This window comes from Rhinatrema bivittatum, chromosome 1, assembly GCF_901001135.1.
Source record: "Rhinatrema bivittatum chromosome 1, aRhiBiv1.1, whole genome shotgun sequence".
NCBI lineage: Eukaryota > Metazoa > Chordata > Amphibia > Gymnophiona > Rhinatrematidae > Rhinatrema > Rhinatrema bivittatum.
This window is the reverse complement of record NC_042615.1, coordinates 120194195-120266283: the sequence shown is the minus strand read 5'-3', so window position 1 is coordinate 120266283 and position 72089 is coordinate 120194195.

Genomic DNA, 72089 nt, shown 5'->3' with positions numbered 1-72089 from the left:
GGCTCCACCCTAAATTTCCCACTTGGGCCTTCTTACTCAGCGCCTATGAAGCAACATCAAGGAGTGAGACAGGTGGCATCCTGGGAGCGTGGTGTTGACATCAGAGTGAGTGAGGCCGGTTCCCTGCGATTGACCCAAACATTACAGAATGGAGTCAAACTTTTACTAAATCTAGGTTACTGAGAATGAAAATGATGCTTAAAATTGTTGATTGGCTTTAGTTTTTAAGATATGCTCCTGGGTCAGTATATATGATCCTTGACTTGGGAATTGCAAAAGATAAGTGAGTTAAGAAGGGAAAGGAGCTCAAATTAGACCAGAAATGACTAATATACATCTTTGACCGAATCTGTGAATACATCTATGACTGAGTTTGGACAGTACTTGCTTTTTTGGGTGGCAACAATGAATGATGCAATCGAAGCTTTTATACCAAGGTTAAGTGAAGCTAGATAAAGAAAAGTGTCTTTATTAGATTTGTGAACTTCTTCGAGATGATGCATTTACAGTGCATTGTGTGGCAAGGAAAAGACGGTGTGGAAAACCTTCCAGTTAGTGGTAAAACCTTTCTCAGAAACAACAAGGCCAACAACTACAAGGAGCTGGTGGAAAACCTCCTCAAAGCATAAAAAAGCCTTGGCTGCAACTTGTTACTAAAGATACATTTTTTGCACTCTCATCTAGATTTTTTTCCACCAAACTGTGGAGCAGTGAGCGATGGGCATGGTGAGCGATTTAACCAGGACATTGCAACAATGGAAAAACTGTATCAGGGCAAATGGAACCCATTAATGCTTGCAGACTACTGTGGACAGTGACAAGAGATATTTCATTAAATGAATACAAGAGACAAAGCCAAGAAGAACTAATAGCCACCAAATAAGAACTAAACTATGTACATATATATACATAATAGTTTTTGGCCTTTTGTTTCATAGTAAATTTTATTTTTATAATCCTTTTGCTGATTTAATTTTTACAGTGTTATATAAACAGGACAGAAAAAAGTATTATGCAATCATAAATACACAAAAAGACCTAAGTTTACAACTTATGATTAAAACTCTACTATCACTCCAGTGTTGAGTAAGTTAAAATGGTTGCCAATCTTTTGGTGGATTAAGTTTAAAATCTTCATCCTGGTTTTTAAAACTTTACATGGTCTGGCACCTCAGTATTTTTCTTCTATTAAAGGCCGATATCAACCATCCCATAATTTACATTCTGCAGAAAGCTACTTATTCGAAGTGTCATCCAACACACAGATTGAATTAAAATCTATGAGAGATCAAATGGTTGGGATGACGGCCATGCCTTTGGAATGAAATTCCCAATTTTTTAAAAAAAGAAATTGACCTTATGAGATTCAGGAAACTGCTCAAGATGAACTTTTTTACCCTGGTATTTGGAAGTCAATAAGGCACTGTTGAGATGATTGATGTGGGTTATGGTTTGGGGAGAATTTAGCTCTAGATTCATCAAATCACTATAAATATTGTGGAAATAGTGCTCGCGATAAAAAAAGGGCATGTTTAGGCTAATTTGGAGCCTGATGCATTGCGTAGGTAAATACCACAACGCGGCACTGTGTTAGCACATGCAGCGTTGTGTCAAGCATGTTGCGTTACAGTGTGCTGCATATTTGATGCGGCTCACATTAATTAAAGTGTGGTACATTATTTTTTCCAGGTTATATATTAAAGGCTTCCTGCAGCTGAGGGTGTGTCAAGGCATGGGTTAGGGGAGAAGGAGGGGCAGTAGCGGTCAATGGATTAAAAGTTAGATGGCATGCACTTTCTGAGTATGTTGTCCTGGTTTTTTTACTGTTATCCTTCTGTTTAACTTTTGCCTTCTGGTGTATGAAAGTTTTGTGTTGTTTGTCACATTTATCAGTTTGTCATTTTTTTGTGGCGAATGAGGAGGTGTGTGGAGGAGGTGTGAGGAATGTGGAGAAGGTATGTGGAGGAGGTGTGTAGAGGAGTGAGGAGTGGTGTGGAAGAGGTGGCGGCCGGTGAGTGAAGGTTGTAGTGAGGATGGAGCATGAGAGACATGGTGAGAGAGGAACAGGACCATGAGGAGAGGAGGGGAGGGACAGAGGAGAGTAGGCAGGAGGATGAGGGCAGGAGTGCTAGGGGAAGGAGGAATAGGAGAGAGGCAGGAAGGAAGGGAGGGTGGAGGAGGGAAGGGGAGAAGAGGATAGGTAGGCAAGGATGGAGGGGAGGAGGAGAGCAGGCTAGGGATAAGAGAGAGTGGGCAAAGGAGAAGGAAGTTGGAAGGGCATAGGCAGGAGGGGGGAGGAAGGGAGGAAGGGAGGGGAGAGGGGAGAGGGGAGTGGGAGGGAGAGTTATAGTGAGAGTGAGGAAAGGGAGGACACCTCTCCAGAAGTGGAAGTGGCATACCCTTTTGGCAGCCAGGCAGCACCACAGCCTTGCCTCAGACTTTTCATTGTTCTGCATGCTATCAAGTTTAGCATGCAGAAGAATGACATGGTCATTGCTGATAGTCCTGCACCATTATTCCAGGCTCTTCGGCAACTGAGCAGCCAAGACCTTGAAGGCAGCCAAAGGTCATATATAGCACAACATAGCCCATTGCATCAGCACCCGCAGCATAGTCCAACAAAGCGCAGAGCAGGTGGGCACAGGTACCTGAACATCAAGGTGCAGATGAAAGCCAAGGTGGCGGCAAGAAATAAATATCAAAGGCGGACCAGAGGAGGAGCCTCTTGTCCCATCGTCCTCACCACCATGGAGGAGCACCTCATGGAAGGGCTGGAACCAGATGTTTTCGAAAGCATGGATGAGTGGCTGGACACCACACTAGCTGCAGCCAGTAAGTTCATGTCATCTGTAAATGGGAAGGCAACAATGGGGTGTACACATCATTAGCATTAGATGCTTAATATGCAAAGAAGTAAAGAGTACCTCTGATGCCAAATGAAAAAATAATACTAGCTGCCATTGGTACTTATGGTACTTATGCTTGTTTCCACAGCGTGCACAGCCGCACACATGTTATAAAATCAGGGGTCAGCGTGCACAAGGGAGTGCACACTTGTGCACCTTACGCATGCCGAGCCCGGGGGGAGACCAGCTGGCTTTCCCTGTTCCCTCCGAGGCCGCTCCAAAATCAGAGTGGCCTCGGAGGGAACTTTCTCCCCCCCCCCCACCTTCCCCTTCCTTCCCCTACCTGTCCCGACCCCGGTCCGAAAAAAAAGCCCATTTCCTTTATTTCAGAAGTTTTGTGTAACTTGCGCGCGCTGGCCAAATGCCGGCGCGCGAACCACCAGCACAGCGGCTTGCAGAGGCCTCTAGCCACACCCCTGCCCTACCCCCAGGCCACCACGCCCCCGCCATGCCCCTGGACCACCCATTTTTTCAAGCCCAGGACTTACATGCTTCCTGGGGCTTTACATGCGCCGCCAGGCCTTTTGAAAATAGGCCTGGCGTGCGTAAATCCTCCTGGATTTATGCGCATAACCCTTTAAAAATCCGGCCCTAAGGATTTTGCAAAGGTATATTTATTTATTTACTTATTTATTTACTTATTTATTTATTTATTTGTTGTTTTCTATACCGACATTCGCTGTTGGACATCATATCGGTTTATAGGCAACATGGAGTCAGCAACAGAGCTTTACAGTGCAACCAATATAACAGCTTTTACAGAGTAACTATAATAACAGTTTAACAGTTTAACAGAAACAGCTAAGCAGATTATATTTGTTTAGTAAAGCAGTAAACAGGTTTATAATGTGACAAATAGGGGTTTGCTAAATAATAGGGATGTGAATTGTTTTTTTTGACGATTTAAAAAATCGTCCGATATTTTTTTAAATCGTCAAAAATCGGTACATGTGCGCGATACAATAGGAAAACCGGCACACCAAAACAACCCCTAAACCCACCCCCGACCTATAAAACTAATTCCTTACCTTCCCCCACCCCCCCGAACCCCACCAAAACGTTTTACGAGTTACCTGTTGGTCCAGTGGGGGCGCGGGGGACCGATCTCTCGCTCTCGAGCCATCGGCGCCATTTTGGGCTTGCCACTCAAAAATGGCGCCGATGGCCTGATTAAAAAAAACCTACCCGACCCTTTAAAGATGAACCCCCTTAGCTTCTCCCACCCTCCCGATCACCCCAAAAAATTTTTAAATTACCTGGTAGACTAGTGTGGTCCCGGGAAGCGATCTCCCGTTCTCGGGCCATCGGCTGCCAATCATAAAGATGGCGCCGATGGGCCCTTTGCCCTTACCATGTGACAGGGTATCCGTGCCATTGGCCGGCCCCTGTAACATGGTAGGAGCACTGGCTGGCCGGGCTCCATCTTTAAAGATGGCCGCTGCCATCGTAAAGATGTAGTTCTTTGAGAATTGGGGATATGTGTTCGTTCTGTGAGTGTTGGTGAGGATGCGTGCAACTGCGTTCTGCAGCAAATTGTAGGGGGGAGATAGTGTTTTTTTGGAAGGCCAAGGAATAGCGAGTTGCAGTAGTCTATTTTTGTGAATATTGTGGACTGAAGTATTGTCTGGAAATCGTTGAAATGTAAGAGTGGTTTCAGGTTTTTTTAGGGTTTGCAGCTTGAAGTGGTATTCCTTGAGGGTTGTTGTTAATGATTTTTTGTGGTTGAGGTTGATCGTCTATGATGACTCCTAGATTCCTTGCATGTTGAGATGTAAGAATTGAATTTAGGGGAGTGCTGTGTTGATTAGGGATGAGATGATTGTGTAGAGGAGTTATTATTAAGGTTTCTGTTTTTGAGGTGTTGAGTGCAAGGTTGTGACTAGAGAGGAAGTTGCTGATGGCTGCAAGTGAGGCTTCCTGTGTTTTGATGGCTTTAGGTAGTGAGTCTGTGATTGGGATGACGATTTGTACATCGTCTGCGTATATGTAGTGTTTGAGGGCCAAGATCTGAGAGGAGGTTGCAGAGGGGCAGAAGGTAAATGTTGAACAGGGTTGAGGAAAGAGGGGGGACTCCTTATAGTAGGTTGAAAGCCTTGGTTACATTTTCTGTTAGGTATTGGTCTATAGATTCTGATGGTTTAAGTTGTTGTTTATTCTGGTTTTAATCTGTTTTCTATCTGATATTACCTGTCACATTATGTTTATGGATTTTATTATTCTGCCAAGATTTTGTGGATTAGCAGAATATAAATGTCTAAAATAAATAAATAAATATCCTCTTCATCTCTTCAGCCATACCCTTGGAGTCAGCTTCAGCTTCTCTTTCTTGTTCTGATTACATACAAAATACTATTAAGAAATGTCCTTTCTCGACAACATCATCAAAATCCATTGCTTCCTTATCTGCTCTCTCATTACCTCCTACTTAGCAGTTTGCTTTCATGGGTCTAATGCTAAAAGACCTCTCTTTATTACAGCCTATATAGTTTTCATGAATATCTCATCATTTTTTGCCTATTTCTGCTGGTGATACCAATCCACAGCATTGCCCAATGCTTTTTGTGGGTAAAATTCCTACAGGTGGCAAGGACTGGTGAGGCTCAACAGAAGGTGGAGAAGGGATAGGAGGAATCGCATTGTGTGGCTCCCTGGAATGCTAAATGAATTTTCTCTGAGCTTAGATGATGGTACCAAGGCAGGTGGCAAATGACATTGGCAGAGGTTCATTCAATGACAATGACTAATCTACCACTGATGCTGTTATAATTAAAAAATATATTTAACACCTTTGTAGATCCCAGTTATCATTCACAAAATTGATGGTTAGCAAGAGGAAAGAACAATAAGTTTTTTCCAATCTGCAGTCATACAATATGGCTTGTATTTTATGATTGCTTAAGGAATGGTTAGTAGACAACTCCAAGATTCCTTTTTAGTTACCCTTGAAGAAGAACTTATTGCATCTTAGGCTATCCCTACTACATGCAAAACATGCTTCATTGCAGCCTTTGTTTCCCAATCTTTGATGGCTAGAATGGTTAAAAAAGGTTACTTCTTTAGACAACCTTTTGGGTTAGATTGGGAATGATCTCTCCGCTTACATCTCCTCGGTAATTTTCCCCAGGCCACTCAAATAAGAAATTTCAAAAATTAAAACAGGAAGGGATTGTGAATTTCACATTTATAGCCTTTTATAATTACAAACAGGGGAATTACAGTCATTTTGACTTCTATTGTCAAACTGTTCAGTTTCAGAGTAATGATTTTCTTACATATTTACCATTGGGTAGTTATATTGCAAAATTGACTTTCCCAGATGGTAGAGAGAAAACAATTGGCTCTTGTCAACATATTCTTCATGTGTATAGGAAAAATAGAGTATCTATTCCTAGAATGTACAAGTACCTCCATGATAGCTCTAAATATTTTGTGTTACAGACACAAGTGTTTGGTCTCAAGACTTACAGTGAATGTTAATAGATAATGCTGTGTATGTTGTGGTAGCCATGTGGGAAAAGCTGAAAATATACAATTTAGGGAATTAAATTTCAGGATCATTAACAGAATAATATTTTGGCCTAGTAAAACATTTTCTGCAAAGATTTCTGATTCTGACAAGTGTCTTAAATGCTCATACTCTCCAACGTCTTTTGTGCATTGAATTTGGGAATGTGGAGATGAGATGTGCAAGTTTTCTGGCAGCAACTACTTCAGTTTTTTACATCTATCATCATAGATTTATTTTCTTGGTCTGCATCATTTTGCTTTATCAATCATGCAGAATCAAAGCACTCAAAAAAAAATTTAAAAATCTTCTTGTGAAGGGATATCTAGTGGCATTGAAGCTTATTCTTCTAAAATGAAAGGATAATATAGGATTTTTCTTCTCGGAGACTAGCCATGCTGGACTTGTACTTATTGGAATGGAAATCAATGGATAGAAACTTGGCTAAAAAAACATCCCTTTCATCAACAAACATGGGCAGGCTTCCTGAAAACCTTACTGGCAGAACTACACAATAAAGGTTGCTAAGGCATTGAGAGATTTGATTGGAGGGACAGATTTATATCCAAGTGCAGTCCATGACAACGACTTCTAAAGTATGTCAGTAGGTGTGGAAATCTATCATTTCAATGTTTCATAATGATTCGTATTATCATATTATTTTTAAGCTATTTTTGAATTATTTTTGAATGAACAACTTTCAATGAAATACTAATGAATTATTGAGTCAGCTCAGGGGAGAAAGAGGGTGGGTTTGGGTTTATAATTCATGGTTGTGTTATATATGGTACAAACATACATATATGTTCTCTCTGAAAAAAAATCCTTCTAATAAAAATATTATAAATTAATTAAGTAAGTAATCAATTAATTAATTACCCTGGTTATGAAATGTGTGTGATCACTTGCACCTACTAGGGATGTGCTTTTGTTTATTCTGAATGAGAAAAAGCTACAAATGAGTTGATTTTCATTTTGGTTCACTGCAACTGAACTAAAATTGTTCTCATCTGAAAATCGCAATCTGCCTAGCATGGGTATTTTAATTAGGTGGAATATAAATGATTAAAAAAAAATAATAATCCAAATATTACAAACATTTTTTTAAATGTTTGGATATTTTTTGTATTTGGATTGAATGACCACTGGGGATCCACCAGCCCCCCGTGCATTCCCCTTAGAACCCATGATGTAAAGTTGTTATGCCGGGGGAACCATCAACCCCCCACTCAGCATCCCTCTTTCAACCACTCATTTAATCATGTTAGACCAGATGTCCTCCAACATCCCCTTTCCTCCCACCAGAAGCCGCAAGCACATGCTGTGCCCACCTGCTCAAAGTGAAAATCGGTGCCAATATGGTCCTCCTGACCCCTCTCCTCCTAAACTTTGCTGCTTCCAGCTAAGCATCCAGTTTATTGCTCTGACAAGAACCATGTTAGAGGATGTGATCACCATTGCTGTCAAAGCAGCGCTAGATGCTGAGAAGACAGGGGTTTACAGCTGTCCCAGCAGTTAGCATTTTTAAAAGGTGTGGTATACAAGAAGGGTGCTAGGGGACTTGCGGCTCCCCCTAGCAAATCAATTTAACATCAGGGTGTAAGGGGGGGCTGCTGGGGTGTTGGCAGATCAACCCAGCATAACAGTTTTATATTACAGGTACAAATAGTGTACAATCTTAATTGAAAATGAACAAAATGAAAAACAAAAAAATGCATGCTTATAAAACATGATACTCTTTGAGTACGTGGAAAAGGTGCCTTTGAAAATTGTTCCCCGTCTGCAGAAAATGTATGCATTTTTGTTTAGAGAAGGAAAAGGGGAAAGCACTGGAGGCCCTATGTGTAATTTCCCAAAAGGGAATGTATGTATTTACGGTCTCACCGTGAAAGGGACTTTTAAAGGGAAACTCCATAGAGAATTTCCCTGGAAAATTAACTTACAGGCATGCAGGGAGCTTGAAAATTGGCCTCTCTTTTATGCATCCAAATGGCCTTTAGAATATTGCCTGGGGGGTTGTGTGCATGAAAGTATGCGCAAAAGTGATTTCACATATACTTACCGTGTACTAAAAGAGGTGTTCTGGGGGGGGGGGGGGTGAGTTTGGGTAGGGAAAACCATTTATACATACACTATTGCTTTTGAAAAGTATACACATACACCTTCTGCACATACACACATTTATACCAGCTCCTAATCTGATGTAAATGTGGGCGTTGCATGTTGGCACAGTTGCCACACACATGGGGGGATTTTTAAAGTGGATTATACGCATAAGTCCACATTGAAAATTCAAGCTAAAGTATGCATTCACTTTCTACATGCAGACCAATCCTTTGCAGGCCACTGAATATTACCCTACCTATGTCTTCCATGTTGACATATGGTTGGATGGACACTTTGTCTCAATGTATAGGCACTGTGGTATGGGCCAAGAAATTTATCATTCACATTTGTAGTCAACGCTTTATAGTAATAACATCCCAAAGAGGTTAGTGCTTCAGTTTGGGACATTTGGAAATCATCATTGCATGCCAGAATGCTGAAGCAGCTGCTGTGCAATTTCCTTAATTTAACCAATCAGACGCTTTGGTGTAATGAGTCTCCCACTTCAGTGGAATGGGGGCAATAGCAATGGGGTTTCTGTTGGTAGGGAGTGAGCTACTGTAAGATGTTACCCAAAGTGAAGACTGGTAGAGAAAAGACATTGCTCTTTTTTCTGCTGGGTCTTCTCAAAGGAAACACAGGACTGAACCTACCCAAGTAGTCTCCCAGGGATAGAGAGAGAAGACAGTCTTGAAAGCAATAATCAGATAGATTACAATTGCATTTAAAATAACTTTGTGTTCAGTTTTATTAGTTTGGTTTTTTTTTAACACCCTGAAAATATTTCAAAGGGATACGCGTATAACCCCGAAAAGCTACCCCATGCTGCCCCTGCGTGCGCCAAGCCTATCTTGCATAGGCTCGGCGGCGCGCGCAAGCCTTGGGACATGCGTATGTCCCGGGGCTTCGAAAAAGGGGCGGGAAGGGGTGGGTCCAGGGGCGTGACAACGGTCTGGGGCAGGTCCGGGGATCAGGGGGCAGTGCAGGGGTGGGTCCTGGGGTGTGGCGGTGGTCCGGGGGTGGTCCCGAGGCCTCCTTCGTGCGGCCTTGCTGGAGGGTTCATGTGCAACCCGGCGCCATCTTGTGCTCCTACCATGTGATAGGGGCCGACCAATGGCACCGGTAGCCCCCATGACATAGTAAGGTCAAGGCTATCAGAGACATTTTGAATACCGGCAGCCGAGGGTGTGAGTGCAGGAGACAGCTCCCGGACCCCCCGCTGGACCACCAGGGAGTTTTGGTAAGTCTTAGGGGGGTCAGGAGGGTGGGGGGGTTGTAGTTAATTCAATTTTAGCTGGGAAACGAATAAGAATTAACACATGAACGTATCGGGGGCCCCTCATGCCGAATGCAAAGTATCTACCCCCGACAAATACGAACCCTGAATGCAACGTATGGCGTCCCTCTGTACATCCCTAGCTCATGTAAAGATTTTAAAATAAAATAAGTATGAAGAGAGAGTTCTAGGGGCCCCTCCTTTTGTTTCTGGTCTCCAAGCCCCTGCATACCGATTTGATGTGCATCCCCATCTCCATGGGGGACTTGGGGAGTTGCGGTAGTTTGGCGGGTTGAGCGGCCCTTTGTGCTAGGCCCCACTCTCAGGCTTCTATGACACACCACATGTTAGGCCACTACGGCATATTGCATGCTATTCAATAGTTAGAGCCACTGCTGATACAAACATAGGATCTGTATTAGTGATTGGAAACCTTTGTGTTTAATTGCAGAGTGTTTTTCTATGTTTTCAAACTTGTTTGTATAAGCTGTGACTGGTATATTTTTCTTCTTAAACATTTTTGTGTTATGTATAATTCAATTGTGCTCTTTTTTTAATCATTAATTCATTAATAAAAAAATTTTTAACAAATTTCATATACATCATTAGTTCTTACTCCCCCTAGTTGGGGTTTTTGGGGGTTATGTTTTTTGAGCACTTTATTTGTACACATATAGCCCGCATCCTAATTTTTGGGTGTCCGTATTTGGGCGTCCATTCCAGGCTTGCCGGTATGGACACACTGTAGGACGCACAATTGTTCAGCGCTTTGTTGATGAGCGTGTTGCTTTCTGGACATTCTTTTTCCATGGTACTGGTAGCAAAGAAACTTAAGCACCTTGCAATTTGCACGGCTTGACATATTCAGGCATCTCAGCCGGGGATTCCCTCTAATGTTTGTCAGCTTTGCTTGGAGGCTCAGGGCGAGTTGTCTCCAACTTATTTTGCTGAGCTCGGTTTTCTCCCAGCAGGTTGCAGGAAGGGAACCAGAGGGGAACCTGTCAGAAGGTTTGCCTGGTTTTGAGACTCCCCTAACTGGTTCGTCAGCAGGGGAGGATATTAGGGTAACTCAGTGGGTGCCAGACTGATGACCCCTCGTTTTGGTATGGACCCATCTGCCTTCTCTTGAGTGGAATATTTTCAGGGACTGCAGTCCTTTCTGCAGGCATGTTCGGCAGAGCCAGCCAATCCTGAAAGTTCAGGATCCCAGACTGTGAAATCCTACTTAGCTGGTATCACAGGTAAAGCTCGGAAGGCATCTTGGCTGTTGTAGGTCACACTGATGGGGGCCCTGATGGCATGGATGAGGAAGGAGATTCTGGAGGATAGGGAAATTCTTCTGGGGATAGAATCTTATAGAACAATGTACTTCTTTCATAAGGTGAGTTGCCGGTGCTAATTTCTCAGACATTGAAGATTCTGGGAGTACCGGGGAATGATTCCATGACTGAGCCAAAGAAAAATGCTATTTTGGTTACTTTGTATAAGCATCTTGGATGCGATTAAAGAGTTGATTGATCTTGAATGGGGCACTCCTGAAGTAATTTTAAAGGGGGATGAGCTTGGAAGGTCTGTACCCCCTGGATCCAGTGGTGAGTAAGCAGTTGTATTTTCTAAAGGGTATGCACTGGTGTGTTTCCATTGCCAAATAGATGACCATTTTGGTAGAAGGAGGAGCAGTATTGAAGGATACTCAGGATAGCAGAATTGAGGCTATCCTTAAGCAGGCCTTTGAGGCAGTGGCAATGTATTTGCAAATAGCTTCTTGCTGTTCTCTGGTGTTTCATGTCTGTTTGCTTCTGTCTGGAAGCCAATAAGACTAGCTTGTATTCCAGGGCAGTGGTGGAACTGGCAGCCGCCTTTTTGGTGACTTTGGTGATAGTGGCCAGATGTCAGCTATGGCTGTAAATTGGTCAGCTGATGCAATTTCAAAGTCTAATCTTATGAAATTGCCTGTTAAAGGGTTATTCTTATTTAGGAGTGAGTTGGAAGATATGGCTGATAAGTGGACGAGTTCCATATTCCTCATTTGCCAGAAGATAAGAAGCAGGTGCTGTGCCCATTCATCACAAGAAGCCATACTAGGAGGCTTTAGACATTTTCAACTCTACAGATGAGCGATTGGGTAGGTCTCAGTTCTTTCGGCCCAGGCAGCCAAGATAGGGCTCAGGCTCCAACCCCCTCAATGAAGGTGTACCAACCATCTCCCAGAGCAGGAGATAGGGGAGCATCTATCTCTGTTTTATCAGAGGTGGGGTCAGGATCATGTCAGACCACTGGGTTCTGGAGATGATAAGGGATGGCTATGCTCTGGAATTTCTCAACGTTCCTTGGGACGTCTTCATGGAGTCTCCAGGCAGCTCCCCGCAAAAGAGACAGGCAGAAGAGAGTACGTTGACAAGGCTCCTGAGCTTGGCCATGATTCCAGTGCCTAAATCACAAGAAAATATGGGCCGTTATTCCAGTTATTTCATTGTGCCATAAAGAAGGACTCTTTTCAGCCCACCCTGGACTTGAAGAGAATCAATCAACATTTTTGAGTAACTCGGTTCCATATGGAAAACAGTACACTCGATGATAATGGCAGTACAGTGATGTCATAGGCAAGGCAGAGTTTCTCAGCAGAGCATCTTATTGGCGGGGGGTGGGGGGGCTAGCCGGCCCTAGTGGTTGGCAGGGCACAACATTCTCAGTATGAAGCTAAGGCAGCAAATTTAAGCCACAAGTCCATCTTTCTCTCCCCCAATGAACAAAGGTGGTAGCAGCAGCCTATTAGATTGAAAGCCCTCTTGGGCAGGGAAATACATACCCAATCAGAATTATAACTCAGCTTTGGGTTTAGAAAGGCTAGCAATCCAAATCCATTGTGTTTTGCTAAACATAGTTTCTTATTTAACCCCTTAGATAGTCAACTAACCCATCGTTAGGATAGAATATTTCTGTACAGTTTTTGAAGAATTATAAAGCTGAGGCAGGGGATATTGTAGGGCAGACTAGATGATCACATGCCTCTTTATCATCAGGTGTCTATTTTTTTCTATAAAAGAACTTAGGAAGATTTGGAAGACCTATGAAGGAATATGGAATTAAACTGCTTATCCCCATTATTTCAATAACTCTAATGAACCAACCAGCTCCCACCCACAGATCTGGCAAGACTTCAACAAGATTCCACCCTGGTCTGGGAGCTTGGATCATTCACTCATATAAGATTGTAAATTTCCAGATCTGTTGGGTGGGAACTGGTTGGTTCATTACAGTTACTGAACTAATGGATAAGCAGTTTCAATTCCATATGAGGAATGGAAAATTCTGACGCACTGCAAGCTGTTTTACAACGTAAAGTCACATTCTGTTAAAAAGAGGAAAGAAGAAAAGAAAGATAAGAAAAAACGATGTACATTGTACTTTTCACTAAGTACCCCCAACCCATTTTAGATAGTATTTTCCATCTTCAATTTGTCAAATATCTCAACAGCATGAGCATTTTGTTTTTACAAAACGTACTTGGTTTGATGTTGTGTATTATATTCTGATGCAATGAAATGACCTACCAATAACATTTCAAATGGAGTTCATTCATAACACATATTCTGAGAAAAGTGAATCTCTGTTTGTTCATGTCAGTTCATTTTTTCAAGGTGTATTGATGTCAAGCACTTGAAATCAAAATTCAGAGGGAATAAGGATAATGACTGTACACTGTGCAGTAGGTTTTTGTTTTTTTTCAGCTACTGTGAAACCTACTTAAGTACTTCATGCAAGAATTATCCAGCAAAAAGACTCTATTTCCGTGTATCAGGAGTTACTAATCTTAGGGTCCTCTAGGGAAACCATTTGAAATGCTTGCTATTGGGAGAAACTGCAAAAGAAAATCCATACACCAAATGTGAAAAAGAATCTTAGTAGGTTAGTTAAACAGGATTACGTTTTATGCTGCATGAAAGGTCAAGTGTGTGTATGAGAGTCTATGTGCATATACTTTCAAATAAGTCTGATAATGCAGTGTATATGAGCTGCCAATCTCTCTGAGTCACAAATGTTTATACCTTGGGGTCCCAAAGTATCAAGCTGACAGACTATGGCCATATACAGTGAAAGTTATATTTATTGCCATCATTGGCAAGGGTATAGTTAGAAGTCACTAAGAAGCTGGTATTCAGTTGTATGGGACCAGCATTGTGGAACTCCTTCCACATAAATTGTGTAGGAAGGGCAGGTACTTGGTTTTAGGAAGAAACTTAAGGCTTGGGAGGCTGAGCAAGGTTTTGGACCTTGATGCTTCCCTCTGATTTAAGGGAACTGTCAGGGAGATGGGCCTGTGTCTGTGGGTTAATGGCTTTGTTGTAAAGTGAAGGAGAAATGTATGGGTTGAGGTAGGAGTGGATGGAGCTTAGGGGAGTTGTTAGATGTTTTATGTTTTGATTATACCCTGCTATGATGTTCAATTATGAATACTGGGTTATCAAATAAAAAAAATAAATGAATACATAGAAAAAAAGTGTATGTTTCTATTGTTTTATGCATGTGCCTGCATTCATGTCTATGTGTGTATAAGGGATACTCCAATCTCTTACTAATAAGTTTTTCCCTTTGGACCAATCTAAGTTTTTTTAGACCATAACTAAAAGTTTCCTTCTCCCAAGGCTGAGATTGATCAGCTTGGCTCCATACATTGAGACTGAACATGTAAAAAAGACAGAGGGAGTTGGAGTTCAATAGTGACTCGTTTTTGGTGGAGTTCCTTGGCTAGGCCCATCTGGCCTGGAGAAGAAAGAGAAGAGGTTATGAAGAGACTGATTCTGGTAAAGAGGGCTTTTTGGACTTGATCCCAGCTTCATGAGGGAACTCCCCTGCCTAAGGGAAAAAGAGTCTGATTGCTGTGCCTGCCCTACACTTAGCTGTAGTGGGGTAGTTTCAGCATTTCCCTGGATAAGAGAACAGAAGATTTTGAGAGAGGGAATTTTCTTGCATTTTTGGAAGTTTGGAACTTGCCATCCAAGGTCCAGTGTTGAAGATTTTCAAAGAGACTGAGTCTTGACTTTTTCCAAGAGCCAGCTTTCAGTCACCCAGGAGGGTTGGCATTATGGAAGTATCTACCTCGTAGGGATACTGGGTCATAGAACATCAGGCACTGTGGAAATTTGTATTTTGTGAAGATTCACAAAGTTTATCTGTTGAATGAACTTTGCAGTTATTTTTTGTTACAGTAAGTTTTATTTGAATGACACCTCCAGTGTTCTGCCTGTTTTTTCTCTAAAGGAAGGTCCCATCCCTGTGAGCCAACAGATCATGAGTTCAAAGCAGAAAGAGGAAGTGTGACTGGACAGAAAGGGGCCCCCATTCCCCTGCACGCCTTGGTCCCAAGAGATTAAGACTTCCCACCATCAAGAGAATCCACGCCCTGGGAATGAGTGGACTGGTGCAAGAGAACTTTGATTAGCCCCTGGATTGAGTAAATCCCCTGCACCAATTCAACCCTAACATCAATTTTTATTATTTATTATTTATTTAAAAGCTATATATACCGGCATTAGTACAAAAAATCATGCCAGTTCACATTTTAACAAAAGGCGTGGAAAGTACAATATAACAAGGGATTAAGGGAAAACAGGATAACAATAACTGGAGAAAGGCAATGAAAGGACATAGTGGGAAGCTACCTGTGAATCAAATACTTCTTAATGCCTGATATTTGTCCTTTCAAAAAAGAATGAGATCAATATTCAGTAAGCCAATTAGCGCTGATTACCTAGTTAAATATAAATGGACAAAAAAGAGCTAGAATTTTTAAACCATACTTATCCAGCTAAGTCTAAAAGGGGTTAGAAATATAGATGGCTTATTTTAAATATGAATATCAACAAATAAGTGGATACAATAGATATCCATTTGTTTTTCAAATACTGCTATTTAGCCAGGTAATGTATATATCTGTCTATACTTCAAATATCACCAGTTAGATGGATATCTATGTTATCCAGCTAACTGGTGATATCCAAAATATAGATGGATCTATATGTTATCCAATTATAGTTTGAATATTGCCCATAAGCTACATAACTTAGAAATTGTGTGGCACAGGTCTGGCAGGAGCCAAGTTTCTATTGCCTATACAGGCATATTCAAAAATGATGGACTGAACCAGGAAACCAAATTTTCTCCATCAGGAAAAGGAGCTACTGGCCTAGCTAGTACTGCCATAGAAGGAGGCCTTGTATCCTCCAGGCCAAAGCAGAGGGAATCTAATGAATAGGATGGCAGCCTGGTCTACCATCCAGAGGGCCTTCAATAGGTAAGAGTCCAATGTAGTATGGTAAAAGTTGTTAGTGTAGCTGGTTTTAAAAGTGATGTAGACAAGTTCCTGGAAGAAAAGTTCATAAACCATTATAAGGTGGACTAAGGGAAATCCACTGCTTATTCCTGAGATAAGCAACATGGAATGTTATGCCTGTTGGCTGCAACCTCGTTTACTTACATCCTGCACCGTTCTCCAGCCCTCCCGGGTCTGCACCGTTCTCCAGTCCTCCCCGCGGCACAGGTAAACCTTCACCGCCGCATTCCCCATGGCTTCTCGTGGCAGCCGAGACGCCGCCACCACCCACATCATCTCCAGGCCTTCCTAGATGCACGCACGGCCGCCGGGCCTTCCTTTGAAGCCTCTTCGGCGGGAACCTCGGGGGCGTCCCTGGTTGATGATATCATCAGATCAAGGTACTTAAGCTCCACTTTCGCCGTCAGCTAGCCGAGTTGGCAACAAGTTCCGTACGTCTCTACTAGCTTCTGCCTCCGTGTTCCTGTGGCTACGCTATTGGACTCCATTGGACTTGGACTCTGACTGCTACCCTCTCCTTGGGGGCCAGTGGGTGCTCTCTACAGGGACCCTGTCTCCTGGCCCCCCGCTCCTCGGGCTGGCCCTGCCTTCCTGAAGTCCTACACTGCAAGGCTCCCCGCTCCTCGGGGCTGCCCCCTGAAACAGCTTCACCACTCAGGGGTTACTCCAGTGCTTCCCTGCTCCTCGGGTTTGCGCCCTCGTACTATACAAGCAGACTCTCAGCACCATCCTGCTCCTTGGGGCAGTGCCCTTGTGCAACTCTGAGGCTGTCTGTGCTTCCCCGCTCCTCAAGGTCTCGCTTTCATGCTACAAAGACTGCCAGCACTTCCCCGCTCCTTGCGGTTGTGCTTCTGTAGTATTCAGAGACTGCCTGTGCTTCCTGCTCCTTGGGTTTCAACCTACGTCATCTTCAGAGACCTGACTCGGGCTTCCTGCTCTCGGGTTGGCCTACGTCACTACAGCTGCACCTCTCTCGCTCCGCAGCTCTGCCCCTCGGGGTTGTCTCTCCGGGATACTCCTGCACACCAGTCTCACACCTTTCCGCTCTGCACCCTGCTTGGCGCCTTTCCCTCAGGGGTCTCAGTCCAGGTATTGTCTCCTGCTTGCTTGTACTGGGGAATTCCTCCTGACTCCTTGGGACCTCTCCACAGTCTCACCCAGAGCTCCCTGCCATGCCTGACCTCACTTCCTGAATGTGTGGGCTGTGGGGCTCCTCCCCACAGCTGGTACCAACTCGCACCTCAGGCCAAGGGTGTTCTGTTCTGTTGCAAGGAGTTAGCAATCTGTTCTATTCAGAGTTAGCATTCTGCTAGGGAGTTAGCAATCTGTTGTTATTTAGGAGAGTTGTGGGTGGATCCTGGGGGAAGATCCCGAGAGGGACCACCGGTCAGGCTCAGAGTTAGGAGACAGACACACACTAGTTCTTTTATTAACAGTATACTGAACCACCAGAGGTGGCAGTAGTGATCTGGAATGCGCGGCTGGGCTGTAGTCCCTCAGATATTGGAACAGCAATAACTGGAAGCTGAGCTGTAGAGAAACTGAAATAAAGTGAGTAGGCAGGGTATGCAGAGTTCATGTACTGAACCTGATGGTAACACTCACACAATGTCTCATAGAAGCCCAGGAGCTGGAATGTATAGGCCCTCAAGGAGCGAGTACCTGGTTCCAGGGAAAGCTCTGAGAGAGTGATGGTAACTCACTGATGTAGTTGACAGTGATGACTTCCAGGCAGAAGAGAATACGGAGCAAGTCTGGGAATGAGGGCCCTCGAGGAGTGAGTACGGTTCCAGACTGTCACCTGAAAAACAAAGGAGAGAGCGAGGCCCCGAGGAGGGGTACCCCTGGTAAGTCCGAGGAGGCAGAGTAGCTTAGGTGGAGTAACCGCTATCCTTGCTAACTTGATCTGTTGTGGGTGACATCATCTCAGGGGGACGCCCCTGAGGTTCGCGCCATCACTGGTACTTCAGTCGGGGCCGCACCGCGTGCACGCCCCTAGGCCTCCAGGAAATATGGCGGGTTGCAACGTCTAGCCGGTCCAGGGATGCCGGAGGACTTCAGCAGAAGGACGCTGAGGCAGCCAATCTTCCCACGGTCGAAGAGGGAGGCGCCAAAGAGGTAAGGAAGGTGGAGAGAGGGCATCGGGAACCGACGGACACAACAAAGGGTCCACATACCCACAAACCATAACAGATTGCCAAGTCCATGGACCTGGCAGATGTCTCGGCCCTCCAGGCCATTCCTAGCCTGGCACAGTGACTGCAGAAATTCTTGGAGTCTCTGGCAGCTTCCATAGACAACCTGAGCTCTCACCTAGACACTACTGTGGCTGCTACTATGACATCTATCAACTCAATACCTCCACCTCTGCGCCAGCTCCTCAGCTGACTGTGCCCTTGCTGGCACCCCCCATGCTTTTCAGGGAACCCTCTCCTGTGCAGGAGTTTCTTGAATCAGTGCAATATGCACTTCTGCCTGTAACCAGCTTACTTCCCAGATGTGATCACCAAGACTACATACATCTTGGCCCTATTGGATGGGAAGGCCTTGGCCTGGGCGTCACCTCTCTGGGAGTGAGCAGACCCAATCCTCCGCAACCTTCCAGGGTTCCTGGCCCTGTTTTGGTCCGTCTTCAAAGACCCTGGTTGATGAGCCATTTCCGGGTCATCTCTTCTTCATCTCCAACAAGGCTCTCGCCTTCTAACAGACTATTTTACTGAATTCCGAACTCTTGCCTCGGAATTACATTGGGACTCTGACTGTCTACATTCCATCTTCTTGAAGGTTTGAGTCTTCAGGTTAAAGGCTCATGAATTGCCTTCCTCTCTGGAGTCCTTGATTGACCTCACTGGGCATATCAACCGTTGACTACAAGAATGCTCTCTAGAGTCCACAGCTTCCAGGAAGTCTGCACCAGGCCCGTTCCGAGCTCGGCATTCTTCTTCTCCATGAGTGAACACACCATCGAGTCCAGCAGAGGAAGAACTCATGCAGATGGGTAGGAGTAGACTTTCTCCTAAGGAACGATGCCACCGACAGCAATCCGGCCTCTGTCTGTACTGCGGCCAGCCCGGACATGCCATTGCCTTGTGTCCAGTCTGTCTGGGAAACTCCCGGGCCTAGGTTCTGCTGGAGGACTACTCCTAGGCCTGACTTCACAGTCCTCTCCACTGACTGTTCCATGTCCATCAAGATGGACAACCAGGAGTTCCACACCTTGGCGCTGGTGGACTCTGGGTCCGAACTTCATATTAAAGCAACTCACTAAAACCTGTGGATTCCCACCATCCACTCCAGATGCCCTTACTACTCTTATCTATTCGTGGGGAATCTCTTCCAGGTGAAGTTACCCACACCACAGCTCCCATCCAGATCCTACGTGCCCGTTTGTGGTTGAGGTTGACGCCTCTGATGTTGGAGTAGGTGCCGTACTGAGTCAATACTCCACTACTCACACTCTACATCCCTGGTTTTTTTTCCCGATGATTCTCGCCGGTGGAGCATAATTATGCCATTGGGGATAAAGAATTGTTGGCCATCAAGCTGGCCTTTGAGGAATGAGAACCCTGGCTTGAAGGGCCTTAAGAGGGGGTACTGTTATGCCCATCAGTCACAGATGGCTTACATCCTGCACCGTTCTCCAGCCCTCCCTGGGTCTCCTCGCAATGCAGGCCAACCTCCACTGCCACGTTCCCCATGGCTCCTCGTGGCGGCCAAGACACTGCCACCATCTACGTCATCTCCGGGCCTTCATAGGCATGTGCGCGTGTCGCCGGGCCCTTCCTTTGAAGCCTCTTCAGTGGGAACCTCGGGGGCGACCCTGCTTGATGATGTTATCGGATCAAGGTACTTAAGCTCCACCTTCACCCTCAGCTAGCCGACTTGGCAACAAGTTCCGTATGTCTCTACTATCTCCTGCCTCCGTGTTCCTGTGGCTACGCTATTGGACTCCGTTGGACTTTGGACTCTGTCTGGTACCCGCTCCTCGGGGGCCAGTGGGCTCTCTCTCCAGGGACCGTGTCTCCTGGCCTCCCCCACTCCTCAGGTTGGCCCTGTGCTTCCTGAAGTCCTACTCTGCAAGGCTCCTTGCTCCTCGGGGCTGTGCCCTGGAACACCTTCACCACTCAGGAGTTACTCTGTGCTTCCCCACTCAGGGTTGCGCCCTCGTACTATACAAGAGACTCAGCACCATCCTCCTCCTGGGCAGTGCCCTCGTGCTACTCTTTGGCTGTCCGCGCTTCCCCACTCCTCGGGGTCATACTTTCATGCTACAAAGACTGCCAGAACTTCCCTGCTCCTAGAACTGTGTTCCTGTAGTATTCAGAGACTGTCTGTGCTTCCCACTCCTCTGGTTTCAACCTACGTCATCATTGGAGAACTGACTCAGGCTTCCCTGCTCCGCAGGTTGGCCTCGTCACTACAGCTGCACCTGCCTCGCTCCGCAGCTCTGCCCCTTTGCGTTGTCTCTCCGGGATACCTCCTGCACACCAGCATCACACCTTTCTACTCTGCGCCTGCCTGGCGCCTTCCCCCTCAGGGGTCTCAGTCCAGGTATTGTCTCCTGCTTGCTTGTCTACTGGGGAATTCCTCCTGATACCTCGGGACCTTCCACAGTCTCACCCAGAGCTCCTGTGCCTGACCTTGCCACCCTGCTGTGCCTGACCTTGCCTCCCAATGGTGTGGGCCAATGGGGCTCCTCCCCACAGGTGGTACCAATTTACACCTTGGGTCAAGGGTCCTCATGCCCACAAACCATAACAGGAATCTATCTTTTTGGGATCCTGCCAGGTTTGTGACCTGGATTGGCTACTTTGGAAAAAGGATATTGGACTTGATGGACCTTTGGCAGATTTTAAGTTCTTATGTATCCAGAGGTTAATGACTTCATCCCAGGGGAGAGTAACTAAATCCATGGCTCTAGCATTAAACTTTCAAAAGGACAACTTAGATAAAATAAGAACAGTAGTGAAAAAAAACCTGAAAGGTGCAACTATAAAGGTTAAGATTGTGCAAACAAGTATGGATACTGTTAAAAAATACCATCTTGGAAGTGCAGGAGAAGGAAAAGACACTGAAGAACTAAAGACTGGCCACAAGACGAAGACAAAGAACTGAAGACTGATCACAGGACAAAGATGAAGAACTTGGAGGAGAATACTAGGGACTACCAAGACAAAGACCAGAATGCAAGAACGAGACCAGGAACACGCTGAGGGAACTTGCTCTACCAAAGGTAGTTGACTTGTTGCTGAGGCACTGGTTGCAGGGAACAAGGGCTTTTTAGGCCAAGACTAGTGACCTCTTCAAAAGTGACCATGGGGCTTTTCCATCACAGGTCCTTTAAATTTAGTAAGGGGTATGTGCGTGTGCCTAAGGAGGGCACAGCATATCAGGAACTGGTGGTGGTGTCTCTGCTGTGAATACTGGTGGCATGCTGCTATTTTGGGTAGCAGTGTTCCAGCCATGTGCACCAGATAGCTGCACCAGTCTGGGTAGGAAGTAAGAGCAGTGGTCCTTGGTATTAGCCCATGTCAGTTGCATGGAGGATTTAGTTTAAAATTTTAAATCTAGTATATAAGTAATCGTACAATAATGTCCCCTTTCCATCAGCTCTCCTCTGAAAATGTATCACCCTTCTAGATCTTTATGCTCCACTGATAATGCCTACTTGATGTTCCAACCTTAGACTTACTAGACTCGTCTAGCAAATGAATGTTTGCTAATATGCAACCTGTATTGTGGAATAAGTTACCAGAAGTTATAATGGAGAACTGTGTAAAAAGAATCTGGAAACAGCTGAAGGGCCTTTTTGTTCTCGGAAGCATTTAAAATGATATAGGCTCCTGTTTGTTATGTGACAGTATTAAAAAATGTTATATAATTGTCTAGACTTGCTTTGCCTAGTAACAATATAATATTTTATAAAGCTTGGAAATCCTCTATCTGATCTCTGTTTTACCTTTCAGTGGTTATGGAGATTTTTTAGATTATTTCAAAGTTTTTGTCTTGTTGCATTTTATTAGTCTGTCATGGTTTGACTTTATATCTTTTATATGGATGTTTCTTGGTTAACCGCTAAGAATTTTGGATATAGCAAGATATAAAAGTTTTAAATAAAATATAATAAAATAAATACATTGTATGTGTAGGCTAAAAAATTTTGGGGATCCTGCACAAACATCTGTTAGGACGCCTGTACCATTCCTGAGAAGGCCTTGCTGCATAGCCACTGTGTTTAATATGCACAAGAGGACCTTATCATGCTTAGACCCTATAGCTACTTATTTATAATTCCTGGGAAATCAGTGGCTAAGCATCTTCAGCAATATAATACTTGCAAAATCATTTTTAAGACTGTGAAATCTGATAGTAAGTAAAGAAAACTGGAATTGTCATTATAGCTCAGCATTCTTGTTGATTCCAGATTTAGCTGCTGGAAGCATTTGCACAAAGTACTTCCTAAATAGCGTGCTCTAATCAGTGCTCTTGACATTTTTATTCTCCACAGAGAAAACACAAAAAAGAAATCCAGAAAAAAATTGGTCTAGGAGGCAACCAAGACATAAACAAATATCCATAACTGAGTAGGCACAATGCTTTCAGAAAGAAACTTCATCTCTTCCTCTGACTTGTCTTGGGTGATCTTGAAGTCTATATTTAATGTATTCTTCCAGATAAAATTGGCGCTTAGCAGGGACAAGCACTGGTATTTGAAAATTTTGCAATCTGACCTTCCCGACATAGATGGGAAAGTTTTTAACCAGCTGAAAATGTATCCAGTTACATCAGAATTATCCAAGATAGAACAGCATTACCTGGTTAACAGGTCGATACAGTACAGTGTGCTCCGTCGGAGCGCACTGTTAGCTAGCTCTGGACGCGTGTTTCCCTTACCCCCTTATTCAGTAAGGGGAGGAAAACACGCGGCCCACCCGCGGCACCTAATAGCGCCCTCAACATGCAAATGCATGTGATGGCCCTATTAGGTATGCGCGCGGGATACAGTAAGCAAAATGTGCAGCCAAGCCGCACATTTTACTTTCAGAAATTAGCGCCGACCCAAAGGTCGGCGCTAATTTCTTCCGGCGCCAGGAAAGTGCACAGAAAAGCAGTAAAAACTGCTTTTCTGTGCACCCTCCGACTTACTATCATAGCGATATTAAGTCGGAGGTCCCGAAAAGTAAAAAAAAGTAAAAAATAAAAAAAATAAAAATTTGAATTCGGGCCCGCGGCTGTCGGGCCAAAAATCGGACGCTCAATTTTGCCGGCGTCCGGTTTCCGAGCCCGTGGCTGTCAGCGGGCTTGAGAACCGACGCCGGCAAAATTGAGCGTCGGCTGTCAAACCCGCTGACAGCTGCCGCTCCAGGCCAAAGGAGGCGCTAGGGACGCGCTAGTGTCCCTAGCGCCTCCTTTTCCTCGTTTGCACCGCGTCGCCTAATTTGCATACTGGATTCGCTCGCACCGGCCAAGGGCCGGTGCGTGCGCCGGGAGAGCGGGCGTTCGTCCGCTCTCCCGCGGTTTACAGTATCGGGCTGTAAGTTTAGCCAGATGTAAACACTCCTCGGCACAAACTCCTTCAAACACTGTCACATTGGTAAACCAGATTGTCAGGCTATTGGGATTTCCACTTTTAAAAGATGTTATTGAAAATAGTTTGAACACCCAGAATATTTTCACCATCAAAAAGTTTAAAATAGAAAAATGAACTGAAAGGCACTTCTATATAAAATTAATAGTTTTATTTTGCTGGCAAATGGATAATTATTTTCAGGCTTCTTCATTTCTGGAAAGAAGTTTAATTATTAAACAGAATAAGCATTTCAATTGTTAAATATTTTTCAATGAGAAAATATTTTATTCTGATATACAAAACTATTTTTTAATTTTAATTTTACCTCTAATATTTTTAAAACAGTATTCCCAATATTTTTCCTCTAAGATACAACACAGAAGTACCTTTATCTACAGGTATTATGTATTCAGTACTATAGTACCTTTTGGGGCGGATTTTAAAAAGCATTTACATGCGTAAATCTGGGTTTTACGCATGTAAATGCACTTTACTCGAGTAAGTGGGCTTTTGAAAATTGCTACAATAGTAGTTACATTTATGCGCGTAACTCCTTTGAAAATTACCCCCTGTGGGGTAGATTTTAAAAAGCATTTACTCGAGCAAAACTGGTTTTTGCTCGAGTAAATACACTTTACTCAAGTAAGTGGGCTTTTCAAAATTGCTACAAATATATGCCATTGAATTATCCATAGGATTTACTCAAGTAAGTGCACTTTACTTGAGTAAATAGCTTTTGAAAATTGCTACGATAGTATGTCACATTTACATGCATAACTCCTTTGAAAATGACCCCCTAAGGGGTCATTTTCAAAAGGAGTTACATGCGTAAATGTAGCTACTATTGTAGCAATTTTCAAAAGCCATTTACTCAAGTAAAGTGCACTTATGTGAGTAAATCCTATAGACAAGTCAATGGCATATATTGTAGCAATTTTCAAAAACCCACTTACTCAAGTAAAGTGAATTTACCCCAGGAAACCTGGTTTTTACTCGAGTAAATGCTTTTTAAAATCAGGCCCTAAGGGCCCAGTTTTACTTGAGTAAATGCACTTTACTTGAGTAAATGGGCTTTTGAATTTGCTACAATATATGCCATTGAATTGTCCATAGGAGTTACTCATGTAAGTATACTTTACATGAGTAAATGGCATTTTGAAAATTTCTATAAAAGTAGTTACATTTACACATGTAAATCCTTTTGAAAATTAACCCCTTCGCTATCAACACTGTGAATCAGCCATGAAATTAAATTTACTTTAACTAAATTCTTACTTCTGTCAGCATAAAATTTATAAACAACACTTACACACACTTTCTCACATTAACCCAGTGTTTCTAAGTGTTTTGGGTGCTCTTCCACATAAACTAGGCTTCTGTGACAGGAATCTGTGACCTGGTCTCACTCCGTCCATCTCTAGCTAAACTCTGCCTGCAATTTTAGTACATGCTCAGTGAAAATCTTCAATTCTGCACCTGTGGCTCAAATGTTGTTATCTTATATTGTATGGAGGATATGGATGACCATCATACGTGTCTTATCACTGGCTCATAATTGAAGCCTATAATGAGCAGGAGCTCAGAGGGCCCTCACTTCCTGATGACGTTGTCGGAGACGGTAGTCAATTCTACCGACCAGGGAGATCAATTCTTCCAGGAAGATGGGGATCTTGTGGGCGGCTAGTTCATCCTTAAGAGCTGGAGACAGTCCCTCGAGGTAGAGTGCCCTTAAGCAGTCTTCTTGCCAACCTAGTTCAGTGGCTAGTGTTCTGAACTCTACTGTATATTCAGCAAGCAGGGTGTGAGCCTTGATGGAGGTGGAATAGGTGGTGGCCAGCGAACGCTTGTCGGTCCGGGTCCTCAAAGGTACGTCAGAAGACGGAGATGAACTGAGGGAGCTGGCGAAGGATGGCATCAGAATGCTCCCAAAGTGGGGAAGCCCATGCCAGGACCTTCCCCTCCAGGCGTGAAAGGATAAGGTGATCTTAGTTGTTTCATCAGGGAAACAGCAAGGGTTGCAGTGAGAACCGCATATAGCATTGGTTTATGAAGCCTCGACAAAGGCGCGGATCCCCTTTAAAGCCGGGTAGAGCTGGGAGGGCCAGTGGTGCTCGAAAGAATAAGCTTTGGGTAAGACCCCCTGAGTTGACCATGACAGTCTCTTTCAATTGTGTATGTATCTTCTCTACAGAAGAAACCAACGCTTCCAGGATCTGTTGTTGTCCTTGGACATGATTAGCCAGACCAGGGATGGCCTGCAAGGCAGGAGACTCTGCCGAGTCCATGGCCTTGGTAACCTGTTGCACTAGAGGTGGACCCATGACCTGGTGCAGGACTGGTACGGCCCTCTGGTTGACCCAGAGAGTGCCTGCCACCAGGAGGCAGAACACATTAGGAGACAGAGGCTAGCTGGAGCTTCAACAATAACAGTCTGGGGTTTCCGCAGGTTGAGCCCTTGGGTACCCAGACCGCCTGGACTTAGGTGGGCCTCTGATGGTCTCCCGGAGAGGTATCTGAGAGGTGTGCTTACCACGAGTAAGGGTGCGTGGCTGATGCAGAGTGGATGAGCTAGACCTGAACCAGGTTGGCCCAATGGTCACACGAGGCCAGAAGAGAGCGTCTGAGTGAAGCACAAGGGTCAGAGCATCAGTCCAAGAGAGGTTAGCCAAAGCAGGGGTCAATACCAGAATCAGTCTGTGCGAAGTCGAGGCGGCAGACAATAGAGTGGTCAGGCAGGCAGTGGTCAGTTCCAGGTGGCAAGCAACAGAATGGTCAAGCAGGCAGAAGTCAGAACCAAAGGTCAGTCCAGATAGGTACTACCTGGGAAGGATAAAGGAACACGGAGACGCTGAGACTGGAGACGCTGGAAAAGGAGACACTGGAACAGGAGACACTGGAAACATGGAGGCAAACTATCACACCAACGGTGTCAACCCGATTGCCAAGGCGAGGCTCTGGGGGAAGACCCTCACCTCATAATTATGTGATGTCATCTCTGGGCACCACGGACCAAGTTCCTCTGCTGGGCCCTTTAAAGGGAAGCATGACTCGTGCGCATGCGCCTAGGGGTGGGGCCGACGCCGTGGAGGATGCCGAGCCCTGGCATGAGGAGCGCTGAGAGCTGTAAGGCCCCAACGGGCCTGGGGATGCCTGGAAGCAACACGGGCGATGGGAGCTGGCCGTGGACGCCAATGAGGGGGAGCGGGACCTGGTGGATGGAAGCACGAGGTGAGCGGGGCCGGCCGCAGCCGGGAAGCGCAACATTTCCTTCTTTGAGAGCTGAACAGATCTTATTCCTAACCATCCTTGACATTGCCCTTTAAAATTAAAAGAGAAAACTAGTTAAATAAAACCACTAAAAATTCCACTCACAGTTTCACACCATTCCAAATTCTCAGTTTAGCTTCCACATAAATTTTACAGGTGTACTATGTCTTTTCATGACCATATTAATTATTTTAAGCAGTCTTAAAGCTAATTATATTTATATTCTGAAAATTAAACATTTTTCCCCAAACCAAACATCAAAACAGTGTTTTATAATCCCATCTGGTGATCACCATCACCAAACCCCACTTTCTAAGTGTTTTTATCACTATTTATTCTCAAGGAATCCCTGGGGAAAATGGGTGGAATAACTTTCTTAAAATGTACACTTGACCCTTAATTCTAATTGTCATCAGATTACTGTAATAGCTAAACAAGACCAATACTAGCAAAGAAATTAACTTTACTAAATTTAAGAAGTTTATTAAACTTATTGGTGCTGAAATTAAGGTGGGAGTCTCTCCCCATGCTCCCCAACAAAAACACTGTTGTTTTTAAACCTTTGAAATTGTTAGTTTTATTTTTAATTTACAATTAAAATGTCAAAATTGCCTTGAGGCACTTCTTGGGGCAGCCTTTTTCTAATGTCATCACTGATATCAGTAAGGACTTCTGGACCTGTGCTCTCAATGCATCTGGGCTTTGCTTACAGCCCTGACATTGTCTGACTCCTAAATATTGCAGTGGAAATGTTTCCCCGGCTGTTACTGCCTCTGAGCCCCAACCACTCTCAGTGGCACTGATTTCAATTTTTAAAATTGATGCCATGACCTTTTCCCAGATGAGCAAGAAACTAGGAGTAGGAGCTGCAACTTGAACAGCTGTTTGCTCCTCTCCCACTTAGTTTCTCCCTCTCCTTCATGCCTCTAGAAGCACCCCAGGCTCCCATGGCCCTCCTACTACTATACAGTCAACTGCTCTTTCGGGGGAATCCCCGGAAAAGTGCTGACAGTGCTATCACTATCAGCTGCTTGTGCCAGGATTACCCAGTGCACATCCAGCGCCTACTTGATCGTGGCACTGTGCCACTTTCATTTTCAATCATGGCTCTCAGCCGCTTGCAGCAGGAGGCTGCCTCTCCTTCCATTGGGTCACTCTTCCACAGGCTCTTAAGCCCCTTACCTGCCATCAGGAACCCCTCACTTTTGTTTTTATACTTGTGGGTTACAACTCCTTGGGCTAGCCCACCCGACCACATGACAATGAGACCCTAGTTAAACCAGGATAGGGCTGGTAACTATAATTTATATTTTTATCATTTGTTTACCATTATTTACATAGATAACACAGATTTTCAGTATTATCCAGGGAACATAGCTAGATTACTTTAAGATAGCTAAAGAACAGTCCTAGAGTTATAAACGTATCCAGCTAAAATAGCTGGGTATATTCAGAGGTGACATAAGTTAGCTAGGTAAGTTTATATGAAAAGTTAGCTAGGTAGTTTTATCTGACTAAGGGGGTCATTTTTTTAAAGCTAGCGCACGCGAAAAGGGACATTTTGCACACAAAAAGTCCCTTTTTGCGTGCGATAGCTAAAAAGGGGCAGAGTCGGGGTGGTGTCTACCCCAAAAGAGGAGGAATCGGGGCGGACATGGTGAAGACAGCATGGACGGCGAAAAGGTAAAGAGCCTTTTCGCTGCCCATTTCGTACCCAATAGCACCACCTTTCATGATGGCGCTATTGGGTGTGAAAGCCAGCAGCGATCGCACCACAGAGGTGTGATCGCTGCCGGTTTTCGCAGGACCGCCCCCCGCTTCGCCCCCCTGCACCGCGTGATTCACGACGTCACGGTGTTTTAGAAAATATAGGCCTAACTTTGCTTGCCAGCCAGCACCTGAATATGGACCTTCTTGTTTTAAAATGAAAATCACTTCATTTGTGCTGTGACATTTCAATGTGAATTATCATTTTATGTCAGAAAGAAAGCCCTATTAGTGTCACAGTTCTGCCTGCTATGCAGCCTCTTTACCAGCAGCGAGCCTCACTCATAGTTGCCCAAGCCACCTCCTTGCTGACTTAATTCAGCCTGTCCATGCCCTAAATGCCTCTTCATTGAGTCACCATGGCTCTTTGACCTGGCTATGCTTGCCTTGTTATTCTGCCTTGCCTTGTGGCCTGCCCAGGCCTCCTGTCTTGCCTAGCAGCCTACCTTGACCTCCTGCCTTGCTCTGTGCTTTTCCAGGTCTTCTGGCCTTGCTCTGTGGCATTCCAGACTTACCTGCCTTGCTCTGTGCCCTTCCAGGATTTCTGGCCTTCTCTGTGACTTTTCAGGTCCACCTCCCATGCTCAGTGCCCTCTTGGGCTTTCCTTTCCAGCCTTGTAGCCTTTGGGCCTTCTAGGTTCTTCAAGCCAACCTTGTGCCCTGAAGAGCCTTCCTGTTTATTGTTGCCTGTTCTGTCTAGTCCTTCTCCAGTCCTTGTCTATTCCCTGTCTTATTCAGTTCAGTCCTTATTCCAGCCATCGGCGCCATCTGTGCTCCTACCATGTGACAGGGGCTGACCAATGGCACCGGTAGCCCCTGTGACATAGTAGGTCAAAGGCTATTGGCGCCATTTTGAAACCGGCAGCCGAGGGTGTGAGTGTAGGAGATGGCTCCCAGACCCCCCGCTGGACCACCAGGGAGTTTTGGTAAGTCTTGGGGGGGTCAGGAGGGTGGGGGGTTGTAGTTAATTTTATTTTATTCAGGAAACAAATAAGAATTAACGTATAAATGTATCGAGGGCCCCCTTTGCCAAATGCAACGTATCTGCCTCCCGACGAATACGAATCCCGAATGCAAAGTATGGCGTCCCTCTGCACATCCCTAATGGAAAGTGCTCTCTCACATACTGTGGACCTCTGTGGGGTGTGAAAGTGTAATGAGGCAGTTAACCATTTCATTTTGTCATTATAGAGAGTTTTGTGACTCAAAGACAGGGTTTTAAATTGGATGTGGTAGGTGATTGGTAACCAGTGTAAATCCTTTAAAATCGGTGTAATATGTTCTGTTCTTCTAGTGTTGGTTAAGATTCTAGCGGCTGAGTTCTGGAGAAGTTGGAGTGGTCTGATTGAAGAAGCAGGTAATTCTAGTAATAGAGTGTTACTGTAGTCTGTCTTTGAAAAGATGAGGACTTGTAAAACTGTTCAAAAATCTTGTTTATATAAAAGTGGCTTTAGTCTTTTCAGAACATTTAATTTAAAATAGCCATCTTTGATTGTATTGTTTATCCAGCGTTTTAGACTTATTTCGCAATCTAGCATCACTCCCAGGTCTTTAAATTCTAGTGCAACTGGATGTCTTTTTTCATTCTTTAATATTTCCACCTCAATCTTTTCGTTTAATTTATTATAGATTATCAGAAATTCTATTTCTTTGGATTCAATGTTAAACTCATTTGTGTTAAAATTTGAATTATAGCGGTGAGATAGATTTCCCAAAGTTTTAATGTGGATTCAAGAGACTTAGTAATTGGAATTAAAAGTACATCTTCTGCATAAATAAAATGGGTTAATCCCAAACCTGCCAAAAACTTACATAAAGGCAACATATAAATATTAAAAAGAGTGGAAGATAATGAACCTTGTGGAACTCCTTGTTTTAATGTTAATTGTTCAGACTCTTTGTTATTAATTTTGACTTTGAAAGATCTATTTAATAATTATGAGTTGAACCACTGTAGTGTGGTATCTGCTAAACCTATTTCGCTTAACCTAGTTAATAATGTGTTATGATTTACTGTGTCGAATGTAGCCGATATATCAAGTAATACCAATAGGTTTGACCATTGTCCAGCCCTCATAGAATTGTATCTATAAGGGATATCAGTAGAGTTTCTGTATTATAAAATTTACAGAAACCAAATTGTGAGGGCTGCAAGCTATTATGGTTTTCAATGTGTTCTGACAATTTATTAAGAACATAAGAAATTGCCATGCTGGGTCAGACCAAGGGTCCATCAAGCCCAGCAGAGGCCAAACCAGGGGTCCATCAAGCCCAACAGAGGCCAAACCAGGCCACAAGAACCTGGCAATTATCCAAACACTAAGAAGATCCCATGCTACTGATGCAATTAATAGCAGTGGCTATTCCCTAAGAAAAACTTGATTAATAGCCGTTAATGGACTTCTCCTCCAAGAACTTATCCAAACCTTTTTTGAACCCAGCTACACTAACTGCACTAACCACATTCTCTGGCAAGGAATTCCAGAGCGTTATTGTGCATTGGGTGAAAAAGAATTTTCTCCGATTAGTCTTAAATGTGCTACTTGTTAACTTCATGGAATGCCCCCTAGTCCTTCTATCATTTGAAAGTGTAAATAACCGAGTCACATCTACTCGTTAAAAACCTCTCATGATCTTAAAGACCTCTATCATATCCCCCCTCAGCCATCTCTTCTCCAAGCTGAACAGCCCTAACCTCTTTATTTATTTATTTAACAGCTTTTTTTTATACCGACATTAAAAATACACATCATATTGTTTGTTAATGACTTTTTCCAATAATTTGGAGAGGAATGGTAAGATGGAAATAGGCCTTAAATTGGAAGGGTCGGTTGAATTTATCTGGGGATTTTTAACAATTGGTTTAATTATGGTGCTTTTTAAGTGATCCGGAAATTTACCTTGTTCTAGGGATAAGGTGATGATATTAGCTAAGGGTTTTGTTATTATGTTTGAAATTGTCTTTAGTATTTTAATAGGAATGTCATCTAATGGGTGATTGGCAGGGTTCATGTTTTTTATAAGATTTTCAATTTCTGTTGACGAGACATTATCAAATTTGGACCATGTACTCTCTGAGTTTGTGGGGAGTGTTAACATGGAATTATCTTTTATGTTAATGTCTTTTAAAAGATTTAACACTTTGTCTCTAAAAGAGTGTGCAATTTCATTGCATTTAGTTTCAGTGTTTATTTTCAATAAAAGATTTGGAGAAGAGTTGGAGAGATCAGCAACATATGAAAACAACATCCTAGGATTGTACTGGAAGTCATGGATTTTACCTGCATAGTAATCCCATTTAGCCTTATTTGTATTGGTTTTGTATTTTGATAGTAGGATCCTGTATTGATTTAACGATGTTGGGGTAGGACTTTTTCTCAATTTCTTTTCTAATTTCCTGAGTGAGCTTTTTCATTGATTGCAATTCTGGTGCATACCACGGAGTTCTATGCTTCATATTATAATTTATGTCTTTTTTTAATAATGGGACAACAAGAGTTAGCTACAGGTTTTGTTACTGCAATCCATGAATTAGTAGCATTATCAATGTTTGTTAGATCTAGGGTGTTTAGGGTATATGGCATGATTTCTATTAAGTTGTCCAGTTGGCACGGTTTTCTATATTCGATGGTTGTTTTCTGGGTCACAACTGGACAAATATCTTTGTGTATTGTAAAAGGTGCGGAGATTAATCGATGATCAGACCAGGGGATGGGTTGGCATGTAGGAGTTGCTGCATTTTTTACAAATGCATTAACAAAAATAAGGTCAAGTGTGTGACCGGTTCTATGCGTTGGGTCATTGATAATTTGTTGAAAACCTATTGCGTTCATAGCTGACAAGAAAGCTTCACAGTTTGCAGAGTGTGGGATCTTATCTACATGTAGATTGAAGTCGCCCAGTATGATGGTTGGGATGTCAATATTTATGTTATTTACTATGGGGTGGATTTTAAAAGGCGCGCGAATAGCCTACTTTTGTTTGCGCTCCAGGCGCAAACAAAAGTACGCTGGATTTTAGTAGATACGCGCGGAGCCGCGCGTATCTGCTAAAAACCTGGATCGGCACGCGCAAGGCTATGGATTTTGTATAGCCGGCGCGCGCCGAGCCACGCAGCCTACCCCCGTTCCCTCCGAGGCCGCTCCGAAATCGGAGCGGCCTCGGAGGGAACTTTCCTTTGCCCTCCCCTCACCTTCCCCTCCCTTCCCCTACCTAACCCACCCGCCCGGCCCTGTCTAAACCCCCCCCTTACCTTTGTCGGGGGATTTACGCCTCCCAGAGGGAGGCGTAAATCCCCGCGTGCCAGCGGGCCTCCTGCGCGCCGGGCCGCGACCTGGGGGCGGGTACGGAGGGCGTGGTCACGCCCCCGGACCGCCCCGGGCCGTAGCCACGCCCCCGTACCCGCCCCCAAAACGCTGCCGACACGCCTCCGAAACGCCGTGACGACCGGGCCCGCCCCTCGACATGCCCCCGACACGCCCCCCTCGGAGAACCCCGGGACTTACGCGAGTCCCGGGGCTCTGCGCGCGCCGGGAGGCCTATGTAAAATAGGCTTCCCGGCGCGCAGGGCCCTGCTCGCGTAAATCCGCCCGGTTTTGGGCGGATTTACGCGAGCAGGACTCTGAAAATCCGCCCCTATGAATTCAATTAAGGAAGATACATTCAAGTCTAATAGGCCAGGAGGAGCATACATTAGACAAATTTATAAATCTTTTGATTTTAATAAACCAATTGCAAAATGTGATGGGATCTCCAGAGTCTGTAAATTGAGTTTTAGGGTTTGTTTTTTTTATCATAAGTAGTAATCCCCCTCCCCTTTTATTTATTCTAGGAATGGTGTAGATAGATATCATATAGGTTTTTGGAAGTTGATTTATTAAGACTGTGTCTTATTTTTTTAAACCATGTTGTGGCAGAAGACGGTCCTTACCAGCAGATGGATTCGTGAGTAAACTTCTTCGGCCCACCGCCAGTGGGGAAGGGCACAGTGGGTCTTTGAGGGCCAAAGTGAGGTAAGCAGCAGAGCGGTAGAAGAGCAGCGATTTGTATTCCAAGCCTCCGGTGAGGCAGAAGATGGTCCTTACCAGCAGATAGATTCGTGAGTAAACTCCTTCAGCCCACCGCCGGTGCTTTTGGCCCCCTCATTAACTTTGATGGCATGCTGACATCAGTGTTGAGGGTCGATGGGGGGAAGGGCACCATGGGTCTTTGAGGGCCGAAGTGTTCCAGATCCCAACTTGTACTGTGTTCCAGCTCCCAGCTTGTACCGTGTTCCAGTCCTGCTTATATCCAGCTCCTGTCACCCTCAGTACTAGCCTTGCTTCCAGCCCTGCCTATATCCCACTCTTGTCTGCCCTCAGTACCAGCCCAGGCTCCAACCCTGCCTATATCCAGCTCCTGCCTGCCCTTAGCACTAGCCTTGCCTCCAGTTCTGACAGTATCCAACTCCCAGCCTGTGCTTGAGTACAGCACCAGCCATGATATTCTCCAGAAGGAAAGTTCTACCACACCCCAGAACCCAAGGGCTCAACCTGCAGTGGAGGTGGCTGGTTAAGCAGAAGACAATTTCCAGTCCTGCCTTGCAGCCCTGTGCCACTTCTGCAGGGGTGATACCTTATTCCAGATAGCCAGACCATGACAATTAGATTGACTCCTATGTTTTATTATTTGCAAAACACAAATGGCCTGATGCTATACCACGCGCTGGCTGCAGGGCATGGTTAACCCATGATTGGACACATGTTTTGGACACATGTCCATATCCCTTGATGCAAATCGGGGGTTAGGGCATCCAAAACGCGTGTCCTTTTGCACACATAGGTAATAGCACTCATCATATGCAAATGCATGTTGAAGAAGCTATTATTGATTCCCCCTCCTTGCAAAAATAAAAACAATTTTACTCTCAAATATTAATGCCATCTATGGAGCTGGGGTTAAGTCTTGAGGAGCTCCTAAAGTGTACAGAAAAAAATGCTTTTCTGTACTTCCTTTGACTTAATATCATGGCAATATTAAATCAGAGGGGAAATAAAAGCTAGAAATATCCCCCCAAAAAAATGTAAAAAAAAAGTGTGCCAGCAGTCAGGTTAGGAAAATGGATGCTCAATTAACGAGCATCGATTTTCCTAACCCTAACCCATGGCTGTGCACAGGTAAGGAAAACAGATGCTCTAAAATTGAGCATTTATTTCCTTATGTGGCTGACAGCCACCTCTCCTGGGTGCCCCTAGTGCCTCCTTTTTACCCCAGCAGCCCATTTGCATGTAGCATTGGATGCCCCGGAGAGGTGGATCGGCGTGCGTTAAAGGAGCGGGTGCCCAATCATGAGTGCCCCTTCAACTCGCCCCAATATTCGATCAGCTTGAAAGAGGTCTACGTTCAGCTGCTATGTGGTTCAGCTAGTTAGCATGATAAACTAATTTAGCTAACATAGTGGCTGTGCCGCTGAATATATCTAGCTATCGTAAAGTTAGCCTGATAAGTTTAGGCCAAGTCTATGGGCCAACCAGAGTTAGTCGAATAAATTATCAAGCTAACTCTGTATTGGAGTTTAACTCATCCTATTTACACCAATTCCCCTCCCACCACTTAGATAAGTATTTATCCAGCTAAGTGGGACTGCTGACTGCAGCTAAATATTTAAAATGTGACACTTATGCAGATAAATCAAAACTTATCCAGCCAAGTGGCACTGAATATTATCCTCTCAGTTGATTTTTGCATTATCTATTGTTTGACAAAATCAAGTGCCACCTTTGTCAAAGCGAAAGCATAAGCATATCTTTGCTTTGACATTTCTGCATGTAAAACATTCCTGTGGGCATTTGTACTGGTTATTTGGATGGATACTTTTTTAATGGAAAAAAAATGTGTGGGATTGACAATGAAATCTCTGCATGTGATTTCCTTATTTATTTATTCTTGTTTATATTCCATCACTTCCATGATGTGTGCAGGGTGGATTACAATCCTAACATTTATAGTTTAAACAAAACCATAAAACATTTAAAAATGTTTCAAAGGGAATATAAATGTGTTCTTGCTCTTTGAGAATAGATTCAAAGCTCTTGAGTAAAAGAGTACTTTTCCCAACACAAACAGTTTGAAAAACACAGCATAGGGTTCATTAGGCTTGACAGCATTTCTTTTTTCCATCCAAGTGATGGATAAATGGAGATCAATTTCTTCAAGCCACATAAATAGTATAGGAGTCAGTTCATCCATTTTAAGGTCAGAAAAGGGGCCATGATGAAGAGCAATTCAGGAAGGCTGGTAAGAATGGGATTTAAAACTTGAGCGGATGTTGCATAGGAGGCTGAATAGCAGGGACTTAGGTAACTCTGAGCACACAGAGAACAATTTTCAAACCATTTACTATTGCTGTGTTTGGTCTAATCAATGAGTACTGTAGATGATCAAAGCATTAAAACTGAATAACTTGCAGGCCGATACAGTAAAGTCCGCGGGAGAGCGGACGAACGCCCGCTCTCCAGGCGCGCGCACTGGCCACTTGCTGGTGCGCGCGATTCTGTATTTAAATTAGGCCCGGCGGTAAAAACGGGCAAAAGGAGCGACGGCTGTCGGCGGGTTTGACAGCCGACGCTCAATTTTGCCGGCATCGGTTCTCGAGCCCGCTGACAGCCACGGGCTCGGAAACCGGACGCCGGCAAAATTGAGCGTCCGGTTTTCGGCCTGACAGCCGCGGGCCAAATTCAATTTTTTTTTTTTTAACTTTTTTACCCTTCGGGACCTCCAACTTAATATCGCTATGATATTAAGTCGGAGGGTGCACAGAAAAGCAGTTTTTACTGCTTTTCTGTGCACTTTCCCGGTGCCGGAAGAAATTAGCGCCGACCTTTGGGTCGGCGCTAATTTCTGAAAGTAAAATGTGCGGCTTGGCTGCACATTTTACTTTCTGTATCCCACGCGCATACCTAATAGGGCCCTCAACATGCATTTGCATGTTGAGGGCCCTATTAGGTGCCGCAAGTTGGACGCGCGTCTTCCTCTCCTTAATGAATAAGGGGTAAGGGAAAACGCGCGTCCAAGAGGAAACTAACAGTGTGCTCTGTCGGAGCACACTCTACTGTATCGGCCTATTGGTTTGGGATGAGGGAGTCTCATTCCCACCCACTGGCTTGTCACAGAATCAGGGAGCATCCCATTCAGGGGCTCCACCCATGGAAAAGGAACAGACACAGTTCAGCACTTTAAAACGCCATGAGGTCCCATATTCAGCCGTTGTGCAGCTTTGCTAGTTAGCTAGCTAGTTAGTTAGTTAATTTATCTGACTAACTCGACTCCTCCCTGATCCTCTCATTCTCTACCCTGTCTTAGCTGGCTAAAAACATAGCCAGTTGAGCCAGTTATCTAGCTAAGTGTGCTCACTGTCTCTAGCTGTATATTCAGTGATGCCACTTAACCTGAAAATGGCGCTTAACCAGCTAATTACCATTTTTAGTATCAGGCGCAGTGTTTATTTGCACAACTCAAAACTATTTACAAGAGAAAGGTCAACAATGAACATTGGTATTGTCCATATGTAAGGCACAATGGAGTCAGCAATGCATAGAAAGGGCATTACCAGGTCCTTAGCCTTTGCCACAATAATACAGAAATATGTGTCTGCATGTCTTCTAGGTCAATCAAGCTCTCACATGCTTCTCACGGTCTGCAAGGTAGCTATGTTAGCACAGGAAAGGCTGTGGTAGGTTAAAGGAAAGTATGTCACAGAAGGCAATCAGGAGCAACTAGGAGGGATGGTCACCAGGCAGCCTCTTTTCACCAAAATATGCATGTCCCTCTCCTACCTTGCCACCTGGGATCTACACGTTTCTGACATGGCTGCTCCAGTATGTCATGAAGGATGTCAAAGGGATGGATATAGGTTGCTGTTGTTGCCTCCATTGATAGCCCAGCAGGTGCTGCTGCTGTCCCCACTGATGGGCCATATGGGACTGCTGGTGTTTGTGCGATAGGTTTCATTTTCAAAGAATTCATTGCATTGTTGATTCTGTTTCATGACAATTTCTCGGAGGAACTCTCTTCCATTTTCCTCTTTCGTTTGGGTGCAGATAGAGTTTTCGTTTTACTCTAGTCCCTTTTTAAAAACTCATTAACACCACTCTGTCTTTGCGGGTGGGAAGTCTAAGGGTCTTTTCTCAGTTCGCTTTCTTTCCTGAGCCCTTTTTTCCAGAGAAGTTCCTTTCTCAGGTTTTCCCCAAAGCCAGTAGAAATGTTTCCAGTTTAGAATTCATTGGATGTCTCAGAGCGAATGTTTCCACTTAAAGCTTTCCCTTGGAAGAGGAGTTTCTGGGAGTCTCATGTGCTCTCTCTGCCTGTAATTCTCATTCTCTCTCTCATGAGCAATCTCCCTAAATATTTACCCTTTTCATTCATCAAAAATAACTACCAGTGCTGACCCTGACTCACTAGGGGCTCAGCTGCCTTTACAATTCGATTTATCTATACTAAACCTTACCTTTTATTTATTTATTTAAGAACTTTTAATATACCAACATTCGTAGGACACATCACGCCGGTTTACAAATAACTCAAAGAAGGCAGAAATTACAATGAACGTGGAGGGGGGAGAGGGGAGCAGGCAAGAAGGGGGGAGAGGGGGCAGGGGGCAAGAGCAGCGGGAAAGATAGAGGGCAGAAGAGCGAGAAGTGAAAAGAATAAACCATAATGAAACGGTAAGTAAAAAACATATCTACAGCAATTCCTTAAGTGACACCATTCAAACACACCCCCAATCATTCTATTGTTCCTGCCATTTTTGCTTTGGGAGAGAAGCACTAGCACAGTGCTCTAAGCACTGCAGCTCAGCTCTCTCCAAAGTCAAAACTGTCTCTCTGTAAAAAAAATAAAAATAAAAATAAAAAGTTCAATATCCCTCTCTGATGTTGTCGCTGGGATGTTGGCACCCAAGCCATCTTCCCTAGGTACCTGCTGTCCTTCCATGAATTCTGAGCTGTTTGGAAGGTTGGGCAGCTCTGCTAATCGCTTACTGCTCCCCGCTACATCAGCCTGCTCTCCAGTTCTTCCGGGTTATACACCCAGGTAATCATTTTGTTTCCTTTGGAGGGGGGGGGGGTACCCCTATTACACAGGGAAATTCTGCTCCAGTCCTTCCCTTCCAGGCAGCCTGCAGGGAAGAGATTGAGAGGGGCTGAGCCTGTAGCAGAGAACAGCAACTCTCCTCTCTTATCCCCCCCCCCCCTCCTCACACTTCTCCTCTTGTATTACAAGGCACAGAAGGGCAAAGGATGATACTGAAACAGACACTGCAGAGCAAAGGACAGACACCCCCACAAAAAAAGATTTGAATTAGCCCAAGTTTGAAAGTTGTGAGAAGTAATATCAGTTGTTAAGGCTTCAACCCAGGCCTTGATGAATGTCACTACTGCTCACAATTTTCAGTCTTATGTTATTTCATTCCCTTTTTGTGTCCATTACTGAGGGCTTAAATACTGGTAGAACAACCTAGAATGGTGTTCTGCCACATTTGTTCTGGAACCTGAGAAAGCGGAGCAGAGCTGGCAGTGTATATCATTTCTGGCTTCCCGAGGACTCAGAACAGACCCAGCAGTTGCATGGATCACTTATGGCTCTCCGGCCCTTGGAGGAAGCAGAACTGCTTACTCTGAGACAAAGGCAGCCACATGCCTTTGATTCGGGTTTGTGTATGTAAGAGGAAGAGCAAGTTCTTGCCTGGCCCTGTTCCTGCCCCTTTGTACAGGTCAAACTTGGCCATGACCCCGCCCATCCCATCCCATCCCATCCACAGTTCCACTTCCTTTCTGTCTACAAATTCAGCTCAGATTGAACCTGATTATAACTTGTCTTGATCCTTTTCCTGCTGAACTGCACAGTCTTCAGGTGAACAATTGTGTCTATCCATTTTTGTCCAAGATGCATGATTTAGGCCCCAAATTAAAATTTATTGAAGTCGTCTATAAATTATGGTTGGTCTGACATCTTAAGTGCATTCTCTCTGAGACATAGTATTAAGTTCATTGGACTCTTGTAATGTGTTTTTTGTAGGTTTCCCCAAGGTTCAAATGTGTGCCTTGCAGTTAATCCCAAATTCTGCTGCCTGATTACTGATTGCCAATGTGGAGAGCACACCACGCCACATCAGATGAGCTTTATTGCTTTTCAGACACAATTCAAATTACTGATGCTCACTTAAAAGTACTCAAAGATGATGGTCCCTTGAATGGAAGTAACTTCTTTATACTTACCTCCCCTCTGGACCATTACACTCAGCGAGAAATCACTGCTTACGGGACCTTCTTTTAAAAGCTACTGACTTCAAGTTACTCAGCATCAAGCTTTCCAAGTGGTTAGTCCTTTGTCATGCAATGTACTCCTGCTAGATATTAAAGGAAAACTCGATCTAACAACTTTCAGGAAAATGGTGAAAACTTGTTTAAGCAGGCCTTTACATTATCTATGATCATGCTGCTTCATTCTGTGTTTGCTATTGGTGTATTTTATTTATTTTATCTATTTCTTGTAATAGTTTATGTCTCATCTGTCAAGATGTTTTATGTATATTTTGGATGTATGCACGACGATTTACGTTTTTATCTGTGATCTGCCTAGAATAACAACAGTGGATGAGGTGGAATATAAACTGTTTAAATAAATAAATAAATATGGTGCTGAGAACAAATTCAAGGTAATTGAATGAGTTAAGACAGTAGTGTTATTTCCACAATAAATATTAATTACATTCTCTTCATTAATTATTTTCAAATACATTCTTCAACCACAAAAAAGTTTTTCAAGTTTGAAAATGATAATTGAAGAGGAATGAAAAAGAGAAAAAAGTTGGATATTATTAGTAAACGAAGAGGCATGCTGTTTCTGGGCATGGGCTGGAGAGTAGATTAAGCAGGGGTGAGCGCCAACAGGAAAAAGGGGTTCTTCAGAAACTGAAAAGATTTCCATCTCTCCAGTTGACATGACCCCCCCCCCCCCCAGTATCTTTCTCTGTCTTCTCTCTCTCCTGCTGCCCAGCATTTTCCTGCTTTGCTCCAATCTTCCCAGTTGCTTTGTATCACTGTGATAAAACCCCCTTCTCTTTCACTGATGCCCAGCAGCAGGAGCCTACAGTTTCCTGTGGCAGTGGCAGATCAGGGGTAACATTTGTGCATAAAATTTATGGGGTCAATTTTAAAAGCCGCAAGCTCGCGTCCATCTGCGCACAGTTCCAAGCATGCACACATGGACGCGCCATTTTTATAACATGCGTGCGTTTATTCTTTTCTCCATTTCAGATTCTCTCTATTGCTTTTGTCGCTCTAGTTTCTTCAGTTTACTTCTCTCCTCTCATACCTTCTGTCAGTGCAGACTGTCTTTCCCTCCAGGTGTCTTTTCTCTTACCTGTCTCCATCCCTCTACTATTCTTTTCTTCTTCTTCTCAGTCTCTCTTCCTTTCTCTGTTTATTTGATCCCTCCAGCAGTTTTTCTTTCTTTCATTCTCTCATCACTATCTCCCATTTCCACCTCCTGCCTTTCATCCCATGCAGCCTCACTACCCAACCTCTCATCCTTCCCACATTGCCCTCTCCTCTGTCCCCATCCCTGAACCACTCCCTTTCCCCAAACCTATTCCCAATCATCTCCCCTTTCTCCTCCTCTCCCTTTCTTCCTTTCTCTCTCACTTCCTCTCTCCCTCCATCTTCCACATGCTTTCTCCCTCTCCCTCTCCATTCCCATCCATCTTCCCTGGTTAATCATTTTCTCTCTCTCCCTCCTTTTCATTTCTCCCCGAATGATTCTGAGCACTCCTTTCCATCCTCAACCAGGAAGTCGTTCCTCTCCCTTACCCCACCTCCATTGATCCTCTGCTCGTCTTCCTCTCCCTTCACACCCTGAGCTGAGCCTCTGCTTTCTCTCCCTCAGTCTTTCTGACCTCTGGGCACAACCATCCTCACAACATCCCCCAAAGTCCTATCCTCTCTCTCGCTTGGCAAAAGGAGGAGAATAGTTCTCCATTCCACATCTGCCCTTCTCCTGCCACCAGGGTCAGAGTTGGGATTTAACCATTCAGGACACCAAATTGGACCGATGTGGAAACATTTCAAACACTTTACAGAGGGACCGATGTAATAAGCCATGCCAAACATCCATGAGTTTTTCCATGGGTTTTCCAGTGCTAATCTTACTCCGGATGTAGTAAAGTATCCAGTGCCAAAAAACCCGTGCAAAAACACACACTGATTTAGCACAGGCCCATGCAAAAGGCATGTAATGGAGGCCATTAGATATTGTTGGGCAAAGTAGAGAGCCATGATAGAAGGAAGACCTGTTAGTGCCTGTTTTTTTGTGGGGGGGTTTTAATTCCTAGGTTAAGGCAGGCATAAAAGCTAAAGCACATGCCAATATGCAGCAAGAACTCACATTAAAACTGATCACTGCTTCCTTTCACTATAACACTAGGAAGAAAGTGAACAGGAATGACTTGTGGGGCTTCCATGCAGCTAGTGAGGCTTGAGTATCAGGATAATGTCTGGCAGAAAGTCTGCAAATAAAAGAAAAATGACTTCGTTTTTTCTCTCTTTTTCTCCCTTTCTCTCTTGTGGCCAATTGCTGTTTGGAATAAACTTTATCTATCTGGAAACAGGTTGCACCATTCACCTCTGCTGTGTCCGCTCCCTGAAATCAATACAGTGAGGGTTTTTCTGTTAAAAATGGGTGAGAGATGTGCAGAAACCCACACTGGTTTTTTGCATGAGTTTCTGCATTAGGGGGTGGATTTTCAAAGGGTTACGAAAACTCGCTCCTGTGCGCGCTGAGCCTATTTTGCATAGGCCCGGCAAAACGAGCAAGCTCCGGGACACGCATATGTCCCAGGGCTTGAAAAAATGGGAGGGAGTGGGCGGGACGGGGGCGGGACCGAGGCCTCCGGCACAGCGGTTGTGCCGGGGGCTTGCGCGCCGGCACTTGGCCGGCGCGCGCAACCTACGCCTGCCCAGAGGCAAGTGCAACTTCCCAACAAAGGTTGGGGGGGGGGTTAGATAGGGCTGGGGGGGGCGGGTTAGGGAGGGGAAGGTGGGGGGGGGGCGGAAGGAAAGTTCCCGCTCAGGCCGATTTCGGAGCAGCCTCGGAGGGAACAGGGAAAGCCATCAGGGCTCCCCTAGGGCTTGGCGCACACAAGGTACACAAGTGTGCACCCCCTTGCGCGCGCCGACCCTGGATTTTATAACATGCGCGTGGCTACTCGCACATGTTATAACATCGGGCGTAGATTTGTGCAAGCTGGCTTGCACACACAAATCTACACCCGCGCGTAGGTTTAAAAATCTGGCCCTAGGGCTTTAGTGCTGATTTTTGTCTAGCGAGGGCTTTTTGCATGGGCCTCATTTGCAAACCATTCTGTTACTACACCCATGGGGCTGCCTGTTTTTGCTGTGCACATTCTAAAAATTATGCACTAAAACATAACGCTGATTTTACTGCGGGTCTTGTTACATTGGCCCCAGAGAAAGGTATGTAAATTGATGACATCAAGTGATTTGATCAGTACAGCAAACTACAGAAATTTGTAAAAGTTTGTCTTGATGATGAGGAATCCCAAAAACTGCTGAAAAATGAAAACACAATGAATGTTATTTGGGACTATTGAAAATCATACAGTTCCTGGTTGCTGTTCCTTCTCACAATGCAAATGTTGAGCACATTTTCCACTGATAAAAAGGCTGAGTTAACCATTACATGTGAATGATGTCATTCAGAGACACCAAATGGCCTCATCTCTCCAAGCTAGAAAAGCTTTGAGCTCTACTGAGCATGTGCAGAAATTCCCACATAGGTTTACCTCATGAGCCTCCTCAGTCATTTTTTCTTTGAGCACTAGCATGGACATGTAATTATTTTCTCTAAACTTTGAAATTTGCTATTTGTACCTCATATATTCTTTCATAGTTGCTTCACTGCCCCTGCAAGATCCTCAACAGCGCTTTTCAGCTCTACAAAAAAAAAAAAAAAGAAAAGAAGAAAAAAATGTTTCCAGAGGCCTTGCTACCTCAAAATGTCAGGCTAGGAAAAAAAACAACCAACAGTGAGCAGATTTAAAAACTGCATCTGTGGCAAGATAATGTCCCTCATTGATGGCCATGAGCTCTGCTATCAGAGCCTTGGGCTGGACAATGACCAGGGAAATTGCAAAGCCAGTTGATGGATGTCCCTATGCTCACAAAGTTCCAGAATGATTCAAATTGAGGAGCTGCTTAAATCTTTTTGGAGTTGCAGCAAAATACTCTTCCCACAGTGTGGCATCTTTTGCCTCACCAGGAAAATATTTGAAGAAGAGCTCCTCAAACACTTCCTCATCGGCTCAGGTCAAAGCCACAGGGTTGAGTAGAGTCAGCTGCCCTGCATCAAAGAAGATGCAGCAGCGGTCACTAGTGCTCTTGGACCCTGAGTCAAAAAAGCACAAGCACTCTAGGTGCAGTGCATTTGTATGGTGCCATCGAAGTGGCCATTATCAGCACAATTGATGCAAATTGCATCAGCGCACCTGTCGCACGATACATCAAAGCACGTTGTCTGTGCACAAATGCACTCAATGCAAGATACACCGATGCACTCAAGACACATTGAACTGATGCACAATGCATTGATGCACCCGATGTATGGCACACCAGTGCACTCGACGAAGAATGCACTAATTAAAATTTGAAGCATGGGAGATCACGTGATGTGGTGAGCGAAGGTGGACGTGTGCAGGAGAGCTCCGGGTGCCTCGATCCATTTTTTTTGATAATCTGCAAGTAATCCGGCACGAAAGCCCTCCCCAAAGAGCTCAATCTACATTGCTGACCTTTTACATGTCGATCACCAACTACATGAACCGCTCGCCAACAGCCATGCCGATCAGATCCGTGCGAAGAGATAAGGACAAGGCAAGTGCTGGGGATCCTAAGATGGCGGCGACCCCAGGATCTGCGGGGCAGAAAGGCCAGGATCCTGATCTGACCGAAAATTTCAGGGTCATCCTCATGGAAGCTTTGGACTCTAAGTTGGGGGTCATATCTACACAAATCGCGGATGTGAAATCGGTCCTAGATGAGTTAAGTCCGCGTTTGGACAGACTTGAAGGTCGGGTAAGCCTTGTGGAGGATGATACGTTAGCATTGACGGGTAAAATCCTGGCCCTGGAGAAACTGGTCGATGCGCACGCTTCTAAATTAGACGATCTTGAGAACCGAGCACGGAGATCTAACATACGGGTGATGGGCTTACCGGAATCTTTAGTGGAAGGAAACTTGGGAACCTTTTTGGAGAGCTGGATCCCGGAGGCTCTTCACGTGCCGGAGCTAAATAATGTCTTCCGAGTGGAAAGAGCACACCGGCTGGGCCAGCGTAAGGAGGGAGAAACCAGGCCGAGGATGGTTATCTTTAAAGTTCTAAACTTTGCCCATAAGCAAGTCCTTCTCCAGGCTTATCGCAAAGTCCCGGACTTGGCCTATGACGGAAAGAAGATTCGTTTGTTCCAGGATTATTCGGCGAAGGTTTCCGGGTTGAGACGGGGCTTCTCCCCCATCTGCACAACTCTCTTTGAAAAGCAAGTTCGGTTCGCCTTGCAATTTCCCGCCCGCCTGAAAGTTTGGCACGACAATCAAATTTCTTTTTTTGAATCACCGGAGGAAGCGCAGAAGTTTATGAAGATGACCCTACATATCTGAATGGAACGGTACGGCAGCCATTTTGGTTTCACGGAGACATGCTCGACGAGGATCCGTGGGGACCCTGCAGCTAAGTTGCTTTTTTCACTTGACTTTGGGACTCTTTTCCTCTGCCCTGCTCCCCTGGGTTAACTTTTCGATGGTTTTTCTATGCCCTGCCTAGTACGATATTTCGTTGCGCAGAGACTGCTCCCTTCAGGGGGCTATGGACCTTCTCGGCGTGGCTGGCGCAAGATCACGCTGACTATCGGGTGGTGCTATCAACCGGGGGATTTATCCCTGGCTGACCATTAGAGAGGAGAAGTTCAGGGCGCTTCATTGGTACTGCTGAGATGTCCGCACATGTGTACTTTTGATCATAATGCGGCGGGGTCACCACAGTCCTTCTGTTGAAAGAGCTATGTTTGTTCTTTTTACTTGCCTCTCTTGGGGGAGGGGGGCAGGAAAGAGGCACCTGAACACATGTCGACGTGATCTCTTCCCCTATATACGGGGAGTTCATTGAGAGACTGGTTTCGACCCTACAGGAGAGGGTCGAGGCAGATTCTGTTACGTTTGGAACTGTTTGGTTTTGGTTTCTAATGGGGTGGGGGGGGAGGGGTACTATAATTGGGGTAGTGGGGAGGGTAAGAGGGGTGGGGAAGGGAAGAGAACTTGTGTGTGTGGAATATTTGGGATGCGTGTGGGTTGCTAAGGAGTGTGAGTGTTCCCGATGGGGCGTTAGACACAGCGTGAGTGCGTACGGGGATTTGGATTTGGGTTGGTGTCTTTCAACTGGAAGAGGGCACGTGGGGAATTCACATTGTCTTTTTATTCGGTGGAGGGTAGAGTCATAGCATTAATCACTGTGGTACGATTCTTACCTTATCTTACAATGGGTCCTTATTTTTCTCATGGCTGATAACACCCGAATAATATCTTGGAATGTCAATGGTCTGGGATCACCAGTTAAACGCTATAAAATCCTCAAACAACTTAAATCCCATAAACCGACGGTCGCTTGTTTGCAGGAAACCCATCTCTCTGCACTAGAAAGCAGTAAACTCAAAAGGGATTGGGTGGGTGATTGCTATTACACTCAGGCTAAAGGGAAGAAAGGGGGAGTAGCTATTTTAGTAAATAAAGCTGCTTCTTTTACTGTCTCTAACACGGTGCGAGATGAGGAAGGTAGATTTCTCTTGGTGTCAGGCCATCTTAATGGTCAAGAAGTGACTATCTGCACTCTCTACGCTCCTAATGCCTACTCTCACCCCTTTTTCATTTTTGTATTGGAACAGCTGGTAGAACACGCCAAGGGTTATTTAATTGTGACGGGGGATTTCAACCTACCAGCGGATCCTTGCATAGACAAGACGCCTTCGAGTGCCTTGCTCCCTAACAGGGAGGGTAAGGGGGTCCCATTCTTATGTTCTGAGTTCTCTTTACTGGACATATGGCGGACGTTACATCCCACAGAAAAAGATTTTACCCACATTTCTAGGGTGCATGCCTCCCTATCACGTATAGATTATATCCTGATACCGAAAGAAGGGCTACATTTTGTTTCTGATGCTGTGATTGGCTTACAGGGGGTGTCTGACCACGCAATAATTTGGGTGGATATACATTTTCACGCTCGGGACAGTGGAGAAAGGCTGTGGAGATTTCCTGGGTTTCTTCGCTCTGACTTGCACTTCAAAACTTTTTTGCAAAAACAAATGGGAAGAGTTTGTCAATCACAATAGCCAACATACCTCGAATCCGCAACTGTTTTGGGAAACAGCTAAAGCCGTTATACGGGGTGAAATTATTTCCTTTGTAGCGGCTAGAACGAAAAATCTTAACAAAACTATTCTGGAATTGGAAGGTAAATTGGGTAAGCTAAAACAGGAGTTTGCCTCCCACCCGTCTCCTACTTCTCAGAGGGCGTATTTCGCTGTCTTGAGGGATTTGAACTGTGTTCTACATCAGAGGGCACAAAGGGCCTTTCAAGTAGCGGAAAGGAACTTTTTTAAGTTTGGTAACAAAGCGGGGAAACATCTTGCCAATTTGGTTAGAGCTCATAGAGGGAAGACCTTTATTCCTGCCATGCGTACTGAGGGGGGCACTAGGGTCTCCTCCCGAGCTGAAATCTGTGAGGTTTTTCGTAAGTTCTATGAACAATTATACACAGATGACGTAGAAGGAGGCAGAGAAGAAGAAGAAGCATTCTTTGTGAATCTTAAGTTACCGAATCTAACTAAATCTCAGATATCGTTCCTTAACCGACCTATAATACCCCTGGAGGTTTTAGCTGCCATCTCAACTAGTAAACTGGGGAAGGCGCCAGGTCCTGACGGCTTTTCTTTTGATTTTTACAAGCTCCTACAACATCATGTTGCCAACCATTTGACTGATTTTTTTAATGATGCAGTCCATAAGGGGGCATTCCCCTCATTTTTCAATACGGCATATATAACGGTTCTCCCCAAATCCGGTAAAGATCCGCTACTTCCGGCGTCTTACCGCCCTATCTCACTGCTGAACTGTGATTTAAAGTTACTTGCCAAGCTCTTAGCCAACAGACTTAACGTGATACTCCCGCAATTAATCTCAGAATATCAGGTGGGATTTGTTAAAAACAGACCAGCCTGTAAGCACATTCTTAAATTGCTTTCAGCTATGAGCTCCTCCCTCTCGCAGTGTTCCCCAGCCTTAGTGATTGGTCTAGACTCGGAAAAAGCATTCGATCGAGTGTCTTGGCCATATTTATTCTCTGTATTACGGAGATACGGATTCGAGGGACACTTTCTGACCTATCTTCATATGTTGTATGCTCAGCCCAAATCGCACATAACGGCTAACGGTGGTAAGTCAGGAGAGGTACTTATACAACGAGGGGTGCGACAGGGCTGCCCCCTATCACCCCTTTTGTACATTTTGGCTATTGATCCCTTACTTAGGAAAATAGCGGGTTCTCCCTCCATACCGGGTTATGGCACAGTCCATCAAACATTCTCTATCGCTGCTTTTGCAGACGATATATTAATATACCTTACGGAACCACAGCGGTCCATAACTCCTTTGTTGGGTATCCTGGAGCAGTATGGGGAATTTGCTGGCCTTCGTATTAACAAGGATAAATCGGAAGCTCTGGATGTTGGGGGTAGAGTGAAGCCTATGTGGCGAGGCCCTTTTCCTCTTAAATGGGTAACTACACATATGAAATATCTTGGTATTCAGATACCGTCCGATGTGCGGGATTTCCATAGATTGAATGTGGAACCACTTTTAGAGGCTACATCGTTTTTATTGAGGAAATGGCAAGGTTTACCCTTGTCTATCTCTGGAAGAATACAATTACTCAAAATGATGATTCTCCCCAGATGGCTTTACGTCCTACAAATGACCCCGATCTGGCTGACGGGGAGGGATTGTAGGGGGGTAAATGCTCTATTTCGGAAATTCATTTGGAATGGACGTAAAGCTCGTTTATCCTTAACGATTCTATTTCAGCCCCCCAAAAAAGGAGGTATGGGATGTCCCAATTTACGTAGATATAATCTAGCGTGCCTTCTCAGATATGTGAAAGATATTCTGGGTAATACGTCACAATACACTCCCCTTGCACTCCTTTGTTCTTGGTGGCAACAGCAGTCCTTAAACCCCCTACTCCAACTCTCTAGAGCCCAAATGCCTGCGGGGTTACTAACGCAACCGCTGATTTGGGCAAGTCGGAAGGCCTGGGCGTATCTATGCGTTCAGGCGAAATTTTCCCCGTCACTTACACCTTTCCTAACGATCTGTGGTAACCCACTTTTTCCTCCAGCGATGTCTACTTCCGTCTTTCACAGATGGAGGGAGAAGGGATTAACCTGGTTGTATCAGTGTTTTTCTTCTGAGGGGGATCAGTTTCATCCCTTCTCGGACTTGCAACAATTATTCGACCTGGCGCCTTCAGACCATTTTGCCTATAGGCAATTGCGTGATTTTTGTAATACGCATAAAATGACCTCGCTGATTACGCCTCATTTCTGGGTGGTTCACAAAGTAGTCTCTATTCACAAACCGCAAAAGTTCACGATTGCGACTTTCAATCAGGCCCTACTGTTACATCTTCAGAGTGATGTAGTCACCACAATCTGGCAACAATGGGTGCAGTGGCCTGAATTCACTCTTACCAGTCAGGAGTTTTTATCATGCTTTGAGAAGATCCCGGAATGGTCAGCGAATGTGCTGTATCGGGAGATCCAATTTAAATTTTTGAGAAGGTATTATATGGCGTCTGACAGGGCTTTCTTGGCCCACATTACGTCCTCTGCCAAGTGCCCCAAGTGTAATGTAATGACGGGCACCTTTACCCATCAATTTTGGTCGTGTAATGCTATTTCTTTGTTTTGGACGGAACTTATTGGTACCTGCAGTTCTTTGCTCTCCATGGAGCTCCCTGCAGACCCTATTCTCTGGCTCTTTGGGCTGATGCAGACTTCCACTGTGGGACTAGGAAAGTATGAGCTGCAATTTTTACGTAGAGTAAGCCTGACTGGGAAAAAGGCCATTTTAGCTTGCTGGATTTCCGCAGATCCTCCTCAACATGACTTATGGTTCAGGTTGTTGATCAAGCTATTCACTCTGGAGTATACCTGTGCCCAAACAGCTACTGAACATAGACAGAAAATTATGGGTAATATTTGGAAGCCGTTGGAGCTATATCTTAAGCCTAACATAATACCCTGATTTGGTACTGGATGGGGAACGGTCTTTGTGGGCACTTGGAATCATTCAGTGGAGTAATTCGCACTCATAGCTAGACTCACACCCATGGGCATTTTCGTACCTCATCCAGGTATTTGCTGTGTTTGTCCAGTACTATGGCTTATCCCTCACACAAGTTCCAGGGGTGGGGGGGGGGATGGGAAGGGGAAGGGGAGGGGGGATTGGGGATTAGTTGGAACTGTTAATCTGTTTATAACTGTTTATCTTGAATGCCAAAGTGTGTGCTACTGACTCTTCCCCATGATGTCTGCCTTGTTCTTTTATGATATCGGTTGATTTAGTATTTGAGCTTGGAACCCGCACACCTAGAACCTTTTGCTTTATTGATATGCTGGCGCTTCTTGACTACATGTGGTTTACAGAATCCTATGTCATTGCTACAAGTGTCATTGCGTTGTCTGTCGTTATTGTAACAGACCTGTTATTGTGGGTTGCTTGTACATTTTACATTTTGGATTTCTATGTTCAAAACTCAATAAAAATAAGTTACAAAAAAAAAAAAAAAAAATTTGAAGCATGAGGCACTGGTTATTTACACTTTCGGATAATAGAAGGACTAGGGAGCATTCCATGAAGTTAGCAAGTAGCACATTTAAGACTAATCAGAGAAAATTCTTTTTCACTCAATGCAGAATTAAGCTCTGAAATTTGTTGCCAGAGGATGTGGTTAGTGCAGTTAGTGTAGCTGGGTTTAAAAAAAGTTTGGATAAGTTCTTGAAGAAGTCCATTAACTGCTATTAATCAAGTTGACTTAGGGAATGGCCTCTGCTATTACTGGCATCAGTAGTATGGGATCTTCTTAGTGTTTGGGTACTTGCCAGGTTCCTGTAGCCTGCTTTGGCCTCTGTTGGACATAAATGTTGCTCTAGCGACATTGGTCCCTTTAGAAAGAGGTTTCATATTGAGCATGCACAAGCCATAACATCAGCACAAAATAAGAGATAAAAAATGGCTACCCACATCTCAATCACAAGCCAGCTTCATTTGCATAATCTCTCCAGCACTTATTGAGCCCCCATCTCATAGGAATCAATGGGAAAAATACTAGTATCAGAAGGCCATACAGAAGTAGCAAAATTTTACGTCACATAAATCACCTTAATTTTAGCAGCAGAAATGTAAGCAAAATAAAGCAATGCCAGTAGATAAACAGGAAAATGAAGAAATACAGAGTACAATATTCAGTAAACCAAGGCGTGAAAAATGTATCCAGGTAAAGCTAATCACATAACTTTACTCGAATATTCAGCAGAACCTAACTTCTGTTGAATATACTAAGCCAAAGTTACCCAGATAAAGCTAATTCCCTCACACCAGAACATGCAAAGTACACATGGGGTCAGCCATTTCCAAGATGGCACTGCTGAGGCAAGAGCACGTGGGAATCTCTTCTACTTCCATTTATGGGGTAACCTTTCAGGAAAATGAGGGAGTGAACATCCACATTGAAGCTAACATTCGTTCTAGGGGGACAAAGGGTGGGGCTTTAAGGAGCAAGGCTTATAAAGGAGTCTTTGTTTTGTACATTTATGGCCTGCTCAAGGGGGTTTGGGGGATAGGGATTGTGGTGGAAGGTGCAGCAATCCACATGGACCACCATGGATTTTGGAAAATATGGGGAAAGGGCTTTTAGATGGACCACATAGTCCCTTTATTACCGTATGCCAGTGCATGTGAACCTCTGTTCCTCTGGATTGGTCGCAAAAATAGCTGTGCCTCATTGAGGTGTTGTTGTCTTTTTATGAAAACAGGCCTTTATTGCATGCCCATTTTTGGGAAATCACACATTAAGGAACTACTTTGCATAAATTTCCATCATAGCAGCTCACTAATATGGGATTCAAAGAAACTTTCACACATTGTGGACTGTGTGAGAAAATTTACTATTGCAAAACCACTTTTGTGAAGTGGTTTTGCAAAATGGGACTTTGCTTAAAACATAATGCAAAACACCTTGAATTTAGCATTTTTGTGCTATTTTTTGCACAAGACCCCCTTTGTACAAAAAATCTTTGCAGATTACTTTGTACCCAAAGCAATGAAGGGTGAAGTAACTTGCCCAAGGTCACAAGAATTCTCAGTGGTATCTGGATCTAGGCTTCCAGGCTTCTCAGTCTGCTGCTCTTTTCGTACATTATTCCTTTACACCACATATGATTTAAGCACCAATTTGTTTCCATAATTGAAGTCTCTTAAAGGGAAAGTAGAAACTTCAGAAACAAAAACTAATATCTATCGGAAAGAAATTAAGATAGTAACTTTCAAACAGGTGCACATATATGCGTGTGCGTTGGCGCGCACCCAGAGACACGGCAATTTTATAACATGCGCACATATACACATGCATGTTATAAAATAGCCTAGGTGTGCGGATATATGCACCTAATTTTAAGCTTGTGTGTGCCCAGCAGTGTAAATTGGGTTTAAGTCGCGTAAGTGAGGGGATTTTATAACAGGCGCGCGTTCATTCTATGACCAGTTTCACCAGTTCATCCATCAGTTCAACCAGTCTAGAGCTAGTTCCTTTAAACCTCCCTGGTTCTTTAGCCTGCACTCCTCCCAATTACCCCAGACCTCTTAAACTCCTCACAGAGGCCTGGAAATTGTTTTATTAAAGCTTACACCTCCTCCATAGCAGAAATAAATTTTTGCGGCACTGAACCTGGGTAAGTGCCAAGGCATGTAGGTAGGTACTTGTGTGCACGTCTCTTGATCCTGCCCCAGAACACCCACACCATGCCCACACCATTCCCCCTTTTTTGGCCAAAAGGAGATGTGTGCATATCGACGCTTGCACACACATCTTATAAAATCATGCACAAGTGCCAGATGTGCATCCAACTCCCAATTTTGACACACACCTGTCTTTTAAAATTCATCTTTAAGGCAGTTGCAACCTTTGTGACCAGTTTGGAGAAAAAATAGAGAAAATAGTCTTGTTCGGAGTTGAAGCTGTAGTTACAGTTAGAACTTCTGAGTTATTCATTTTCCTCAAGTTACTCTTATTTCTGGAATGGAACTGTTTAAAATATATCTAGTGGGCTGTTTACAGTTCAGTAGAGAAGTGTGGCCTCTTTTATCTAGGACATATGTCTCAGAATTGACAGATTTTGTCCCCAGCAAGTTTTGGGGCCGATGCAATATAGTGCACTTAGCCGAGCGCACTGTTTAACCCGCTGTCGGACGTGGGTTAAATAGGCGCTAATCCACCCCCTAATGCAATAGGGGGATTAGCGCCTATTTAATGTACGTCCGACGCGGAGTAAATGAGTTAGCGCTCATCACATGCAAATGCATATGAATGAGGCTATTACTCATTCACTCCAAATGCAAAAAAATAAATGTACGTCTCAGACGCACATTTATCGCTCAGTTATTATTAACACCTGCCTGGAGCAGGCGTTAATAGCTGAGCAGCGCACTGAAAAAAAGTACAGAAAAGCAGAAAAAATGCTTTTCTGTACTTATTTAAAAGTTAAAAAAAAAAGAGAAAAAAAACCTCTGCTCGGCATCGGTTTTCATAACCAGCAGATCGCTGGTAACCGCAGGGTCGCGTTAGCAAGGAGGCGCTGAGAAGTCGGCGCCTGCTTTCCGCGAATAATATTGCATCGGCCCCTTTGTGTGTGATACAGGAGCAGAAAATGTCTTTGTTAGAGAGTAGCAAATCAAAGAGTAGGGAGTGGCAAATGCAATACATTCAACCAAGGAGTAAATTCACAGAGCAAGTACGTGAGGTAGCTGATAGTGTCCACCGTAGTCATTAAGAAGCATGTTTTTCAAAGTAAAAGTATTTTTATTCAAGAGCTTCTAATAAAGGTGTGAGCAAAGCAGTATGTCCCCATGTTTTGCCCAAAGGCTGCAATTTAAAGGCAATGACTCAAACCGATGCAATGCTCTCAAACGGATTCAAGGAAGTTTGTTAGAGAATGACTTTAATAAGGGGACTTTATTAATCACTTTTGTATGGGAACCTAATAAGAAATTGGTGATGTACTTATTTAATTACAAAGTTGATTATGAGATGTTGATTTTTCATTTTTCTGTATATTTCCCATATGACGCAGACCAAGAGAAAAATATGTTGGCAACAGGGTTTGATGTTTCTAAATTGGGTGTAAAATTTGTATTAAAATACCCTGTTAAATGTTGTATTTTGTTTAAAATGTTCAAATATATTTTCAGGGAATCAATTCAGCTTTCCAATTTCCTAGCAAAGGAAACATTATTGCCTGAACCACATTCCTGAGGATTCTATTGACTTTAGCTTTGGATACAATTTTTTTCATATATGGCATTTAGGATGTGTAGCTTTGATCTGCTAGCTAATTGTTTAATTTGTGGTAATTTCATCTTGATTAGTTTCTGACTTCCCCACCCTTCACCCTCCCACTCCATGCTCGTGGATCTTCATTTGGACTATGATTTTTATCTTTTAATACTCTTCTTTGTTTCTTTTTTAATTATTAACTAGTCCTATGGAATATACTTATCTGTAGCATTCATTTTGGAAAATCTAATAGAAATAATAAATAATAAATAAAGTGTCTCTTAAATATGCATAATTCATACAAAAATCACTGTACAATGCAGATAAATTTATCCTATTTGTGAATTTTCTATCTTAAGGGCTCAGCTACAATAGCACTTCATTTTGCTTTTATTCCACTGTCACAGTGGTAGGGGCTATAAAGCGGCAACCTTTGATGTTTTGAGTTTATAATCACACAAGAAGGGCTGCTTTCAAGAACCAATTAAGACTATTATCATTGAAATGTGGCTCAAAGAGCAATGAGAGCACCAGCATTTCAAAGTCAGGTTCAAAGTTCATGCAAAGTCGTCCCTTGTTGAAACAGAGTAAATGCTCAAACATGCCTCTTAAATGCCATACATCCTTCTAAGCCACAATAACAATTAGTGTTTAGGGATACATTTTAAAAAGCTTAATAGGCACTAAAGCAGGCAAAAAAAATGATGTGTATAGGCTGACAATGCATTAAGCAGATTTTCAGCTGCTTAAAATTAAGAGTGCAAATTCAGACCTCTTATAAATTTGACCACACAGAAACAGACACGCTGGGAGGGCATTTTGGGAATATGCTCTGAATCTAAGTGCATAACTTTATTTTTCAAAATATAAGACGGTAACTTTCAAATTGGCATGTGGACACACTTTGGCGCGTGCATGCCGATGTGCAACCAGATATGCAACCTTTTTATAACTTGAGCGCACATTAGAAAATAGTCTGGGCGCATGCACAATTTTAAGTGTGTGCGCAGCCAGGTGCATAAATCAAGTTTCTAACCCGTAACTCAGGGTGCTTTAAAACCAGCACACATCCAAGCCATGACCAGTTCACCAATTCATCCACCAGTTCACCCAGTGTTGAGCTATGTCCTCCAAACCCCTCTAGTTTAATAATCTGCAGGGCACTCCCCCCAGTTACTCTCCCTCAGAAATGGATGGGATATTTTGTTTTTTTAAGTTACACCTCCTCCAGAGCAGAAGTAAAGTTACGGAGCAGAGGCGCTGGGTGTGTGCCAGCGCGCGCAAGTATTTACGGGCACATCTCATAACCATGCCCCTTTTTGAAATCGGATGAGATGTGCGCACAGAGAGAGATATGCATGCTTCTGGGGGGCATTTAAAATTTGGTTGGCACAGGCAAGCCCAACTTGTGTGCACATCACCTCTTTGATGCGTGCACCAGGCTTTTAAAACCTACCTTTAAGTGAGTAAATTTTCAAAGGGGTTACACACAGTAAAATTGCATCTATGCACGTTATTAGTCTGTGAACATGCTATTTTATAAACATCAAAAACACATGGGTCTTTTTGGCACATATTACTAGCCCAGAAAAGGAGCTGTTTAGTGGTATTCTGGACTGGGTCAAGAGGTATGTGCAACAGTTGCTATTGCATAAGAGATTCACACAAATACATTAGTCAACTTATTTGTGCAATTATACCCCTGCTAATTGATTTGGGCAAGTAAAATTGGTCTCATCTGTTGTCTGCTATTTTTGGGTGGGAGGTAGTGAACTAGGGAGAGTTCAGGGGGAAGTACTTGAGGATCTAGTTGAAATGACAGATTGGATGAACTGGCAGAGATATCAGCAAGCTAATGACTGATTTCAAGTCCACATGCATATTTTAAAAAATATCTGCCTCCACAAATAAATCAAGGTTTTCAACATACATGTTATATATATTTTTTATTGTGTATGTTTATAAAATAGGTCAAGAAACTAACAGCTGGATTTTAAAAGGCCTGCGCACGTAACCCCGGTACACGCGCACGTGCCGGGCCTGTCCCGAGGCGGGGTGAGGGGCGGGCCGGGACACCGCCATTGTACGCTATCCTGATGACTCGTGCCCCGGCAGCCGGCTGGCGCAGGCAACTTACTTCAGCTCCAGCCATGAAGTAAGTTGCAAAACAAAAAATATATAGGATAGATAGGAAGGGTTTACTGGGTGGGGAGGAGAGGGGAAGAGGGAGGGAGTTTGGATAGGGAGGTAGGGAAGTTCCATCCCAGTCCACTTGTTAATTGGAGCGGACTGGGAGGGAATGGGGGAAGGCCCGATTTCATCGCCGTGTGTAATTTGCTAAAATTCACCCCTCCCCCTTGCGCACACGGATTGTAAAATCTGGTGAACATGTGTGCATGTCCACCCTATTTTATGACATGTGTGCGCTGGCACGCGCATGTTATAAAATCGGCACTTCCAAGTGTGCGTACCGGGAACCCCATACACATGGATTGATGCACACATCTTTTAACATCTACCCCTAACTAAGTGCTTTCATTGCATTTCAAATATTGTCCAAATGTAGTGAAACATATTATGCACATACTTTCAGAGCTGAAATACGCTGTATTTTATAAACTGTGCAGCAACCCACTGCAGTTTATAAAATACTAGGATAAATCTCCTCATGTGCACTTACATGCACAAATCTAGTTATACAAATAGGTTTGAAAGTTATCCTCTCTGTGTGTGTATATCCAGCATACGGACAATGTACTTAATTATTTACATCATAGTTTTGAAACAGGAAACATTACTCACATGCATTTAGCTGCATAATAATCCAGCATTTACAGACAATTTATGCAAGTATCTTTGTTTCAAAATTGGATTGCATTGTGTGTGCTTAAAAGTATTTTATTTATTTATTTATTTAATTTCTTTTACTATACCGATGCTCAAGACTAGGTCTTATCGTACCGGTTTACAATGTAACTGAGGGGAAACCAATTAACATCAAGGTAGAAAGTAAAGTTACATTAAACAGGGAGCGTAAAACCTGGGCAATGGAAGACAGTACAGAGTTTAAACTAAGAAACGATTAGAGAGAGATAAATATATAAATTTAAGTACATCTGTAACTTTGCTGTTAAGTGCATAACTGAAGCTGTTTCCATTTATCCATGGTATAAAATGCACACTCAGCTTAGTTTATATTACTTTACAGTTTTTAATTTAATTTCTAACACATTAAGATTTTGTAGTACGATTAACATTGTCACAATAATGTTTATTGCACACAGTAACTGTTAAAACTACTATACTGGACCCTGTGTACAATCTAGGCTTCATAATATGTAATCTCAAAATATGAAAGTTAAGAGATGAAAAAGATCAGATTACAGAAAAGATCCTTGAAATAAAAAAAAAATCATAGTTTCTGTAAACATGATCTAGAGCTGCATTAACTGAGGCAGGCTATCAAAGCAGGGACCTGATCCAGGTTACAATCACCTTACCAAGCCACTGTGTTACGAGTGCCATCCGCAGCAGACCCATGGCTCGGCTCCCTCACCTCTCTCAAGTGACTCCAGTGTCTGGTCCCTCGTCTCTGGCGGTGGCAGGCCTGCCAGCTCCGTCCTTGGACCACCCCTGGTGCCTCTGGCTCAGCTACAGACCCTGGTATCTCCGGTCCAGCTACAGCTCCTGGTGCTACGCGTCGGGCCTCTCCACGTGGCCACAAAAGAGATGTTGCTACTCAGCGCCACGCCCCTCTCCAGGCGCACATGCGCGCATCACTGTGACTTAAGTAAGGCCAGCGGCAGGAACCGAGCCACGGCCCCGGATGTTGACAACAGTGGAGCGCTGGTATATAAGCCCGGGCTCCACTCCCTAGCTTTGCCTTTGCAACAGGTCTCCTCGCTGGTCAAGAACTTGTTGCCTCCTGAGGGATTCTCCTCATTCCTGTGTTCCTGATCCTCGCTGACTCCTTCTTCCTGGTATCCTCGTTCCTGTGTTCCTATTCTCCAGCCTACCTTTGGATTGCCTTCTCGGATCTGGACCTCTGCTTTGCCTGACCATGCCGTTGACTCTCCAAGCCTGGACCTCTGCTTTGCCTGACCATGTCATTGACTCTCTCCAAGCGTGGACCTCTGTTTTGCCTGACCATGTTGTTGACTCTGTCCAGACCCAGACCTCTGCATTGCCTGACTACTCTGTTGCCTCTCTCCAGACCCAGCCTCTGCATTGCCTTATTACTCCTTTGCCTCTCTCCAGACCCAGGCCTCTGTATTGCCCGACTATGTCTGCTTTTCTCCTCGCTCAGACCTCAGCCTTGCTTGCCACCGCTTCCAGATTGCCACCAGCCCTGACTCAAGCTTGCCTCTCAATGCCTCTTCAGTATACGTCCTGGACTTGGCTTATTCAGGCTTCAGCCTCATCTTGCTCAGGTGCCTCCTATCAGACTTTGTTCCTTTGGTACCCAGGTCTCCTGGACTCTACCTCATCCAGTACAGTCTGTATCTTTCCTCTGTTACTGTCTCTGGGCTGACCTCGATCCTTCCATTAATGACGACATATGGAGGCCCACCTAAGTCCAGCCAGCCCCGATACCCAAAGGATCAACCCACGGGGAACGAGGGCTGGTATTGGTGAAGCACCAGCTGGCCTCCATCCATCAGCCCACTTCGTCTGCCAATGGTGGGGACCCATAGGATCCTTCCTGCGTTTTGCATCAACCCCACCTCAGCCCAAGGGTCCACCTGGATCATCTCCCTAGGTTCTGGTTCTGATAGCAGCCATTTTTCAAAATGGCACCAGCTGACTGGACCATGTCTTTGCCCCACCCATGGTAAGGGCAGCCTGTGACAGTTTGAAACATAGCCATTGCTGATGTTGTGGGTCCTAGCCACAGCAGGCCATGCCCCCCCCCCCCCCCCGTACCTGCCCGTTGCGAGCTGGCATGCCTCCCGGTTGGCACGGTGCTCTCTGCTATGGGGCCGACAGCCTGCGGCCTCCCACCTGGCCCAAATGCCGCCGTCCTGCTCTCTGCGGAGCTCTCCTAGGCGTGCATGCGCGGGAGACTCCACCTCTTAAAGGGGCCATGGCAGGAAACTTCAGCCCGGCCCCAACCAATGATGTCAGGACTGAGGGTATTTAAAGCCTGCCTCAGTCCTCAGTTCTTTGCCTTAGCAACAGGTCATCTCCTCGGAGTGCTTGTTGTTGCTTTCCTTCACTTCCTAATCCAGTTCCTGTTCCAGCTCCTGATCCAGCTCCTGCTCCAGTTCCTGCTCCAGTTCCTGACCTTGCTCCTTTCTTCATGCTCCAGTTCCTGAATTCCTCTTTGGCTTGATCTCCTGGTACTGACCCGTGGCTTGCTCCTCATCTTCGCTTGTCTGCTGCCTGTCTCAACCCCTGGCCTGGTTTCCTCGTCTCTGTCCACCTGCTGCCTGCCCCGGATTCTCGGATCGGACTCTCGTTCTGCTTCTCTGCTGCCTGCCCAGACCCGGACTCCTGACTTCTTCTTCATCTCTCTGCTTCTGCTTCGCAGAGGCAACCCGCATCTAAGTCCTGCCGGCCCCGGTACCCAAGGGCTCAACCTGCGGGGAATGAGGGCTAATACAGGTGAAGTTCCAGCTGGGTTGACCTCACCTTCACCACCTACCAGCAACGGGAACCACTGAGGGCGTTCCCTCTGTGGTGGCACTAACACCTGTCCCGGCTCAAAGGTCCACAACCATAACAATTTGGTAAGGCCATGGATCCAGTGCACTTGTCCAGTCTTCAGGCCATCCCTGGCCTGGCTCAACACTTGCAGCAGCAAGCACCATGGAGCATCTAGCCAATCACTTGGACCCTCCTGCCACACCCGAGATCTCGGCTGCTTCGCCACTGCCTCCCACATCTTCTTCTCCACTGTTGTACCTACCAGCTCCACCCAGATTCGCCAGGGACCCCAAGCAATTCCGGGGGTTCTTGAATCATTGCTTCATGAGATTCTTCCTTCAACCGACTCAGTTCCCCAACAACCAGGTTAAGACCACCTTCATCCTTTCCTTACTGGATGGGAAGGCCCTGGCCTGGGCCTCCCCATTATGGGCTCAACCTGCGGGGAACAAGGGCTGGTATAGGTGAAGCTCCAGCTGGGTTGACCTCACCTTCACCACCTACCGGTGACGGGAACCACTGAGGGCTTTCCCTCTGTGGTGGCGCTAACACCCGTCCCGGCTCAAGGGTCCACAACCATAACAGCTGAGCCCAGTGCCCAGGGGTGCGCCAGGATACCTTTACACCACCAGGGCTACAATATTAAGTGCAGAGGGCATCCAAAAGTTGGGATAGGGTGGGGGATGAGAAGCCAGCCTGCTCTGGAACATTAAACTTATAAAATCTTTAATTTTTCACTATGGCCACCTCTAGAGGCAACAAGAGGGCAAGTAGATTATGGAGATCCTTGAGTTTTCTTATGCACCTTGGGAGCCCCCTTTAACACATGGCAGCCCCCACAGTCCCGGGGTTTCGCGCATACACTTTTTAGGAGTATTTTACCACTTTTTAGCAGTATTTTACCACTGGGGAAAATGCCATGAGATTCACAAAGTGGCAGTGCCAAGTCTCCGCCCCTTTATAAGTCCTGCGGTATTTTCTCTTCTGGAAAAAAAATACCACGGCTAAGTAAATGAGGCCCTACGTTTGTATCTGAGGCAATGGATCGTGATGTGGCTTGCCCAAAGTCATAAGTAGTGGCAGTGGGATTTGGATGCTGGTTTCCCCAATCCACAGTCCCTAATGTTTTGCTTTATGCTTTTTTTGTTTTACTTTTCAGTATGTGCATGTGCATCCCTGCTTACTGCTGATTAAGACTAATAAATCAACTCATTTGAATGGTAGAATGTTTAGCTATAGTTTTTAGCATATTTGTATTTATGTTAATGAATTTTATTATTCTATTTCACCCAATATATTTCCTTTGGGGTTTTTATGTTTTCAAATGGAGCCATCATTATATTTGTATTCTTTCTGCTACTCTCCTTAACAACAGTACCAACCCTTATTATTGCCTTTTTAATTTCAAGGGTTTGGCTAATCATATCCTTGGGTCCTTTTTGTTTCATGCTGAATGTAATCTGACTTTTTTTTTACCTCTTAACTTTCATATCTGTATTCCCTTGTCTGTTCTTTCGCTCTTTTGTTTCTTCATTGTAAGATTTATGATTGTTTAGTAATCCAACTAGCTCCTGCTTCAGGCATCAAACTAGACAGCATAAATAATTTAAAATCAAATCTTTTAATTCAGGAAAACTAGCTTTCAGAAGGAGCAACAAATCCTTCCTGGGATGACTCATACCCAACATGCATGCTTCCCCAGGGATAGCACAAAATTGGCATCAATTCTTTCTTAAACATATTCTCTGTTTTCTAGAAAGGTGTCACGGGAAAATGTGAAAGAATAACAATTATACAGTGTTCTGATATAATAGGGTGTCATATAAATGTGCAAGGAGTTGTGCTATCATTTTCAAATAGTGCTAAAGCATAAGAGTATAATCTTTACTTCAAGTCCATTATTAATATATAAATTCATATTCATAATGCCAATCAAAAAACTGATCAGGCATAAACAAAACACATCACGTATACATTAATAACATAGAGTTAAAACAATAAAGACTTTTAAAGTTGGCCAAGCTCATTAAATTTAAGGACATAAAAAATACAATTTGAAAATAAACACATGTATCATATCTTCTACATTCCAAAGGGTTTTTCTGTAATGCATCTATAAAATGTAAATCCCAGCAGGAGGAAAGTAAATCATTTCTATCAAATAAAACTCACTTTTTCACAAAGAAATAAGTTATGTGAATGTGTTGTCCATTTGTTTCAGTCTGTGACAATCTACATAATAGAAAGAGAAATCCTTATCCCTACAAAAATAAACAGGTCGATACAGTAAGGCCGCGGTAGAAACAGTGCGGCAGTGTCAGGCGCACCCTTCCTCCCCGCACGCACAGTTCTCTTCACTTAGTCCCTGATACTCTCTTCTAATTGCATGCAAATGCATGCCGCGGCTTTAAAGCGTTAGGGAAGGGTTATGCCCGCGTAACCCATTTTACTGTATAGCGCTTAATACAGCGCCTATACAGTAACCTGGGTGCGCTGGTACCTGTCATTTCAAATGTCATTTCAAATGACATTTGAAATGACAGGCACCAGGAAGTGTAAAAAAAAACAAACCAAAATATGTAAAAACCTGAGTGTTAAAAAAAAATAAATTTTTAAATACCTGTCACTTTCATGCGGTCATCCAGGCAGCGGCGTGGGTCCAGGCGGCCGGCGAGCAGCGGCGGGAGCCGGGTGTTCGATCGAGGCCGTGGGCGGCTAGGCGCGTGTTCGATTGGGCGGGCGCGGCAGCGGGATCCGGGGGGCGGGTGGGCGCGTGTTCAAACGAGGCCGGGTCGCACAGGCGCGCATTAATTCAGGCGGAGGGAGCCGGCGGCGAATGCGGCCTCCAGCAACCCCCACCGGCAGGCGCGCATTCACTGCCGGTGGGGGTTGCCGGAGGCCGCTTTCGCCGCAGGCTCCCTCCGCCTGAATTAATGCGCGCCTGTGCGACCCAGCCGGGTCGCACAGGCGCGCATTAATTCAGGCGGAGGGAGCCGGGTGGTCATGCATTCATCCAGGCAGAGGGAACCGTGGGCCATTTTCGCCACCGGTTCCCTCTGCCTGGATGAATAGCCGTGCGATTTCAGTGCTGAAGGCAGTCACATGCCGTGGTCACGGCATGTGACTGCCTTCAGTGCTGAAATCGCACGGCCATTCCTTCACTGCCGGTGGCCGTGCATTCATCCAGGCAGAGGGAACCGTGGGCCGTTTTCGCCACCGGTTCCCTCTGCCTGGATGAATGGCCATGCGAAATCGGGAGGAAGGGAGAAGGGACTGCCGTAGCAGGCCCGAGCCTTGCTACTTTTTCGTTTTTTTTTTTTTTTGCTTCAGGAGGAGGGGACCGGACGGGCTGCAGGAGACCGGACTGAGGCTACACCAGAGACCGGACGGGCTGGACCGGAGACCGGACGGGACCAGGGCGGGTAAGCAATGTTTTTTACACTACACTACACTACACTAACTCCTACTAGGGGGAGGCGGTAAACTAACATGTTAAGGCCGCGGCAAAACAGCGGGTTACTGAGGAGATAGTATCAGCACCCGTTACAGTATCGGAGGGGAATAGCTAATTCCTTCATTTACAGCTTTTTCGTTCATTTACATGCTGGGTGCGGAAAGGGTTATGAGTCTATTTTAGGAAGCGCGAAGGACGCGTGAAACTGGAGACTGTATCGCTGGATCGCCTTACTCGTCTGTGTTGTGCGCTCCCAGCACGTTACAGACGGGCAATCTTTAACTGCACGTTACTGTATCGACCTGAAAGTCTGTGATAAGAAAGCAAAAACAAAGTAAGTGAACAGAGATAACTTATTAGGCTAACCAATGTTTCAAGATGCTACCTTTTGGGACTGCTATGGTCCCTTCCTCAAGCAATGCATTGCAACTAAAGTTGCCATTTCCTTTTATAAGGAATTAATAAGACGTTACTTGATTTATTTAAAACCTTTCAGAAGAAGCTAATTATTTGACTGTGATTTGGACATGTAAAAAGACTTCCTGTCCTAGAAAAGACAAGATGATTGACTAAGCTAATTAACAACTTCAAAGTTTTCCAGGAGCAGATGTCCCAGTGTGTAGCTTATATATACCCAAATGAACAAAGGTCTTAGAAAAAAGCACTGTGATCAAAAGTTATTCTCTGAATTTGGGAGATAAAAATGATCAATTGCTATGTTAAATAAATTCAACTCAGAGATACTGCTTATCTTGGGAAAGTCATATAAACCAACCTTCTGTATATGCCTTTTTAGATTGGCCCACTCTCTGAATTGCATATTACATTATCAGCTTCATTAAAATAGGCACAACCCTCACTGCTCCTTTCCATGTATGCATGGTCACTCTCTTGACATCAGCAATAACTGGAACTGATAGGAGAAAGTTAAATGGGCATGCTCACACCAAAAATACTTGTCCACAGTTCAGTTAGTATACTATTTACAGATGGTCAACAATATTTATGTGTGTTGTTCCCTATGTCTGTCAAACTGCAAAAAGTATATTTCTGCTGACTTTTTGGGATATTTATTGTTTGCTTGCATCTCCAACCCAAAATATAAAATTGAAGTATTTTAAGAAAAAAATTATCATTCTCTGACGTTGTCTGAACACAAAATTCCAATGATTTTCTTTTCTATTTGTCACCACATCTAAATATGTTTAAGAAACACATATTGTGGAATAACACCTATGCTTTTAGTCATCTTGAATAGATGTTACGCACCCCGTCTGCACCCGGCCTGCGCACGGGCTGCTCACCTCCATGGTTTCACAGTAGGTCCCGGGTCGGCCTCCCTAGCGGCAGCTGCAAGCGCTTCCAGGCCTCGGTGTCCCACAGTGGTGGTCGTCGGGCCTTCCACTTCGCACAGGCCTCACACCAGAGCTCGGCATCCTCGGTGGTGTTGGCCACACCCCTACGCATGCGCGCACCGACCACCCAGCCTCTTGTAGGGCCAGGGGCGGGTCCTAGCTCCGCGGCGCGCCCTGATTGATTCCCTGATATAAGGAAGTCCCTGCTGGTACTTCCTTGCCTTGGCAATGCTAGATTGTCACTGCATCTGAACCTTGTTCCAGTCTTGTTCCAAGCCTCGTTCCAGGATCCTTCTGTTCCAGTTCTGTTCCTGCCTTGTTCCTGCATCCTAGTACTCCAGCGTCCTTCTGTTCCTGTTTGTCTGTCCATCTCCCAGGTAGTACCTCTGAACTGTCTTACTGGTACTGACCTCGGCTTGCTCCATGACCTGACTGCCTGCTGCTTGCCTTCTGACTCCAGTCTGTTCCTCTGCCTGCCTGGTGCCTGCCTTCTGACTCCAGTCTGCTCCTCTACCTGCCTACTTGCTGCCTGCTTTCTGACCTCGGCTTGTTCCTAGACTCATCTGCCTGCTGCCTGCCTTCTGACCTCGGCCTGCCTGTGACCTCATCTGACTTCCGTAACCTGACCCCTGCTTTGCTGACTACTCCTCGGACTGACCCCCCAGACTCTGACCTCTGCCTGCTTGACCATGTCTCTAGATTCTGGCTCTGTTCCTAGCCTTATCATCACCTACGCTATTCTGATCCTCCTTGTTCCATCTGTCCTCCAGTCTCAAACCTGACCACGCTCCCCTTCTGTCTGTGGGCACGCCGGACTTCCATTCTTCCAGGAGACCTTGTGAGGCCCACCTAATTCCAAGCGGCCCGGGTCCCTACGGGCTCTTCCTGGGGGAACCTCAGGCTTCCAGTAGTGAAGCTCATCCTATGTCTCCTCCAGTGCTCCACCCCCTAGGGGCAGTTGCTTCCTGGTCCCTACCAGGGAGCCATTCTCCACTGCTCCAGGACAAGGGTCCACCCCGAGTGCAACAATAGAGGTGTAAATGCTAAAAATCTTTGCTTCATTTTTTTTTTCATTGAGGGAAAGTGGGGGGAAGAGTTGTGTCATTTTAAAATTTATTTTGTTTAATTTCATTTTGCTTGTGTTTTCCATTTTTAGTTCATGATATTTTCAACTAGCACTCACTAACAGGCCGATACAGTGCAGACACATAAAATAAAGTGCGGCTGTGTCCAGCACCCACTCCTTTGACGTGCGCACATTTGTTTCTCAATCCGCGTGATTCAGTATTTAAATTAGATGCAAATCTAAGCAGCGGGGTTGGAGTTCGCTATCGATTTTACTGTATAGGACGTTATAGAATGCCTATACAGTATCCAGGGTGCACTGCTCTTCCATACATGTCATTTCCATGGAACAGGAGTTGTCATTTCGAAAATGTAACAAATTCCAAACTTTTCATCGATCTTAAAATTAATGTACATGCCATGGACGTTCGTCGGAAAGCCCCGCTACCTTCTGATGCCCATGGCCACTGCCTTGAGCGCCTGGAAAAGTTGATTGGACATTTGAAAGTAGCGAGGTATGTAGCTAGCGTGGGCTCTGAAAATGTAATGAATTCCAAACTTTTCATCGATCTTGAAAATTAACGTCCAAGCCATGGACATTGGTCAGAAAGCGGCGGGAACATCCATGGTCACAGGCAGGCCCCACTACCTTCCATGTCGTACGTCCAACCAACCTTTCTGGGCGCTCAAGGCAGTGTCCCTCCGCCGCAGGCCATGGACATTGGAAGGTAGTGGGGCCTGCGACCATAGACATTCCCTCTTCTCTCCGACAGTCATCCATGGCATGGAAGGTAGTGGGGCCTGCCTGCGACCATGGACGTTCCCGCCTCTTTCCGACTGCTGTCCATGGTTGGAGGCCCAGCTACCTTCTGATGCCCATGCTGATTTTGGCTCTTTACTGTATGCTCTCCTTGCCTCCCTCTTCTTTCAGGATCATTCTTGTTATAATGTTGCTGATTTTGGCTCCTTACTGTATGCTCTCCTTGCCCCCCTCTTCTTTCAGGGGCATTCTTGTTATAATGTTGCTGATTTTGGCGCTTTCACTAAAGAGGAATTCTATTTTTCTGCTTGCTGGGAAATGGTTTGATGGGTGGATCACAGCTCCTGAAAGAAACACAAAACAAGATTAAACATACTGTACAGGCATTAAAATGATTATATCTCGAATTTCATAGAGCTGTGTACAAGCGCCACATCAATATGGAGAAATGAATGTATAACAGATAAGAACTTACACGAGAAATAAGTTTCGATGATCCTTCGTCGGACGTCTTTCCCCTGTGCAGTGTTGTCCGCCTCAGCAGCCAGTTGCACATGCGGATCTAGTGGCAAGTTTTCTGCTACCTCTGCATCCACACCAAATCGCTGACAAATGTTGTGAAGCATGCAGCAGGCAACAATAATGCTCGCCACCTTTTCTGCACTATACTGCAGGGCTCCCCCAGAGCGATCAAGACATCAGAATTGTCCTTTCAGAACTCCAAATGTCCGCTCGATCCATTTCTGGTGCTGCCATGAGCCTCATTATAGCATTTTTCAGCCGCTGTATGTGGAGACTGGAGTGGAGTTAGCAATAGCAACCAGGGCTTACAGCCATAGCCGCCATCACATATATGGGGTATAATCAGGAATGCATCAAAAACAACTTCACAAGCACTTAACTGCATAAACACATCACATATATAAATGCACACATAATTATATACCGAATATCCCAGATCTGTACACATAACATAGAATCCCCAGGACATAGCCGATGTCACTTACCAAGTAGCCAGCCTTCACCGTGCTTCCCCTCTGGGAAATGGGTCCCCATAAATGAATGCTCCAGAATGTAGGTGTTGTGTCCATCGGTGCCCGACACCCCTCTCTCCGCCCTCCTTACCTCTCTGGCGCCTCCCTCTCTATCCACGGGAAGACTGGCTACCCGCGGCTTTCTCCTACCACTTCTCCTCAGGCGTTCCCGGACCGGCTCGACGCTGCAACCACCATGTTTCCTGGAGGCCTAGGGGCTTGCGCGTGGCACGGCCCCCGATTGAAGTACCGGCATTGGCGCAAACCTCGGGGGCGTCCCCCAAAGATGATGTCACCTGTGATGGATATTTAAGATCTTGGAATTTGCTAACACACGGAGTTAGCAAGGACATGGACATGGACATGTATTGACAACAGACTCGCTTTGTCTGTCTAAGCTACTCTGCCTCCTCGGACACCAGAGATACCCACTCCTCGGGGGCCTTGCTCTCTCCTTGGTTTTTCAGGTGACAGTCTGGAACTGGTACTCGCTCCTCGAGGGCCCTCATCCCAGACTTACTTCGTATACTCTTCTTCCTGGAAGTCTTCACTACCAACTATCTCAGCTTCATCAGTGAGTTACCATCATTCTCTCTGAGCTTTCCCTGGAACCAGTCTCTCTTCAGCTCAGCCTCCAGGGAACACTGTTCCAGTATCTGAGGGACTACAGCCCAGCCGGGCTTGCCAGCTCACTACCTGCCATCTCTGGTGGTTCAGTATAACTGTCTAATAAAGAACTAGTGTGTGTATGTCTCCTAACTCTGAGCCTGACCAGTGGTCCCTCTCGGGATCATTCCCCGGGGGTGTGGTCATCTGCCACTGGTCCAAGGATACACCCTCAACTATCTGATTGCTCCTCCCATCAGGCATCAGATCAATAACAGATTGCTAACTCCAAGCAGACTGTTAACTCCGAAAATAACAGTAGGCATCATGGCAGCTCCCAGGAAACCTCGCTACAAACATTTAGAATTTGAAGGTGGGTATCACAAATGACTTGAACATTCATTGAATGGAAGTGCTTCCGATTCTGGAACGAATTCTCTTCCTCTGACCTGGGGTAAATGCAATATGGGTGCAGTCTATAGCACTCAACACGTTCGGCATCCCTGCAATACCCATGAACCCACTGTGGATCAGTTGCAGCTCCACTGGATCCGTAGGATACATGATGTACTTCTCATCTGCTTCATCATGGCCTTCAAGACCTGTGCCAGTTGCCGTGAGAAGGAGGCCAGGGTTAAACCCACAACGACACTCACAGGGTTTTGAAAACTTCCGGTCCTAAAAACATTGAAGGCACCAAGATGTTTCGTCAACCCTGGTACAGCATGGTGGCGATTGGCCAGGGGCTCAAGGTCACAGTGCAGATCTTCATATAGGAACAGGATTACCCGTGAGCTCAGCCAGTAGGTTCGGACTACATCTTGCTCCGACATGCCAAAGAGAGTTGTCCGTGGGCAAAAGATCCATCCTGGTTTGCCGTTGGTCCTGTCCTGTGCACGGACAACTCTGTCCTGCTCTGCCTGCATGAAAAACAACACAAGAAAATCAACACAAGATATGAGAAAACAACACAAGATATGAGAAACAACACAAGAAAATCAGCATAACCTAATAAAAAAAAAATCTTGATAGTTCATTTAACAAATATATGGAAGCAACTGCACAACAGTCAGCGGAACCTCAGGGATGCCCAAATCTAGACTGCGGAGGAAGGCCTGGCGTGGCATCCTTCTCCCGGCATCCGTAGAGGCAACATGTCTCCGCTGGACCTGCGGAGCCTCAGGGACGCCCAGAGATGCTACAGTTGGTTATTCACAACAATACATATACATATCTCCTCCAATCTTGCTGCTGGGTTCTCCTGTTGGTTGTTGTCTCCAATCGGCCATCTAGAATTCACTCACCGACCATTTCTTATTCTGGTTTTCATCCGTAGGAAAAAGATCGTGAAAGCCAATATATACATGTAGTCCATGATGCTGTCCGATGCTGACCGAATCTGACTGTCACAGAGCACAGCACCACACTAACGCCAGGGTCTGAGTAGTCGCTATATATAGAGGTTAAAAACGTGTTAAATATACAGGTTAAAGACGAGGTATTTTGGGCACACGTTACTGTGTCGAGGGGAATAGCTAATCCGGTCATTAATTATCATTAACATACCATCTACATGCGGTGGGCGCTAATTGTAACGCGTCATTTTCGGCACTGCTAAGGATGCGCAAGTGCCTAAACTGAATTGTGCATCCGTCTTACGCGCCTAAAATGCATGTCTAATTCGCATTAAAAAGCATGCGAGCCCAGCCGCACTTTACTGTATCGGCCCGTAAATGCATTTACTGCATGTTATTAGTCAATAATATATACAACATGCATTTAGGAGGCAATTTTATATTAGCCTATTAAATAAATATTATACTAATTTTCATAGCAAACCTTTGCATGTAATTGGGGAAAACTACCCGCACACAATTAAACCTGGGTAGTTTTGCTGTGAAACTCTATGTACATACTTTTTTAAATCAAAAAGTATGTATATAAATTTTAAAAACACCCAAATCCTGCACCCCATAATGCCTCCCCCAAATACAATTCAAATTGCACACATACAGGTTTTATGCATGCATTTTTACCTCATACTGGGAGGGAAATTTTACAAAAGGAAATTTCCAAACTGCTTTATCCATAGAAATACATTTTAAAGTAGTTATTATTATTATTTAAACATTTATATTAGCTACATAGTGCACACTATTTCCCAAAATAAACCATGAAAAAACAAAAAAAATTAAAACCCTGAAAATGAAAAATTAATAAAAATATCTCTGAAGAAAACAAAAAAACAAAATGAAGGTGAAAAAATAAGGGACGGTAACTTTCAAACCAGTGTTCAGGTGCATATTGGTGCCTCTATGTTGGCTCGTGCACATGTACGCAGTCATTTTATAAATTGCACATGTATGCATGTTATTAAATAGCCTGGCCATGCACACATGGGTGCCTAACTTTAAGTGGGCACGTGTATGGACATGCAAATCCCGCTTCTACCGTGTGTGTCAGAGGATTTTAAAAGGGGTGAGCGCTCACGCCATTCCCAGCTTAAGTTTATGTTTACTAAGTTTTATATACCGTTGTCTTAGTCAGGACCTTCACAACGGTTTACAGCCAATACAATAATTCAATTAAAATGATTCAAATATCAATTAAATAATTAAAAGTTAAGACCACATAGATATAAAATATAATTCACCACCCAGTTAACTACTAAGTCCTCCAACTCCCCCCCCCCCCACTCCCCCACCCCACCCGTTTGATAGCCTACACTTCCCCCAGTTAACCCAGATCCTGGAGGTTCATGATACTATCATAAGCTATTGAAGATGTGACATTAACTTTGTATTATTTATTTTCTGACTTTTGTGTCTGCTATTTATTTACTACTGCTATAGATTATGCTTTATTTTTTACTATGAATATAGAGTTTTAGGTGTGATGGAGTCCTAAAACAGGGCTAGTCATGAAATGGGCCAATGGACAAATTCTGAGAATGCACTTGGTCTGTATTTTTGGGGTCCAGTGATGTCACTGTGGCAGTGGGATGATATATCTCTTTAAGTGGTGTTGTTTGGGAGAACCTTTAGGGGGAGTATATATAGCTACAATGTAAAGGGGTGCTTAGAATAGGAATGTGCCTTCTTTGTCTGAAAGCTGTTGTTAAAGCTTGAGTGAAGACAGGATAGGGGAATTTCTCTCCTTCCTTGTAGCCACTTGCAATTGTCCAGCAGGCCTATGGTCCTAGGAGATGCAGAACAGACTCCTGGGTAGTGCTATTGAGCCACTGGGAGGAATCATGTAGTTTAAGTATATGAAATTCCTTCCTGTGACTAGAGAAGATGACATAAAAGCATGCATCTCTTTTAAATAGGATGGACTGAGGGCTATGCAGAAGGGGAAAGAAAGAAAGGAGCTAATATATTATTTTGAAAAGGGTTCTTGTAAGAAGTGTTTTTTTTTGTTATTGTTATAGCTGCTACTAATGCTGTGAGAAACGTATTCAACCTGAGAAATCAGTCACTTTTATAAGTATTCCTCTGACCACTGATAACCTCAGAATTGTAAAATAAAAAGATGTGTTTGAAGATACCCTTTGGAGAGAGACTCTCTATTTTCCAAGGAGTAGGTATGATATTTGTGTAAGATGTTAGAGAGGGGTGGGTCACAGAAGGAAAAGAGGGGGTCACAGAAGGAAAAGAGATTTGGTGAAGCTTTCCCTGTCCAACATAGTAAATACAGGCCAAAGCCCAAGCCTCTGAGCCGGGTTTTCTATAC